Source organism: Phoca vitulina, unplaced genomic scaffold (genome assembly GCF_004348235.1).
Source record: "Phoca vitulina isolate PV1807 unplaced genomic scaffold, GSC_HSeal_1.0 scaffold1, whole genome shotgun sequence".
Lineage (NCBI taxonomy): Eukaryota > Metazoa > Chordata > Mammalia > Carnivora > Phocidae > Phoca > Phoca vitulina.
Window position 1 is genome coordinate 39,234,909 of NW_022589704.1, and position 72,089 is coordinate 39,306,997.

A 72,089-nucleotide genomic window follows, 5' to 3' on the forward strand; every position below is an offset into this window, starting at 1 on the left:
ACAAATCTTTCTCTGCCTTTCCACAAGAGGAGACATGATTCTTGATTTCTTTCTGAGCTCTCAGTTTTAAGCAAGACCCTGGACTTCAGCCAGATGAAAGCTGATATTCATTTCTGTGCTCAGAGGCTCCTGGCAAGTAACGTGCTCTATTTTATGAGGAAGGGTGGAAATGAATTCTCCACTTCCTGTCCATTCTTCCTGTGGCTCTACTAGTGTCCTTGGCTTGATCTAGTTAAATAAGCACTTCTCTTCAAGAGAAACCTAAGTGTTCGTTTGTTTGTTTTTGGGCAATGTAGCCTGTCCCATTGGGAGGAAAGATCTTTTCTCTCTTTGCAGGGTCTGCCTTGCCCTTGTCCTCTAGGGACAGTGGGGCCACTTGACTGGGCTAAGAAACTCTCGGCTCTTTCTAGCTCCAAGATGCAGTGACATCCTGTGAACACATACTTATTAAATAGATAATCTTTTTATTACCCCAGGAATGTCTCCTGAGCTGATTAAAGTCTTCTGGTGGAGAATCTGATGAAATAGAAAAGAGTTTGCTTATTTCATCTGCTGTTTTTCTCTCTTTCTGCCCTTGAACTCTCAACCTCTACTGGGGACTGGTGGGTACTTGTCTCCTGAACATACTCAGTTTTCACCGTCATAATCTGCACTCATTCTGCCACTGACATAGTCTTCCATACTCCGGTCATTCCACAGATAGGTTCCCTCTTCCTTAGAGGATCTTTTTTTCTTCCTCATGCCTGCAGTGGTCTGGTTCATTCCACGTATCCTTGCTCAGCACAAATTGTCTCTGCTACCCTTTTGGCATTCATTTTGTGTTAGTCTACTTGGCCTGCCACAAAAAATACCACAGACTGCATGGCTTAAAAAACAGAAATTAATTTTCTCACAGTTCTGGAAGCTTGAAGTCCCAGATGAAGGTTTGGCAATGTTTGGTTCCCAGTGAGAACCCTCTTCCTGGCTTGCGGATGTCTGCCTTCTCACTGTGTCCGCACGCCGGCTTTCCTCTGTGCACACACGGAGTGAGAGAGAGTTCTCTGCTATCTCATAAAAACACTAATGCTCTCTGATCCAGGCCCCACCCTTGGGACTTGATTTAAACTTAATTACTTTCTTAAAGGCCCCATCTCCAAATACAGGCACCGAGGGGGTTAGGGCCTTAACATATGAATTTGGGGGAGGCACAAATATCCGTAACACATTCATTTTGCTTTGTGTTTATAGTTAACATATATGCATGTATATAAATATATGTATATATATATGTATTTCATCAATGCATTGTAAGCTCTTGTAAATGTGTCTTACACATTTTTATACTTTGCCTTTTGTTGGTACTGAATTCATGTTTTCTGATTGACAAAATATATTCAGATATGAGCCGTTCACATGCTAATTTTCACATTCACTTTCTAGTATACATTATTTAATTTAAAAAATCCCCACTTCCAAGGCTGCTTTAAAATTCTAGATGATTCTTTAGGAAAAAAAAAAACTGTTGGAAATCTCTGCCTTTTCTACACTTGAAGGTTTGGAAATGTCAAGAATTTTCTTTTTCAAAGATCTATTTTTGTTCCCATCCATTATATGAGATAAAGAATTTCTTAGATCAATTCTCTTAACTTTTTCTTTTTTTCCTTATAATTTTGAGTTTCAGTGACTTTGGTCCAAAAATACTTCTCTGTATAATATTTTTGTTGTTATATGCTAGATCACATGCTTACCTTTGATTTTCCGATTTGTCTTGTAATCTTTGAATATAGTAATTCTATACGTGTATTCTAAATTGGAAGACTAAAAAATATTGAATGAAATACATCACATAGTTTTTCTGTTGGCACTAAGTAGACACACAGCACATTAATTCATGCTTTTTGTCATTGTGAAAAACTCTTCGGAACTATTTTGCAAATGCTTCCTGTTTCTTTTCCAATAAACACACATTTTACTTCCTAATGTTCATGTAGCATCTAGCTTGTCAGAAAGCAGTTTATCTTAACTTCGCATGAGTTTTTCTTAATTTAATTAAGCATATTTCATATAAAAATTTTATTTTGAAACGACTAATCATTAAAATTACACTGGATGTTTCATATAAAGGCACTGTCTGCAAATACTGATTATAATGTTGTAAGCAAAAGAGGAAAAAATAAAAACAATGTAGGTAATTGCCATTTAAATTCTTCAGAATTTTTAAATCTCAGAAAGGGAAATATTTTGGGTAATATATTAGGTCAAACCTAAACTGATGAAATTACTCAGCTGACTGAATTCTTAGCTTGAGCAAACCTCCCATGACTTCATTTTATTTATTTCTTTTTAGAATTTGTGTTGTATCTTTGTATGAAAACAATTTGTGGATTGTCTAAAACAATTCCAGAATTTTATTTTAAGAGAACATATTGGTTATTGTCATAAATTTTGGTCTCTAACTTTTAAAAGGAACCGAATCTCGGAAGAACCTGCTGGCAGGATTAACATTCACACTATTCAGTGAATTCATATGTGTTTCAAGAGAGATGGCGTTGCTTAATCATTGTTTCTACCTGTCCAGAATCACTAACCTTTAATTTATATCTCACTACATGAAGGAAGCTGATAGTCAGAAGTACATATGATATAAATGTCGGGAAAGAAGGATAAAATTTTTCCGTTAGTGGATATATCTGTAATATATTTAATACTGCAATTTTGTGCACAATATTGCTATTGGTTTCTTTCAAATAGAGAGATAAGATCACAAACTATTCAGTATTTAAAGATTGATAGTAAAAAAGACAGATATGTATGTCACTATGACAATGAGATATTAAGTGTGGAATTCTAATTACTGGACCTGATGGGGAAAGAAATCTGATAGAGTAAAAAAGTAATTATTATAAAATTGTTGATAGTGTAGGTAAATGACTTGTCCCTAAAATTAAAAAGTCAAGCTTAGTTAATTATATCTTAGCTAATAAGAATTGCAGTGATAAGGTTTATAGATTGGTGAAAAATTAATGAACGCTTTAATGAATTTTCTAGTAAATTATGTAAGTCAGAAGTAACTTAGTAAGGAGCTTGAAAATGTTTAGAAGAGATTAGATTTATTGAGATATAAAATAATGCTAGAAATAGGGAAACTCCATTTCTATATAGGAGGAATTAAATTAGATCTGCCTTATTAGGTTGTATCTCATTGTCTAAAACAGTCTAGCACAAGATAGCATTTAATAAATTAATTATTACATACATTAATATTAGAATTAGGCACTGTATGAAAATAAAGGGTGTGTGTGTGTGTGTGTGTGTGTGTGTGTGTGCGCATGAGTAACTGAGGGCTATGGGCAACAATTTAAAGTGGTGAATTTTAAAAAAAAAATTATGAAAACATTTAACATGAGATCTACGCTTTTAACAAATGTTTAAGTGTACAGTACAGTGTTGTTAACTATAGTCATAATGTTGTATAGCACGTCTCTCAGACTTACTTATCTCATGTAACTGATACTGTATACCCATTGAATAGCAACTCCCAATTTCCTTTTCCCCTCAGTTCCTAGAAACTACCATTCTATTCTCTGCTTCTGTGAACTTGGCTCTTTTAGATACTTCAGGTAAGTGGAATCATACAGTTATTTGTCCGTCTGTGGCAGTCTTATTTTACTTAGCATAATGTCTTCTAGCTCCATCCATGTTGTCACATACTGCAGGATTTCATTTTTTATAAAGGCTAAATAATATTCCATTGTATGTATATATTACATTAAAAAAAAACCATTCATCCATTAATGGCCATTAGGTTGTTCCTGCTTCTTGACTATTGTGAATAATGGAGCAGTGAACATGAGAGTGCATATTATCTCTGAGATTCTGATTTTAATTTATTTTGAATAAATACCCAGAAGTGGGATTTCTGGGTCATATGGTAATTCTAATTTTAATTTTTTGAGGAACCTCCATATTGTTTTCCATAGCAGCTGCACCATTTTACATTCCCTCCAACAGTGTACAAGGGTTTCAATTTTTCCACGTCCTTGACAACACTTGTTATCTTTTGTTTTCTGAAAATGGTCATCCTCACAGGTGAGAGTTAATATCTCATTGTGGTTTGACTTGCATTTCCATGGTGATTAGTGATACTGACCACCTTTTTATGTACCTGTTGACTAGTTGATGATTTGTATGTCTTCTTGGAAAAATGTCTATTTAAGTCTTTTGCCCATTTTTTAATCAGGTTATTGTCATTATATTTCTTACAATTGAGTTGTAAGAGTTCCTTGTATATTGGTTTGCCTGGGTGACTCAGTCGGTTAAGGGGCTGCCTTTGGCTCAGGTCATGATCCCAGAGTCCTGGGATCGAATCCCGTGTCGGGCTCCCTGCTCAGCAGGGAGCCTGCTTCTCCCTCTCCCTCTGCCTGCCTCTCTGCCTACTTGTGCTCTTTCTCTGTCAAATAAATAAATAAAATCTTAAAAAAAAAAAAGTTCCTTGTATATTTTGGATATAAACCGCTTATCACATACATGGTTCACAGATGTTTTCACCCATTCTACAAGTTTCACTCTGTTAACTGTTTCCTTTGCTGTGCAGAAGCTCTTTAGTTTTATGTAGTCCCACTTGTTTACTTTTGCTTTTGTTGCCTGTGCTTTGGGTATTATATCCAAAAAGTCATTGCCAAGACCAATGTCATTAAGCATTTCTCCTATGTTTTTTTTCCTAGGAGTTTTACAGTTTCAGGTCTTACATTTAAATCTTTAATCCATTTTGAATTGATTTTTGTGTATGGTGTAAGATAAGGCTCCAATTTCATTCTTTTGTATGTGGATATCCAGTTTTCCCAACATTATTTGTTGAAGACATATCCTTTTCCCTTTGGGTGATTTGGGACTCTTATCAAAGAGCAGTTGACTGTATGTATGAGTTTACTTTGGGCTTTCTATTCTGTTCTATTGGTCTATATGTCTGTCTTTATGCCAGTACCATGCCATTTTGATTATTATAGTTTTATAATAAGTTTTGAAATCAGGAAGTGTGAGACCTCCAGCTTTGTTCTTCTTTTTCAAGATAATTTTGACTACTTAGGCTTCTTTATGGTTCCATATGAATTTAGGATTGCCTTTTCTTTTTGTGTAAAAAATGCCATTGGAATTTTGATAGGGATTGCAGTGAATCTGTAGATCACTTTGGGTAGTATGGACATTTTAACAATATTAAGTCTTTCAATCAGGAACATGGTTTGTCTTTCTACTTGTGTCTTCTTTAACTTCCTTCATCAGCATTTCAGTTTTCAGTGTACAAGTCTTTAGCCTCCTTCATTAATTTTATTCTTAAGTATTTTATCCTTTTTGGTGCAGATGTAAATGGTATTGTTTTCTTTATTTCCTTTTCAGATAATTTGCTGTTAGTGTGTAGAAATGCAACTAATTTTTGCATGTTGATTTTGTAGTTCATATCTTTACTGAATTTATTGAATAGTTTTGTGTGTGTATGTGTGTGTGAACTCTTTAGGGTTTTCTTCATATAAGATCATGTTATCTACAAACAGATAATTTTACTTCCTTGCTTCTGATTTAATGCCTTTTATTTTCTTGCCTAACTGCTCTGGCTGGGACTTCCAGTACTGTGTTGTATAAGAGTGGTTAGAGTGGGTACACTTCTCTTGTTCCTTATCTTAGAGGAAAAGCTTTCAGTTTTTCATCATTAAGTATGATGCTAGCTCTAGGCTTTTCATATTTAATATGTCGTTTTCATATTATTATGTTGAGGTTATTTTCTTTTTTCCTAGTATATTGAGTTTTTATCATGAAAGGGTATTGTATTTTGCCAAATTTGTTTTCTGCATCTATTGAGATAATCTTACTATTTTTATCCTTCATTCTGTCAATGTGTATCACATTAATTGATTTTTGTGTGCTGAACCATCCTTGTATCCCAAGGATAAATCCCACTTGATCATGTTATATGATTATTTGAATGTATTGTTGAATTTGGTTTACTAGTATTTTGTTGATGATTTTTATTTACATCCATGTTCATCATGGATATTGGTCTATAATTTTCTTTTCTTGTAGTGTCCTTATCTGACTTTGGTATGATAGTAATGCTAACCTCCAAAAATGAGTTTGAAAGTGTTTCCTCCTTTTCAATATTTTGGAAGAGTTTGAGAAGGATTGGCCTTAATTCTTCTTTAAATGTTTGGTAGAATTCATCTATGAAGCCCTCTGATTCTGGGCTTTTCTTTGTTGGGAGTGTTTTTCATTACTGATTCATCTCTTTACTAGTTATAGATCTGTTCAGACTTTTTCTTCATGTTTCAGTCTTGATAGGTTGTATGTTTAGGAATTTGTCCACTTATTCTAGGTTATCCTATTTGGTGATATATAGATTTTCATAGTAATCTCTACTGTCTTTTAGTTAACATTTCCACTCTAATCTTTGTTTTTTCCTTCCTTCTGCTGACTTTGGACTTCGTTTGTTCTTCCTTTGTAGTTTATTGAGGTGTAAAGTTAGGTTGTTTTTTGAAGTATTTCTTTTTAATGTAGGTATTTACTGTTATCAGCTTCCGTTTTAGTACTGCTTTTCCTGTATCTCATAGGTTTGGGTATGTTGTGTTTTCATTTTTGTTTGTCTGAAGGTATTTTCTATTTTCTCTTTGATTTCTTCTTTGACATAATTGTTCGGAGTGTGCTGTTTCATTTCTACATATTGTGAAATTTCCAGTTTTCCTTCCACTGTTAATTTCTAGCTTCTTTCAGTTGTGGTTAGAAAAGATATTTCATATGGTTTCAGTCTTTTAAAATTTGTTAAGACTTGCTTTGTGACTTAACATGTGATCTACACTGAAGAAAGTTCTGTGTTCACTTTAGAAAAATATAAATTCTCTTGCTGTTGGGTGGAATGTTCTATACATGTCTATTAGGTTCATTTGGTCATTAGGGTGATCAAATTTTATTTTCTGTACTTTGGACCTCTCTCATTATTTCTTTCTCCATTTCCCTAATCAGGATATTTATGATGCCTTTTAGCTGTTCAAAACATAAATCCTCCACACACGCACATACTTAAGCATCTCTAAAAGTTCATTATTTTCCCTCCTAAAATGTCTCATATTTCCAGCTTAAATTTCTATTCCCTTTTTCTGCTCTAGTTAAAATACTCATCAGTATAGCTGAATTCCTGGGCTAGATAATGTTATGACTATTATATATAATAAGAACTGGTTTAAGTCTCCCAGTCTATTTGCATATTTTGGGACTGAAAATGGAAGAGGATGCTTACCTAGTTTTACTCAGTTTTGACACCAAAAGTTTTCTCAGTATCTAGGTAGGGCTCTCAGGGCCCAGGGATTTAATGCATACTTACATATACATGTACAGGGCTGTTCACTGTCCTAGTCATCACTATCCAATTTCCTTTATTTGATGTTATCAGAGAAATGAAAGTGTTCATAACATGAATATATTTACCCTTTTCTACCAAATGTACTGAGTTTTGTCGTTGTCTATAAAGATGATTGTAGGAAGGTATAGACATTCAATTTTTGCAAATAAAATTGTAATGAATTTTAAGGTATAATTGCAAAATTTGCAAACAACTTCACTCTGTGGAAAGTGATGTTGGAGAACTGCTGTAATCACAGGCAAAGCCATTGATATTTAGAGATGCTTAAGTTAACGGAGTTACACACGTTAACAATTGAAATAAAAAGTGACAAACATGATAACTGAATAAATTCTTCAAAGAGAATGATTTAAATTTTAAAGGATTAAGAAAGATACTTTTGGAAAATGGATGGATCTTTGAATAATACTGCAGGAAAACAACCCTCTTGTATGATCCCGCTGTTTTGTGTGAATAGTGAAACATTTTTAAAAAATCCAGTTATGACGGATTAATTTCTTGGTAAATTTTAAGAATTGGCATATGGTTGTAAACATATTCTCTATTTCATTAAATAGAAATAAACTTATCGAAAAATTTAAAAATTTTATATTTCAAAGTAAAGTCTCATTCATATATATATATTTTTTTTTTTTTAAAGATTTTTTATTTATTTATTTGAGAGAGAGAGAATGAGAGAGAGCAAGCACATGAGAGGGGGGAGGGTCAGAGGGAGAAGCAGACTCCCTGCCGAGCAGGGAGCCCGATGCGGGACTCGATCCAGGGAGTCCAGGATCATGACCTGAGCCGAAGGCAGTCGCTTAACCAACTGAGCCACCCAGGCGCCCTTATTCATATATATTTTTTATTACCTGTATAAAATTTTGCCCTGGTTTTAAGGTGGCTTACTTAAGCATCTTTTCCTTTGACACTATGAAAATTTAATAACTCTATGTGAGCCAATGTGTGTTTGTAGTTATGTAGGTTAAAACCATTTTCTCAAAAAAGAATAATTTCTTGATTTGTCTGTACAGTGAATAATCTGTCACTGCCTGGACACTTTCTGTATATCTATAATTAAATAATCTCTTTTATAACAGTAGATGGGTATGTCTGTTCAATCACTTTCATACAATAAGGAACTTATATAAATCAATTGCAAAAAACCCCTAATAATCTTGATTTTAAAATGGGTAAAGGACGTGAATAGACATTTTTCCAAAGAAGACATACAAATTACCAACAGGTTCATGAAAAGGTGCTCAACACCATAAATCATGAGGTAAATGCAAATCAAAACCACTAAGAGATATTACTTCACATCTGTTAGGATAATTTTTTATCAGAAAAACAGCTGATAATGAGTATTGGTGAGCATGTGGGGAGAAGGGAAACTTTGTATGCTATTACTGGGAATGTAAATTAGTACAGCTACTATGGAAAACAGTATGAAGGTTTCTCAAAAAATTAAAAATAGAACTACTCTACGGCCCAGGAATTCTACCTCTGGGCATTTATCTAAAATAATTGAAATTAGTATCTCAAAGAGATATCTACACTCTGATGTTTATTGCACATTATTCACAATAGCCAAGGTATGGAAACAAGCTAAGTGTTTTTCCACAGATGAATGGATAAAGAAAATGTGATGTGCAAAATCGTAGAGGAGAACACAGGCAGCAACCTCTGTGATCTCGGCTGCAGCAACTTTTTGCTGGACACGTCTCCAAAGGCAAGGGAAACAAAAGCAAAAATGAACTATTGGAACTTCATCAGGATAAAAAGATTTTGCACAGCAAAGGAAACAGTCAACAGAACTAAAAGGCAACCTACAGAATGGGAGAAGATATTTGCAAATGACTTATCAGATAGATGGCTAGTATTCACAATCTATGAAGAACTTATCAAACTCAACATGAAGAAACAATAATCCAGTTAAGAAATGGGCAGAAGACATTTCTCCAAAGAAGACATAGAAATGGCCAACAGACACAGGAAAAGATGCTCAACATCCGTTGGCATCAGGGAAATACACATCAGAACCACAAGATACCACCTCACACTGGTCAGAATGGCTAAAATAAACAACTCAGGAAACAACAGATAATTGAAGAGGATGCAGAGTAAGGGAAACCCTCTTACTCTGTTAGTGGGAATGCAGTACAGCCATGGTGGAAAACAGTATGGAGGTTCCTCAAAAAGTTAAAAATAGGACTACCCTATGACCCAATAATTGCACTACTAGGTATTTATCCAAAGGATACAAACATAGTGATTTCGAAGGGGCACATGCACCCCAATGTTTATAGCAGCAATGTCCACAATAGCCAAATTATGGAAAGAGCCCAGATGCCCATCAACAAATGAATGGATAAAGAAGATGTGGTGTGTATATCTATATACACATACACACACACACACACACACACACACACACATATATAATGGAATATTACTCAGCCATCAAAAAGAATAAAATCTTGCCATTTGCAATGATGTGGCTAGAACTAGAGGGTATTATGCTAAGCGAAATAAGTCAGTCAGACAAAGACAAATACCATATGATTTCACACATATGTGGGATTTAAGAAACAAAACAGATGAACATAGGGAAAGGGAAGGAAAAATAAAATAAGATGAAAACAGAGAGGGAGGCAAACCATAAGAGACTGTTAACTCTAGGAAACAAACTGAGGGTTGTTTTAGGGGAGGGGGATGGGGGGATGGCATAATTGGGTGATGGGCATTAAGGAGGGCACATGATATAATGAGCACTGGGTGTTACATGCAACTCTCGGCCTCAGGAGAAAAATGACATATGTAGCAGTGTTCCAGTAGAATACCTTGTAAAAGTTGTAGAGGCAGCGTGACCAGGAAAACAGAGATAGGTATCTTATTCCCCAGTTGGACGCTTATGCATTAGACTTAATAACCTGCCCTGTGTGCCTTTTTGGAGTGGAGGTGAGGAAGATAATTCAGGGATAGTTGGGGGAGAGAGATAGAGAAGTAAAGCTGTCTTTCACTCTCATTTTTTTTATTGGACTGAAGATGTGCTCTTTTTTAGTGGGTCAAGGGAACATCAAGGAAGGCATGTGAGCTTCAGTAGTCTAGTCCATGTCCCACCTGAGATAACTGGACTTTGGAAAGGGAACACCATTAGAAGGATTGCAGGTGAATGCTAGAGCTGGAAGTAGAATGGGAGTGGAATTATAAGCAGCTAAACTGGAGCAAATTCCCCATGTCAGTAGCCTTTTTGGTGAGGGGCCTCCCTCAGGGCCTGCGGAGAACTTGTACCAGAACCCTTGGGAGCATTTATAACTGAGGGGCTGCTGCAGCTGCAGTAAATAGTATACCTTTGGTCTATTTCTGTAATCTCTCTTCCCATCCATTTCTGGAAGTGCTAAAAGAAAAGGAGAGGGCAAGAGTGAAGGACAGCTGATTGGTCTCTATTCCAAGTTCCCTCCTGCTGGGGGAAAGGCCAGGATGAACATGTAACTGAATGCAAGATTGAGATTTTAAAATCAATTAGACTAGACTGAAATACTTAATATTTGAAAGCGACTGGGAAACTATTAAGATCTGTTCAAGATGTTATTAAAGGATGGGGAAAGGAAATTCAACAGAACATGTTTGAAGATGGTGAATAGAGGAAAGTAAAACCACACCATCTTTGTATCCCACTGAGTTCAAGGGCTGCTCAATAGGCCAGTTTTATGTGCATATAGAAAGCTGAGGTTACACTGTTGATTTCACAATTTTGCTTTGCCTTTCCAGGGGCGCCTGGGTGGCTCAGTCGTTAAGCGTCTGCCTTCGGCTCAGGTCACGATCCCAGAGTCCTGGGATCGAGTCCCACATCGGGCTCCCTGCTCCGCGGGAAGCTTGCTTCTCCCTCTGCCACTCCCTGCCACTCTGCCTGCTTGTGATTCCTCTCTCTCTCTCTGTGTCAAATAAATAAATAAAATCTTTAAAAAAAAAAAAAAAAAAAAAAAAAAAAAAAAATTTAACTGTGGTGTCAAAAATATTTTCCTATATTACTAAAACATCTCTCTCTCTCTCTTTCTATTATTTATGTGTGTTTATGTTTTGAGGTGGTTAGGAAATAAAGCCTAAACTCCCAGAGGAAAAGGATAATCTTGCTTATCTTGCTGCTAGTACCCAAAGAACAGGAAATGATCCCTGCTCCAATCCTGAATTTAGCTTTTTAGGAAGAAAATGGGAGAGAGAAAGAAGGAGAGAGACAGACAGACAGACACCTCTCCTCCTTGTCCTAGTACCTTTCATGTTAGCACCCTAAGATTTTTTGCGTAACATAATGGGAATGAAACATACAATTAACAGACAATGTGGTCTATTTTATAGACCATACTCTCTTTAATTCTCTCTTCCCCCAATTTTACTATTTTAAGTAAAGCTGTGTATGAACATCTTTGTGTAGAAACTTTTTCTTTATTTGGGATTATTTTCTCAGGATGTATTTCTAGAAATGAAACCAGAATATATAGAATACATTTTTAGAATGTTGATTACATGGAACAAATATCCTCTTAGAAAATTTGGCTATGAAAGAAAGTTAAGGGCGCCTGGGTGGCTCAGTTGTTTAGGCGATTGACTTCGGCTCAGGTCATGATCCTGCAGTCCCAGGATCGAGTCCCGCATGGGGCTCCCTGCTCAGCAGGGAGTCTGCTTCTCCCTCTGACCCTCCCCTTTCTCATGCTCTCTCTCTCTCTCATTCTGTCTCCCAAGTAAATAAATTAAATCTTTAAAAAAAATAGAAAGAAAATTAAGACAACAAAAATCATGTTAAATACCATCAACCAGAGAAAATCATTACTGCTATTGTTTCTCAATATTTTCCTATGCTTAAATATTTTTAAAAGTGAGATCATTATCTATCTGTGAACTACTTATCCCAACTAATATTGTATCATGAGAATTTTTCCATATTTAAATATTTTTGGAAATTTGATTATAAAGATGAAATGGTATTTTAGTGAATTGATTTACAAAGATTTAGTTTTTCTTTATCATGGATGCTAAGATTGTTTCAGTTGTTTTGGAATTATGATACTGCATTGAACATTCATGAATAAAACTTTATCACATGTATCTATGATTTTTTAAAAATTGGATTCCTAGAAATGTAATTCCTACATTAGAAGTTAGGACTGTTTTGCTTAATTGCTTTCAAGAAAGTACCCGTCTTTCAGTCCTACTAGCAATTTATGGGAGGCATATATTTATATTCTTGTTTGTACCCCGATTGGCACTGAGAATTACCATGAAAATTTTTGCAAATTTCATGAGGAAAAACTGATATTTTAATTTTTATTTTGATTATTAATGAGGTTGAACTTTTCATTTAATGTTTATTAGCAATGTGTGTCTTGTGTGTTCTCTGTTCAGTTTTTTGCTCATTTAGCTATTTGATGCATTTGCATATTAAAAGAGGAACTCATTTGCACAAATAAATCTCTAATTAGGGAACCTATGTAGGAAATATTTTCTAAGCAGAGGGGGATCTTTGCTTTGGTCTACTCTTTTAAAAAATGTATTTAATAAAAATAAATACTGAGCATCTACTTGGTATAAGAAACTATGCACTGTAGGAAATAAATTGAAAAAAAATTCTGTCCCTCAAAGAGGAGGCTGTTATATGGCTTTAGTTTAAAATGACTAAATTTGAAAAAATAAATAAATAAAATGACTAAGTCTGTTGCTTCTAAAAGCTCACTGATTTCTCATTAAGAAATTATAAAGACTAAGTATGCTAGAGAAAATATGAACAATAGCAAAAACGAGAATAATTACTCAAAATTCTATCACCTTAATACATCGCTTTTATCCTTTTTGGATAGTCTTTATTGTCTTTGCTTTTTGACATAGTTGTAATCAGATTCCACATAGTACTTTGTGTTTTGCTCTTTTTACTTCCCGTTATAGCTTAACTTAGTCTTTTGTTACTGGAAGTCTTTATTCTAATGACTGGATCTCTCTACAATTTATGTAATTAAACTCATTTGGGGGCATTTAGATTTTTCCCTTTTTTAAAGTATAATTTCTTTAGGTCTATTCTGTGTTTATATTTCTTGGTAAGTTAATTTTTTTCACTTAAAAGTGTATGGTGGGCATAATCCTCAGCTCTTTGCGTTTAGCGTATGAACTTATTAGAAAAAGCTAATTAAAAAGACGTAAGGAGTGACAAAGTATGATTTTTGGAAATCATATCACTTTTTTTTAGAGAGGGGTAGGGGCAGAGGGAGAGGGAAACAGAGAACCCTAAGTAGGCTCTGCCCAGTGGGGAGCCCAACGCTGGGCTCTGTCTCACAACCCTGAGATCATGACCTAAGTCGAAAGCAAGAGTCCCATGTTATGGGGTACCTGGGTGGCTCAGTCCATTAAGTGACTGCCTTTGGCTCATGTCATGATCCCAGGGTCCTGGGATCGAGCCCTGCGAAAGGCTCCATGCTCAGTGGGGAGCCTGCTTCTCCCTCTCGCTCTCCCTCTCCTGCTCCCCCTGCTTGTGCTTTTTCTCATGTGCTCTCTCCTGTTGTCAAATAAACAAAATCTTAAAAAAAAGAAAGAAAGAGTCCCACGCTTAACCGACTGAACCACCCAGACACCCCTGCCACTTTTTGTAGGTGCTGATTTTGAGGGTGGTTTCCTTGTGTACCCCAGGTCATACCCCATTAATTGCTGTGTGTTGCACTGGGAGAGAGCGGTAGACTTCAGTGATAGAAGACCTGGCTCAGGGCGCCTGGGTGGTTCATTCGGTTAAGCATCTGCCTTCGGCTCAGGTCCTGATCCCAGGGTCCTGGGATCCAGTCCCACATCGGGGTCCTTGCTCAGCGGGAAGTCTTCTCCCTGTGCCTGCTCCACCTGCTGTGCTCTCTCTCTCTCTGACAAATAAATAAAATCTTAAAAAGAAAAAAAAAAAAAAGAAAAAGAAGACCTGGCTCAAACTTCGCTATGTGATCTTGGCTAAATTATGCTTTTAGAGTCTCCATTTTTTCATCTATAATGTATGGCTTCTAAAGCTTGCACCACATGATATTGTTATGAGAATTAAGTAAAATAGCGTTCAGTGTCTACTACAGTATGTGCTCCAAATTGGTTCAAGTTAAATGTTAGCTTCTTCCTCCCTGCCCCCAGCTCATTTAATCTGTCGTCTTCATTCTGGCTATTTGAGAGGAAAACTGGAGCTTGGGTTGGCTCGAAGGGGTAAATTTTTAATTTTTCTTTTTCAAATTCTTGTAAGAATAAGCTCTTAATCATGGCCTTAAGTTTTCTTGAAACCCCTCAAATATAGTAATTATTGATTTTCCATTAGTCTACTCTATGGCAATGTATGAATGTAATTTCAGTTCAAAGCAATCTTTTTTTTTCCTATTTGACATTTGCTAGAGTATCTCAGGAAGAACCAGGATCCTGAGTCACAAGTCTGCTGCTTTTTTCATGAAGCCAGGCTCCTGCCCCTCCTTTGTACTTCTTTATTCTCCATAGTCATATCCTTGAAACTTGTCTTTCACATATTTTGCTTATCAAGTAATTAAGATTTTTGACACATGTCGAACAGGATTACTCAAGATACTCTATCCTAATTCCATAGTAATATATTTAAAGTTACATTTTAGGAGGGTAAGATGAGACTCTACAAGTATACCTGCACACAATGTCTTTCATCCTCAGGAGATAAATGATACCAGTATATATGTGCTTTCCTTATCAAAAGGCATCACTGAAATAAGATGGGAAATCCCTGTTCTGGAAAAGCTGCTTTCTCTTTGGAACCCAAAGTTAAAGGGAAATTGAACTTTACTTTTATCTGTAGCAAATGTTTCCTTTACTATATGGCATGTACTTTACTGGATATGAGTGAGCCATATCATCATGTCAGAAGTTTGCCCATGAGCAGAATGAAAGAACATTATGCATATGTATTCAAAAAAATTCATTTTTCCCAGGCTGTTTTGAAAAAGTAGAGATGCCATGTTTATTTTTTTATTAAAAAAAAAAGCCTGTTTCAATATAACTACTGTGTACCATGTGCAATTCATATTTTTCTGTGTTATTGTGTTGGTATTAATATAATGGATGCAGAGGGAAAGTAAAGAATTCTGTTGAGTTACCCAGATGGCATGTGTGTAGGGTAGGATGAGGGGCAGAGGAAGGGTGGAGGTATAGTGAGAGAGCAAAGCCTGGATTGTGTTCCAGAGTTAAACAACAGAGTGAAGGTGAGCTTCACTTCAAATCTGTTCTCTGTTCTAAATTATTTGCTTGACCTTGAGGAACCTATTTAAATTCTCTAAGTCTCTGTTTCTTTACCTATAAAATGGGGGTAATGATTATACTCACCACACACTGTTGCTGTGAAAATAAAATTACTTTGGTGGTGAAGGTTCTTGCAGTAGAAAGCTATTGTTATTCTTAATGCATTCTAGCATCTTAGATTTTACCAGAAAATAATTTGACTGAGACTGGGGGTGGTCAGTAGTTGATAGCTTATAGTAAATTCAAAGGAATAACTAATGATTTATTTATTAAAACTTTTTTCCCATACTATCCATTCTATCCAAATTATAGTGAAGGATAAAATACAATAAAAAACTCAGCTATTATATATGAAAACAGTGATAGTAGAAGAAAATTGTAGGAAAAAATTTATTCATATATTTAGAGAATTATACTGTCAGGAGTTTCAGTTTTCCTCAGAGCCTGCTTCTTTTGAACTAGCACTTTGGTGCAAATTATTTTTATCAGTCCTATTTCTTTCTTCAACTGGAAAGCACTATATGAAACCACTTGGAGAAAGAAATGAATCAAATACAGGTAAAGAGAAAATGGGAAAAAAAGGTAGAAATGAGAAAAGCAAGACCTGTCACTCAAACTTCCTAGTTCATAATTTTAATGTCAGCCATGTGCAGAATAAACATTGTGCTTGATATCTGTCTATGATTTCTTAAAAAATTTCAAGAAAAATGTCAAGTAAGTTGCTTGAGAACATTTTTTAAAAATTAAGAATTTTGAAATGAGCATGCAGTGATACAAATGATACTTGAGTCTAGTATCTGCCTCAGTTAATGACCCCAAATCTCTCCTTTCATTCTTGGCTATATATTTTTTCTAATAAACTATTTTAGAATAAATTTGGAAAAAGAAAAAGTTGTCAAGATAGCTTTGAGAGTTCCAAATACTCTTCACTCAGCTTCCCTCAATGTTAACATCTTAGGTAACCATGGTCTATTTGTCAAAAAGAGAAAATTAACATCATGATGCTCTTATCTAAACTCTAGACTTTATTTGAATTTCACCAGATTTTCTAATAATGTCTTTTTTCAGTTCCAGGATTCAATCCAGGATATCAGATTGCTCTTAATCTCCTTTGGTCCTCTGATAGTTTCTTAGTCTTTTTTTGTGTGTGTATTAGCTTCCTATTGCAGCTATAATAAATAATCACAAACTTAGTAGCTTAAAACAATGCAACTTATAGCTTATAGTTCTGGAGGTTAGAAGTCAGAAAGTGGGGGTTAGGTGCTAAAAGTCAAGCTGTCCACATGGCTGTGTTGCTTTCTGGAAGTTCTAGGGGAGAATCCATTTTCTTGCCCTTTCCAGCTTCCAGAGGCTGCTCATATTGCTCGGTTTATGTCCTTTCTTCTATTTAAAATTTTGAAAAAAAATTGATTGCTGTATATTTGACATATAATATTAGGTTCAGTTGTATGACAGTGATCTGACAATTATATACATCACTAAATGCTCACTACAATTAGTGTAGTTACCATCTGTCACCTAAGTATTACAATATTATTGACTATATGTGGCCCCCTTTTATCTTCAAAGCCAGCAAGGTCCAGTTAGTCATTCTCACAATGCCTCTTTCTGGTTCTGACCCTTCTACTTCTTTATTTCCCATTTAAAGATCCATGTGATTGTATATGGGGATCACCATGATAATCTAGGATAATCCCCTTATTATAAAGTCAGCTGACTGGCAACCTTTATTCCATCTACAAACTTAATTCCCCATTACTTGGTTACATAACATATTTTTAGGTTCTGGAGATTAGGATATGGATGTATTTGGTGGGCCATTATTCTGCCTACTATAGCCTACCCTCCTGATCCCGAAGATTCATGTCTGTTTCACATACAAAATATTTACACCCCATCCCAAGTTTCTCGAGCATCAAGTCCAAAATCTCATTTCAATCTCATCAGCTCAAAAATCCCATGTCTCATCATCTCGATCATCTCAATTAGGCATGAGTAATGCTCTGTGCATAATCCATCGTGGGTGCAGTTTCTTTCAATCTGTGAACATGAAATTTAAGAAACAAATTATTTACGCCCAAAACACAGTGGTGGGACAGGCATAGGGATACCAGTTATAGATGTTTGGCTCAAAAGAAGACAAAATAGGAGAAAAAAAAGAAGTCGTAGTGTGTTATAACCTTTAAAAATTAATTTTTCCCTCTGCCTCAATATGTCCACAAATAGGTTGTGAACACTCTGCCCAGGTGATCAGGTATTTCAGTGTGGCAAGGCAGGCCCCTGCCACAAGTTCCCCTTTTTGCTCTCCCCTCACTGTGACCTAGTGACATTCAGATGCACCAGTGAAATTCCCTCATGAACCCCAGTAAAGGAACTTGCTCACAGGGCCTTGCTCTCTCTTGGCTACCCACCTGCTTGGATGGCCTTGCTTCCTTGGTGCTCCTTCCCATGTTGGCCCTCTCTTAGAGTGCAGTGACTCTCTCTGGTACCTAAGTATAATAAACTTTTTTCCTCAGCCTTTCCTCTGTCTCTTGTGGCCACACCTGACCATCTTATAAAAGACTAGGAAACACACAGGTCCCAAGCAATTTCACAATCCCTGGAAGCTCTCTGTTCTGCCCTCTGGGTTTAACACTCCATCTTGGAGTCATCCTTCCTTTTTCATAAAAGGTACCACATGTTTGCAGCTGAGTAGTTTTATCAGTTGTTTCTTGCCTGCAGAGTTTTGGGGATCTGACAGCCTTCTTGTCTTTTGTTTTCTCTTTCTTAGTCCTAACGTGCAGCATTTCTGCCAGTATGAAATTCTCAAGAACCGAACAACATCATGATTTTAGCCCAGCGAGACCCATGTCAGACTTCTAACCTATATGGCTGTAAGATAATAAAATTGTGTTATTTGAAGCCACTGAGTTCGTGTTAATTTATTACTACAGCAATAGAAAACTATTACAATTGGATTTAGCAGTATAGAAATCATTGGTGATATCGACAACAGCTGTTTCAGGGAAATGAGAAATGGAAACCTGTTTAGAAGAGATTTGTAAGAGAAGGGGAGAAAAACAATTGAAGAGAGTGCATATAGACCACATTTGAGTTTTTCCACTATTCTACATTTTCTTACCTCCCCTTACCTACCTCCTCTTAGCTCATTGTCTTTCTTCACTAGCTTCTTCTTTCTATCCTAATTCTACCCCATTTTTATTGTTAATTCCTATCATTAAGCTTCCCTTACTGTCTTAGTCTGGACTAGCTCTTTCTACTTTGGGTCCCTGTCACCTGGACACTTACTCCATTATGTAATATAAGCTCTCCCCCCACTAAACTCCTTTGGATGCTCAGCACAGAGCGAAGTGCTTAGTTGCAATAGATGTCAATAAATGCTTATTGAATTAGTAAGTATTTTGGGGGCTCTTGTACATTGATAAACTAAACAGTTATAAAATATACCCTATTAGTCTATGAAGTTTATTATTTCTATCATTTAGGTACAGTTCAGTAGTTAGGCTTCTATCCAAATATTTGGTAAAGTAAGCAGAAAGTTTAACCCACAGAACAAATACCCATCAAATTTCAATCAAATTCTAGCTTCAGCACATAAAATCTATTTATTTAGGTGAAAGCTCTTTCCCGGGGAAATATTTGTAGATCATTATCCTAAGTTTCAAAAGTAAATTTTGAAGTAAGTCCTAAGTTACGGCTTTCCTTGGAAATAAGAAAAAAAGGCATATTTGTAAAACTGAATATGAAGCTATTTAAATTTCAGGAAAGAAAGTGCTAGGAAATGCTATAAACATTTGAAAGCTTAAGCACACCTGCATCGAAAGCTTAAACACACACAACCATAGGAACTAGAAACTTCAACCAATTACAATAATCAGGAAACAAAATTTACCCAAATAAACAGAAAACATGATTTAAGTTTTAAGGTGTTATAGAATTTTACTTCCTTGAACTTAATTTACTTGCAAACTTTTTCACATATTCCTATAAATTCTCTATACTTCCTCTCAGCAATCCACCCCTTCAGTAGACAAAATATCCTGTGGCTTCAGAAACCACATTGTTCAGGTAATTTTTCCTGCTCACTCACCATGCACCAATTCCCACACTTTGTCTTTTTATTATCTGATAGGCACTGAAATTTGCTTTGAGCAAGCAGCTTCATTTTACATAATTAGAAGTCTTTCATCTTGCAGCTACACCCATTTGAAACAACCTAGAACAAGGAAGAAAACAAGTAGTGTTTCTGAATGGCCAGGAACACTCTCACAAAGACCAGACTCTACAACCCATAGAAATGACTCTTTGGAGAGGGCCTCAAGCCCTCACCAAAGTCTGCTTACTTTGACTTATCTATTTATTAATATATCCTGAGACCATTAATGATGCCATAAAACAATAACTAATATTCATGATGCAATGATCTTGAGTCATAAGTACAAGCTAACTTGTGTTCTGTAAATTAGAATTAATTAGAACAGGAAGTGGGCAGTTCATCACTGGAAGAGTTCTATCCAAAATAGATGGAATAGAAAAAGTTTGAGCACTTAAGAAATTGCCTTCATCAGTTTACAAAATACATTCTTGTGGAGTATGTCATTCCAAATGACACACAACAAAATTTCAGTGGATCCACCAGCAGTACCTTGTGATTTTTAATTTACTTTACTTTTATAATTAAATGTGTTTGTACACTAGTTTGAAGATAGCTGAAGAAATCCTAGAGCATCACAAAACCTACTGGGGTCCACATGATGCAAAGGCTGTAGAAAGAAAGTCTGGCTAATGAGTCAAATTAGCTTAATTGACTGAATTCAGGTCATTTAGGTTCGTATCATTACTCTGCCACTGACGAGCTGTGTGAACTTTGTAACTGTGCTCTGCTTCAGAAACTATCTAATCCAACTGTTACCCAATGTAGGAATCTCTTCTCAAATTCCCGATAATCATTTAACGTCTGTATCGAAAATTCATGGAAAGGAACCAACTCTTTTAGGAGTTTTTCTTTCGTGGCATAGTTCTGCTGATTTCATACATTCACCTTAGAATACTTTTTAGAGCAACAGGGAATAAAAATTCGCACTGTCTAAGGCATACAGACAGCATTCCAGGTAATGCACAACACACCTTGCATGTATCATTGATAATCCTTATAACAACCCTACAGAATTGATAGTTTTAACTCTGTTTTAGAGATTAAAAAGAATTGAGGCATAGAAGGCCAAAGATCTTTTCTGAGGTCATACAGTGAATATGTTTAAAAATGGTGAAGTATTCTTATCAGTAATAGCCCTTTAAGATACTTGAAAATATATAACTGGCTTTCTGTAAGCTCTCTCTTTCCCACAGCAAACAATTCCTCAGCTATTCGTTATATGTTATGAGGAGTGCATTTCCTGCTACCCTTCCATGAATGTTTAGAAAATTTTTAATATTGCTATGAAGTGTGACACCAGGTATAAATACTCTTCTCTAGATAGATATTGCTTATCCTGATTTAGTTACTACTCTGTTACATAGCCTAAGACATTTTTTTCGCAGCCGTAACAAAATGTTGAGTAATGTTCAACTAGAGATCAACTAAGGCACCAGCTGTTTTTTCTGCCTTAATAAAATTGCTTCCAAGCCTGAGCTCTCCCATCTTGTATACATGCAGTGTTTGTTCATTAGTTTGTTTTTTTTTATTCATAGCATGTCTGTTAATTTCATTTTATGGGTTTCATCTCAGTGTTCTGCCTTGTCAAGATCATTTTGAATCTTAATTCTGTCATCTAACAGATTAGCGCTGCCTTTCAGCTTAGTGTTATTTGCAAATTTGATAACCATTCTCTCCATGCCTTCGACCAGGTTGTTGATAAAAATGTTGAACAGGAAAGGGGCAAAGATATAATTCTGTAGAACGGTACCAGAGACATTTTATTATTTTTTTCAGACACATTTTAATTAATGATGCTCCATCCAAATGAATAATGGTCAAGCAATAAAAAATAATGCAGCTTTGTTTATGTAGTATTTAATAGTTTCAAAACCCTATGTGTATCCTATAATACATTATTATGATCTACTCCAGTCATAACTACCTAACTGGGTAGACAGAGAACTTAGATTCAAGGACAGCAGGAGAAGGGGGAGCCATAAATGCCTGCTGTGTGCTGGGATTTTAGGGGCTTTGGAAAGAGTTTCCTCTCCCTAAGTTCCTCCTCATTCAATTCATTGCCATGATGAATTCAAAGAAATTTTATTCTTGTGACTTAAATATAATAGGAGTTTGTGAGCTATTTAAAATGTCAATTTTTTGTGTTTTTTTTTTCTCCATAGCACTTCTCACCATACTCTGTATTTTCCTTACTCTTTATTTTCTATCCCACTAGAAGGTAGCCTCCATAGGACAGATTTTTTTTTTTTTTTTGTCTGTTCTGCTCACCGCTATTTCCTCACCCAGAACACATAGTACATGCTTATAATAGATTGTCAAAACCTTATAAATAAATGAATAAAAAATCTTTAAGTCTTATAAGTCTGTCAAATTTTCATAAATGTGTTTTAGGTCCTGCAGAACAAGTTTCACAAAATTCAGCCCCATCAGGGCAGTGAATGTCTGTAGACCAGACAAATGTGAGCTCTCTGCTACTGAGCTCTGCCCTCACCTCTTATGTCCTCTGTCACCCTTCTTGCTGCTCTGACCCAAAATGTTGGGGCAGGTGCTTACCCCGCATGTTCTCCAAGTTCCCTAGCACTTTCTTCCTGTGGCCCAGGTCTAAGTCTGGCTCTGCACCAGAGTCCCAGTTCACGCTTGTCTTCAAGTGACCAGTCTAGTCTTCTAGATTTTGTGAAATGAAAAACACCTCCCTGAGGCAGAAGTCCCAGATACTGAAAGCCTGCCTTCAGTTGTCATTATTGCTTATTTGCCTTCTTTGTAGATTAGATTCCTTAACAGGGACACACATCTTATTTACTTGGTATCTCAGTGTGGGTTGCTCGCCTGCAGCTTCACTGCGGATGCCGTAAGCTCCCAGGCCAAAATGAAGATGCCTTAAGGTCTGGACTCAGTTAGGTCTGGCCAAGCCCTTGTCCCTCTCAGAATCTGCCCTGTCTTGTATTCTTCTGCAGTGATCCCAAGGTATTGTAGACAGGGACATAGAGGCAGGAAATGTGAGGTCACTGATAGCTGGAAGATTGCTTTTGCACAGAAGGCCCCTACTTATATTATTATTAAATCCTTTGTATATGCACCTCTTCAGATATGATGAGGAAATAAAATACATGCAAAACACACACAAAATTTTTTTTCTCTTTTTTTAAGGCTGGAGAGAGAAGTGACCTAATTATTGTTTTTAACTACTAGACGGATTGTGTCCATCTGTTTTTCTCCTCCACCAGGAATAGAACTAGAGGAAGCAGGCTTTATCTGTAGCCTGAGCCTTGTAGTTTAAACATAAAGGAGAATTTCCTGACAGTGAGTAGTGGATTATGGAATTCGTTTCTTACGAGATTTAGATTTCCATCTGGTTGGGGTATGTTTGATGCAGTTGTCTCTGAAAGTGGCACAAGTGGGTGTATATGTAGGTTAAATGACCTCTCAAAGATTCTTATTACTAAGAATTTACGATTACTTTAAAAAAGAAATCTATAATAGCTTCATGCTTTCCTAATATTTTTAGTGTAGATAATATGAATTTTTAATTTGTTGGGGGAGTGCTTTTAAAAATAACTTCAAACATGAGTGTTCAGCCACTTCTAGAGTGTAGGAGGGCAGATCTTTGAATTTTGAGAAGATTGAACATGGTTTACTGAAATGTATTTCTGGACTTGACCTAGATGAAATAGTTATTTATTCAATTATGTTTTATATTTCTAAAATTGAGTTTGAATTTGGAATGGATATTTTTTTGATGTGAAAGTATTTGGGTTAGACAATCAATAGTAGCAAAGTAATACCCATCTTATTTGCCCATGAGTATAGAAAAAGCTTTATAGACCTTGTAATTAATCATAGTTACTCAACTAGTCCAATGATAGATAATGGTCAGAGTAATAAAAACAACCCAGTGACTGAATTATGCAATACGGTTATCTGAAACACATGATATAGTTAGATAATAACTGAAGTAGAAATAAATGATAATAGATAAGGAAGAAAGAATCTCAATAGAAAGTGTAAAATATTAAAGACTGATAATTAAATAAGAAACTTTATGATAGGGGGAATACTGGTAACGACTTTTAAAAAAAAAATTTAATTCCAGTGTAGTTAACATACAGTATTATATTAGTTTCAGGTATACAATGTAGTGATTCAATAATTCCATATATTACTCAGTGCTCATTGATATAGGCATACTCTTTTTTCTTTTCTTTTCTTTCTTTCTCTTTTACTTAGTTTATTTTATTTTTTTGGCTTTTAAATGCTTCACTTTTATTATTTATTTATTTACTTTTATTAACACATAATGTAGTATTTGTTTCAGGGGTATAGGTCTGTGATTCATCAGTCTGACACAATTCACAGCGCTCACCATGGCACATACCCTCCCCAGTGTCCATCACCCAGCCTCCCCAATCCCTCTCCAGCAACCCTCAGTTTGTTTCCTGAGATTAAGTGTCTCTTACGGTTTGTCTCCCTCTCTGGTTTCGTTTCGTCTTGTTTCATTTTTCCCTCCCTTCCCCTTTGATCCTCTGTCTTGTTTCTCAAATTCCTCATATCAGTGAGATCATAAGATATTTGTCTTTCTCTGATTGACTTATTTCGCTTAGTATAATACCCTCTAGTTCCATCCACATCATTGCAAATGGCAAGATTTCATTTTTTTTGACGGCTGTACTCTTAATCCTCTTCACCTGTTTTACCCATCTCCCACCCATCTCACCTCTGGTAACCATCTATTTGTTCTCTATAGTTAAGAGGCTGTTTTTTTGGCTTGTCCTTTTTTCCTTTGTTTGTTTGTTTTGCTTCTTAAATTCCACGTATGAGTGAAATTATATAGTATTTGTCTTTCTTTGACTCACTTATTTTACTTAGCATTATGCTCTCTAGATCCATCCATGTTGTTGCAAGTGGCAAGATTTAATTCTTTTTTTTTTTTTTATGGCTGAAGAATATTCTAGAGTGTGTGTGTGTGTGTGTGTATGTACACCACATCTTCTTTATCCATTCCTCTATTGATGGACACTTGACTGCCTCCATAATTTGGCTATTGTAAATAATGCTACAATAAACAAAGGGGTGCATATATCCTTTTTAATTAGTGTTTTCATATTCTTTGTGTAAATATCCAGTAGTGAAATTACTGGATTGTAGGGTAGTTCTATTTATAAATTTTTAAGGAACCTACATACTGTGTTCCACAGTGGCTGCACCAGTTTGCATTCCCACCAACAATACACATGGGTTTCTTTTTCTCTACATCCTCACCAACACTTATTGTTTCTTGTGCTTTAGATTTTAGCCATTCTGACAGGTGTGACATCTCATTGTGGTTGTGATTTGCATTTCCCTGATGATGAGTCATGTTGAGCATCTTTTCATGTGTCTGTTGGTTGATTGATAATCACTTTTAACTGCATTGAAAAATCTGTGTGCCTTTCAAGTTAGACGATGACTGCTATATTTACTTTCTTGATTCTATTTGAAACTCAGTTTGTATAAATGGAAAAAGAATAATTTATACCAACAACATTTTAATGCTTTCATTAACAAATTTTAATTAACAAATTTTGAAAGAACACCAAAATTAGCTAAAGAGACTATGTCAAATGTGGGTATTTTTATAATAATTTAGACAATGTAAATTAATCTTCAGGTTGAATTGTTCTTTCTTTAATATACAAAAGAATGCAAAAGCCTCTTTAGACATATCTAGACATATCTAGACATATCTAGTCCAAACAAGTCACATTGTTAAGGATTTTACTGGGGTGATGTTTTCCCTTCTTCCTAGCTTTGTTTTAAAAAGGAAAATGATTCAGAAATCTGTCAGTCAGGCCATGTAGAACAAACCAATGTCTTCCTAAAGAGTAGAAATTAAAGTTTGAGAAATCTCTTAGGTACTGTATAAATGTGAAAAACTCTAAGAGTTTCACAATTCCAGACAGCATTGGTGAGTAGCACGTAGAAGTCATAACTCCTAAGTGACTGAAGTTCATGTCACTATGGGAATTATATTACTTTTGCCTTCCTTTTCTGACAGGCTTCTTCCTATTTACTGAGTCTTCTCTTTGCCATTTCCCAGGTCCCAGTATGATTATATGTAGCCTGTGTTTTACTTTACTCAATACGAATAGGATTTTATTCAATATCTTGGGTAAATCTGTATATTCCTTGCCATAACTGTTGTCTTTTTTTTTTTTCAGTACAAGTAGCACATTGAGAGGATGTCGCAGGTACTTTGGATTTATATGAGATTAGAAAATTTTAGAGGTAATGTTGTAGGGAGGTCTTACGTCATGTGTTTGAAAAATGAGTGATTCGGGTGAGGGACTCATGCTGAGAAATCATCCTGTACCAATGAAAAATAATCTTATTAGGTCATATTTAAATATGTTAACAAAGTAGACTTTAGCTTTAAAAAGATGAGATAAGAAAGACCTTTGAGAATGAATCTGTTAGTTACAAGGTCCATTATTACGTAAAACTAGGAAAGGCTCTGAAGATTTTAATACCTTTCAGTGTACTGTTAGTTGTTCATCTTATAAAATTTATTTTTCTCTTTTTCCTGGACACATGGGTCACACAACTAGAAACTGGATTACCTAGCCTCCTTTGCTACAAATGCCGTATGATAAAGTTCCCTGACAGGTAGCATGAGGGGAAGTGATGTGTGCAACTTTGCCTCACTTACTTGCTCTGGGCTTACCCCCTTGTCATGTCCTGTGAGCTGGAACACAGATATACTCAAGACCCAGCTTGACCATGGGATGAGGACTATGCCTTAGGATATGATAGAGCAAAGGTAAAAGGAACATAATTGCTTGATAACTGAATGGAATGGAACCCTGCTGCCAAGATGGCCACTCACTTTGGAAGGTGTGGGGGACAGAAATAAGGCTTACTTTATAATTTTTAATTAAAAAATTTTTAAATTGTTTTTATTTTTTAAGGGGGATTTTGGCTTTATCATTTTTTTCTTTTTATTGAAATATTTTCAGTTTTGATGTGACCTCTTCTCACATTTAGCTGTGGAAAGTCTGTTCTACCAGACTTTGGGCCGTTTTCTGGGTTATTTACACTAATGTGGGTATTATCTAGATGTACTTATGGGACAAGGTGAGCTTAGGATCTCCTATTCTGCTGTCTTCCCTGGAAGTTCCAAGGCTTACTATTTTTAACCTGTTGTTTTTAGTACAAAAGCTTATTTGTTATCTAACTTATAATACCTTATAGACAAATATTTCAAACCAAGAAGAAAATATTATGGTGAGATGTTAAATAGTTCTGATGATGAGAATTAATAAGAAATGTTTTAAATTATACTCATGTTTATGTTTTTAGCACTTTACCCCTTTCTCTTCCTGTTCGCTGCCCGCAGCAAACTGGCCTGTATGGATTATAGAAACAAACTTTTTTGCCCTGCGGTTTCTGGGAGGGTTTGACCAATAGGGAGTTTTGGCAAATGATCAGAGAGAGGTGAGAGGTAGGTGAATGAGGTATTTACTTCTCTGGTTGCTTCCATGTAAGAAAGGGTGCCTTGGGCTGTTTTCCTTACTCTAGCTGAAGGTAACTCTTCTTTCAAGGCAGCCTCCCCTCCATGAGTCTCTCCCCTTTTTTTCAGTAACTACGCCCTCTCCTGTCCCTTTGAAGTTAATGAACCTGGGTTATAGAACCATCCTTTGTGGTTCTCCTCACCCTGTCAACACCTTTATGAATAGTCACTTTGTAATTAAATTCTCCTGAATTATCTTGAATGTTCCATCTGTTTCCTGTTGGGAACCTAACTAAAACACTATTTGTGTATCATTCTTTTTAAGTATAATGTTATCTGAATGTTAGGAAATTATTCTGTGATCAGCTTGAAATTGCTTTATTTTCATGAAGACATTATTATAATTAAATAGGAATTGGACAGAAAGCATGCAATTAATGTTCTGGGTAGCTAAACCTATATAACCACAGTTATTTTATAGAGAAAACCTGACTTAGAGTCTTGTTTCCTTATTTCCAGAAGTTTACTGAAATTACGGAATAGTTGGGAGAAAGCAACCAAACAAAAACAAAGACTACTAGAGAATAGCATTGAAATGAGTCTATTCTGGGAAGTGATAGCTCATGTCCCTTAATGGCTCATGGAAGCTGACAGTAGAGACAGTATCCTCAAGAAAATGGTTGTATACCACGGTCCTCAAATTCTGGAACAAAAAACAGTTGTGCAGTGGGTTTTAATAGCCATTAACATTGGGTTAGTCAAAATGCTTTCATTCTGAAATGAGAGAAACCCAATTGGACAAATAGCTTGTTAACTAGGTTTAACGAAAGGTAATTCCTTTGCTTATATAACTGGGAAGTCTAAGGATCAATGTCAAGGCATCATGGGCCTAGACATTGCTTCTTTCTGATTTCTTCTCTTTAGTTTGTTCTGTATTTTGACCTCATTCCAAGGCAGGCTTTTTCTGTATGTGAGGAAAGGTTGCTGTTGATAGTCTTAACAAAATATGCATATTTATAGCATGTGATCCCATGGGAATAGAGCCCCTTTCCCTTTCAGAGTTGATGTATCAGATCTTATGGGACTGTGATTGGTTCCACCTGGCTCAAGTTCCCAGTTCTGAACTGTTGTTTATGGGGGATGTCATAGTTTGAATGACTAGCATGGTTGGCCACAAGACTGGTCTAGTTCATGTTGCCAGTCCTGTGGCCAAGAAAGATCATGTCCCGTGATGATGGCCCTCTAGAATTATGAAATTGAGGAAGAATCGGCATCTTAATGTCAACTGTTTAAAAAACAACAACAACAAAAAAAAACAGTTACTCCAGAAATGAGATTGAATGTTTTCACATTTGGAAGAGAAGTTAATGTTTTGGATACCTACTTCCTATAATGGCAGACTTGGTAATTTCAACCAACTTTAGCTCTCAAGAAAATGAAAATATGAAATAAGATACTTAAAATTACCCATTAAAGCATCAGATAGCTAATAAGTTAGGGAAAGATTACTGAAACAAAATCCCAGAAAAAGTGAAGATTCAGAGAAGCAAGAGAAGCACTTGAAACTGGTTTCGCCCAAGGGACATTTGCTTCTCTTAGAATCTAGAAGTGGGATTGCTGGATCATATCATAATTCTAGTTTTAAGTTTTTGAGGAACTACCGTACTGTTTTCCATAGTGGCTGAAACATTTTACATTCTCACCAACAATGCACAAAGTGCCAGTTTCTTCACATCCTTGCCAATATTTGTTATTTTCTGTCTTTTGATACTAGCCATCCTAGTGGATGTGAGGTTATAGTTCAATTTATCATCTATAGATTGAGATGGAGAAAGAAGTATGTGCCATTTATTGGTTAGTTTGAGAGCTTGTAAAAATATTTTCAGTTAGACAACTTTCCAAGGTAGTTTCATAGGCTTCATTCCAGACTTCTTTTTCTAATGCATTTTTGTTTTTCTCTAAACAACTGTAATGTCATAAAATTGTTGAAAAGTCTCAACTTCTAATGAGACATTTCCCCCTCTTTTCCCCAGCCATGAATCTGTTAGGAACCTCAGCTCAAACTTACTATAGCAAAATTAAAATCATTGTGTACAGACACACTGACATACTGCATGTATTAATAGTGGGTATAGGGATGGTTCCCTCAAAGCAAAAATAAGTTACTATTATAAGAAAGGGCAGATGAGTGATGGGACACAAAATCAACCAAAGTCTATACTATACTGTTCAGAGAGATTTTCTTTCTTCTCCACTGCCTTAAGCACTTACCCTTTTCAAAAATTTGAAGTTGAAAATGAATAACATTTTCCATTGGATAAAAGATTAAAAACTTGATATTGCATTAGAAGCTTTCTAGAAATCTACTCCTGAGAATGGTTATGTAGAATGGCCTTGTAGAAAATTTGCCTTCTCATGTTCCTTTATTATTTGACACTGAAAAGAATACAAGATGACCCTTACACCAAATTCTGCTTAACAGAGAATGATGCCATAGTAACAGCAAGATATAGAGTATCAAGACTTGAAAGATTTTTACTGGACCAATCTAACTCTGAAGGGTGTAAAAATCGATCTCTTTCATCTCTTTCAAGAAAATACTGAAAGTAGTTCCACTTTCATATGCTTAAGGTAAGGAGAGAGTAGAGCAAATTATAGTTCCAAAGCTTCAGTTCTCCTCCTCTATAGTAACTACTGAAGAAGGGAACAGCTGGAATTTTAAAGGGCTATCTTTTTTTTTTTTTTCCAGTGTTGAATTCTGTGAAATGAAGCAATTAAGAGAATTGGTTAATTCTGTTTCCTTAAAAAAATGTCCAGTTAGTTTTTCCCCATTTTCTAATATGCAAGTTATCCCAGAAATAAGGAGCTACAGATCCTGTTCTTCACTTAAGGAAAGAGCTGTTTTCCAACAACAAACTTGATTTTTCTCTTTGGGAAGTTTTCAGATATCAGTAATTTTTGTTGTTGGTACCCTCTCATCACAAAAATGGTGATGGTTTAAAATTCTTAAGAACAGATTTAGAAATTTTGACCATACTAGTTATTTCAAAGTACATACAAAAGAGAGGTAAATTATTATAAAATTGTATTTTCTACTCAAAATGTCTGAAAAACAGTATTTAAAGCTTTTCTGCAATTTGAAATAAGTGAGGTGGCTTAATGTTTCAGCTGAATGAAGGATGATCACATTTGTGGGCATATTTCCTGCACATTTCTAGAACATAAAAGAGTGTGGCAGATAACTCAGAAGTGAAACTGAAGATGTAAAGATGGAATGGTGTACAAATTTCTATTTTTACCCCACATGAAAACTGCACATTAGCGAGCCAGTTTTCTAGAGATTAATAGAATAGAGCTGTTAACCTTGAGCTGTCCAAGGAGGGAGAGGATGGGGTTACTATTGAGCGAATGGAAGAAAACAAAGTCATAAGCACTAATTAAAAATAAGGTAAAAGTTTCAACATTTTTTCTGGAGGGGTTTTCACAGGAAAGATCTGAGAAAATCTGAAAAGAATCTAAAACTTTTTAAGGTTGAAGAGAGAATGAGGGACAGGGGTGAGATTATTTGGGATGGGGATGGGAGGAAAATGGACCCAACTGTCCTGTGTACCCAAGATTTAGGTAACTACAGTGATTTATTTTTTATGAGGTTTCCTTTGAATGGATTAGTACATGAAGGACCAGTGAACATTCTTTCATAATTTGCCTTTGCCTCTCTTAGAAAAAAAGTAGAAGGCAGATTGGGAGTTTTGATATATCATTTTTTTAAAAATAAAAAATTGTGAGAATGTCATGACTTTTCATAACTTTACATGTTTCTTAGCTTCATAGATCTCTTATTTTTTTTAAAAAAGATTTTATTTATTTATTTGAGACAGAGAGAGATAACAAGAGAGAGCACAAGCAGGGAGGAGAGGGAGAAGCAGGCTCCCCTCTGAGCAGGGGCTCCATCCTAGGACCCTGGGATCATGACCTGAGCTGAAGGCAGACCCTTAACAGACTGGCGCCCCTAGATCTCTCATTTTATTTCTGGGATTCAAAGAAGATAAAAATGATCAGCATAAAAATAGATTGCCTTTTTTTTCACTTAGAAGTTATTTATTCACAAAGAGAAAAATGTTTAAAGAAATCTCTAATGAAGAATTCAGATGATGTTTTTCAAGAAAAGGTTATATCTTATTATGTTACCCACATATAATGATTTCCTCATAGGATGACCCCAGTATTTAACACTCACAATTGCACTGCTTTTCCTCAACCCGTAAATTTATTTTGTGGACTGCATGAAGAAGTGAGAATTATGTGGAAGGTCATTTTATGAGCCCCATCTTGTGCTGTCAGTTGAGTTGTTTTTACTTCACTCCCTAAAATTTCAGAATGTGGGTGAAGAGTGGTTACGTCTTTTAAATTCACCGAGGAGTAAGTAAGTTGGAGTTGATAAATTATTTATACAACTCAAATGAAGTCTTGCAGCTTTATACTAAAAAACTATTCAGTATGGGTAGAACTTAAAAGTCCTAGTAAATCCATTTTACCACAGTAATCTCTTCTGAAAACCAGACTCTTGCTAAAAGACTACATAGTTGTGTGGAACTTAAGAAGTCCCACCTTGTCACTGAACCCAGCACTTCTCTGAAACTGAGGAGGGTGCTTCATACTAGAAGGAAGTTCAGTTTTGGTCCTAAGAACTTGAATTTCAATAAACAAATTAAAATTACTTATAATCAATTTTTCCGCCATCTATCATTACACATGATAGCTTTAGCTTTTTTTTTTTTTTGCATTTCTGATGTAATTGTGTAGTTTAGCACATATGACATAAAACACAAAACAATAAAACCATATATCTTCTGCTTTTTCTGCTGTCTTTTTTGGAAGTTACAGCTTCCTATGGTTAAAAGGCAATTAGAGATTAAAGAAGGTGATTGAATTAATGTAGGCAGGTTTTATTTTCCACCTGGCTTTAGCAGAGATCAAAGAAGATGAATGTCCAGCCATTAGCAAGCAATTAAAAACCATTGTCCCACACAGGAATTTTTGTCCTTGTTTCTCCATGTATAATCATCAAGAACTCTTCATTTTTTTTGTTTGTCTTGTCCCCATCTTAACTTCACCTATTCCCAAATGCTAAGTGTAAGGAGTTTTCTATGTAGTCCTCCATATTGGTTTGGAAACCCTTTTTGGTGGACAGTTCTGCTGCCTCCTGAGGGTGGTTTGAGAGGAGGAACTGAGGAAATGATCACAAACAACTTATTTTTTGGTCTTCATTAGATGATTGACTGTTGTCAGTTATTGTGTGGTTACTTTTTCTCCTTGATCCAATCAGAGTTCCATTGGTGGTTATTTGTGATTTGGAGTCTTATCTTTCTATCCTTTCTGAACCTTTAACCAGCTTTTAATATTAAAACAAACAAACAATCAAACAAATTTTAAGGGTAAAAACTTAGAGAGATTTAATTATACTCTCTTAACTAATATTCTTTTTTTAAATTAACATATAATGTATTATTTGTTTCAGGGGTACAGGTCTGTGATTCATCAGTCTTACACAACTCACAGTGCTCACCATGGCACATACCCTCCCCAGTGTCCATCACCCAGCCACCCCATCCCTCCCACCCCCACCACTCCAGCAACCGTCAGTTTGTTTCCTGAGATTGAGTCTCTTATGGTTTGTCTCCCTCTCTGGTTTTGTCTTGTTTCATTTTTTTCCCTCCCTTCCCCTATGATCCTCTGCCTTGTTTCTCAAATTCCTCACATCAGTGAGATCATATGATACTTGTCTTTCTCTGATTGACTTATTTCGCTTAGCATAATACCCTCTAGTTCCATCCACGTCGTTGCAAATGGCAAGATTTCTTTTTGATGGCTGCATAATATTCCAGTGTGTGTGTGTGTGTGTGTGTGTGTGTGTGTGTGTGTGTGTGTTTGTATACATCTCCTTTATCCATTCATCTGTTGATGGACATCTAGGCTCTTTCCATAGTTTGGCCATTGTGGACATTATTGCTATAAACATTAGGGTGCATGTGCCCCTTCAGATCACTACATTTGTATCTTTGGGGTGAATACCCAGTAGTGCAATTGCTGTTCTAATGCATGCTATCTATACCCCTAATATGCAGTGATTTTTGTTTTCAAGAGTTAGAGTCATCAAAATGGATCAGCATCTATTCTATTAATGGTTAAGGACAGTCTTACTGAACTTTGGGAAGTAGTTACAATTGATCTTCGGTGTCTCTCCATCCAGTTTTGATTTTGACTGACCCTTTTTCTTCTCAGTACTCCTTCTACATGGTCAGAACAGTCTGCAGTTTTCTTAAAGGCCATGCCCCAGCTCCTACCCTTCCACAGACACTGCTATTTTTCTTCAACAGTATTTCTGAAAGTTTTTCATATCTTTCCAGACTTTCTTTTCCTTTTGCCATCAAAGTTTTTTTTTAACCTCTCTCATAATACCTTCTAGTCCTATAAGTTACTGCTTAATATGTTAACAAATATAAAGTAAATGCTAAAGACTGATATAATAAAACAGTTTATATTTTTGCATAAAGGAGTTACTATTTTGTGAATTTCAGGCCTCTGTCAGAGCCTGTGAGAAGTATTTTTTGCATAAGATTTTTCCTATTAGATCTAAATAGATCATATCCATCTTCAAATGAACAACAGAGAAGGGAAAAATGCCCTGAGAACAGTCCAAGTAATACCTGAAGGACTTTACCTTTATTGACCTCCATGGATGTCACAGGTAACCGTCTCTCTCATCACTGCTTTTCCTCTTTCATCACCTTGGAGGCTTCAAAGCCTGCATAACATGATTAGGACATTATTTGTGGCATTCTGTGGGGAATATTTCTCTTCTATTTTCAATGTGTTTATGCTATGTCAACCACAATGGCCAAATCCTCTTCAGGGCTAGAATGTAGTTTTTCATGTACAGGATTTTCTTTTGCAATTAGACCAGATCAGTATGACATAGATTAATGGGTAGTTTTAATAAAATAGTTTCAGTTCTTCACTTGTAATTTTAGATGGAAGTGTTCTACTTAAGACTATGAATAGGTCAGGAACTTAATCTGTTCAACTTTTCCATATAGTGTTTCTCATTATGGCTAAGTATAAGAGGCTATTTAAAACATACTACTTGAGGAAGAGACTAAGAATCAATTATTTCTGTACCTGATTTTGAATCTTATACCTGAAAGGACTATGATTTAAGTGTTGTAAGCACTAGGAACTTGAAAATTGCTGTATTATCATTTTTGACCTTATTACAAAATCTAGGTTCACATTAGAGTAACGATTGAGTGATTTTCACCTTTGTGAACACAGACGTAAGTAAAACAGTTTTTATTAACATAAAATTCATGCTGTATTAATTTGCCACATAGGCATTCATAATACACAAAGGCTGACTAGTTCTTGACGTCAAAGGAATTGTAGTTACAATGCTCCACACACACACAAAGAAGAAACTGGACTGTGTTATGCACATGTTTATGATTTAAAATTTTTATTTTTTCCTAATGCAGCAAATGAAATTCAGTTATAATTTACTGAAGTCTATTGCCTGGGGGCTTAGAACATTCTTAATATTTAGCAAGCAGAAAAACTAAACTAAAATCATGACTTATGAATAATGAAACAGACAAATCTACTCCCTCTGGTGAAATGGAAATAAATACTGCACACCTTCCCAAATATTTATTTGTCCATTTTACTCACTTTTGCCCATAGGATTCAGTTTTCTTCCCCCTTCTCTTTTTAAATGGAAATGACTACAATGTGGTTACAGTTGAGAAATATATTTTCAGAAATACTAAGGTTTTTATTCCATTAGTAAACATTATTGGCTGTTTGCAATTATATATTTGTTTAGTAATAAATGAAAAATGTACAGTAAGGGCTAGTGATGCTGGCAAGGCATCTGAAGTGGAGGAATATTCCCAAATTAGGCTTCCTTTACTCTCAGCAAGTGACCTAGAAACTAGGATATCTGGACTCATCAGCCTCAGGGAGGGTCGAGAGATACAAGTTGTCTCTGAAGTTTGTCTTTATGTTCTATGAACAAGTCCCAGCCTGGAGGCTATGTCTGATTTATGGGCTTGACTTTATTCCACCTGTCACAGAGGTGTCCTGGGGAAGCCAAGGCAGCAGCTAATCCATCAGTCATCCAAAGCCTCCCTGGTTTGGAATCCCTCTCCTTAATTGTGTTTCCCAAGCTGTGTGCATTATTACAAAGAGTCATGATTCTGGTGGCATTGTCTGAAAAGGCAGACTTTCAGGTCTTTTTATTTTTTTCAGTTTGTACCTTTCCTGGATGGGAAGTTAGTATATTTGATAGTGTTTACATACAGGTTATTTTGAAATACTGTGATTATGATTATATGAATATATTATGAATAAACTTCCTTTTGGATGGTTTTCTTAGCATTTGAATATTTGAAGATAAGAGATGAATTCAGAAACTAAAGTTTTCTTTCAGATTTTTTTTTTTTTTCTACTTGACCAATTTAGCTACTCTAGAATTCTTCTGTTAACCTGGGTCAAGGTGGGATCTGGGGTCTTCAGAAGGGTCAGCTAAAAGGATAATGCTGCACGTACCATCATTGGAGAGGGGAGAAAACAAGGGGCTTCTTAGTATAGTATCATTATTTTATTTAGAAGAATTTCCAGAGCTTAGCCACAATTAAATTTATCAGTACTGTTGGCTATGTGCTAAGTGTGTTAAATACATTATTTCATTTAATACCTAAGCATTAGTTATTATTGCTAGCGTTTTTATGAACGGGGATTCAGAAACACAAGAAGGGCTTACTAACCTCCCCAGAAGTCACATAGCTTGTAGGAAGTAGAGCCAATGCTTGATCTTGGTCTTGTGACTCTGCAGCACATTGTCTTAACCACTGTGGTGATTACTGATAGCACCCAAAGACAAAAGGAAGTGAGTTAAACCACTGTTACCACTTTCTCCCCATGATTTGCTCTAGCTCCATTATGTACAATGACTATTTCAGAGACTGAGGAAAAATAAGCGCTTCAGTAATTTCAGTGATTCTAAAATGACACATTTTAACATCTCTTAAGTTGGGGTGCATATAATAATTGCTGAGCTTTTACTATTGCTAACTACCTGGTAGTAGTTGTGACACAGTTATCATTGCCTTAACCAATTTATTTTGCTTATATTTTCCTTTTTATGTATGCAATAGAGTGATACATTAAAGGAAATCAATGTCAAAATAAGACTAAAAGAACTCTTTCTCTAAAGGTAAAAAAAAATTTAATGATGGGAAAGCAACTTGTCAGACTTTGTCAGTGAGTGTTTTTCTTTTTACTGCGACATAAAATAGTGTTTAACAGCATCTTCCTTTTAGTACAGAAAAAAATAGCACCAGTACTACATTTCTCATCGTTCCTGCTAAATTGTAAATTTCTTGCCAATTGTATTGTCTTTATATATCTATTATCATCCAGTATAGTGTCATGCAAGTGATACTGAATAAATCTATGTTGAATTGAATGTGTAATGAGACTGATTTTCTTGTTTTCCCCATAAGGGAAATTTGAAACAAGAGTTCCAGAAATATTTTAAGCAGTGTCAGCATCACTATAATTATTGTAGAACCTCCTATGATGATGACCTCCTTGAAATACCATGCTAATTTTAATGTATTCATCATAAAGAGTGGTGGCCTCCTAGAAAGGGCACAGTTTAGGAAGTCAGGAGATTTTAATTTTAACCCTGCCACAACCTTCCTATGACATCTTAGGTAAATCACTTAACCATGTCCTGAGTCATATATAAGAATAATAATTAACAGTTCTCACAGCTGTTGTTGGTGGTCAAAGTCATTGTGACTATATAAATGCAAAATCATTCTAAAAGCTTTAGAAAATGCTCACAAATATAAATGCGTAATTGTAAAAAAATTGTCTCAATTCAGGAAGCTTGAAGTTTCCAACAGAGCCAATCAGAACTAGGAACCCCAGCTTGCTATGAAAATCATGAGGACGGAGACTGTCCTACTCATTTTTAATTGACACTATTCTTGGCACTGTAGATGTTCAGGACATATTTGTTTTATGAGAGGCTAAATGAACACAGAGGCAGAATGAATAACTAAAACAGATTTAGGGGAATATACGTAGATTTTGTTCTCATACGATTACATAATCCTTCGACAGGATATGTGGAGCAAGGTTTAGAGGTCAACATTTTGGGGATTATATGTGACTTAACAAATCTCTGATATATTTGAAATTTCTGAACAGAAATGATAATATTTTGTATAGCAAGATAATCTTCTTCTGGAAACTATGCAGATTTCCATAGGAAGAATCATTACATAATCAGTAAGTTTTGGAAATTGGATTCTTAATCAGTACTTCTTTTTACAAATACCAATAACTGTGGATAGAATTTTCATGTTGAAAAAAATTTATCATGGTAGATTTGCTCATCAACCCAGAAAAATATGCTCTTCTACTGAAATATTACTTGGACACTTGAAACACATGTTTTAAAATATGCAGATAAGCCTGTCTCTCGTAAGGGTGTGAGCACAATTAACAAAAGTAAAGTGTATCTTTTTTTTTTTTTAAAGAAAAAACAATTGCTTTAGGAATATGACATGCTGCCGCTTGGTGGCACTCTTTACTCACTTAATGCAGCTTTGATGATGGGAAAAAATGTGTTTGTAATAAAGGAAAGTGACATCCAGGGAGAATTTCAATAGTCTAATTTTAGACTTAGCATTCAGGTGTTTTGGTATTCTAATAGCCTGGATCAGTTAGTTTCCAGAGCTTGCCAGTATACGGTTAGGTCTAAGGAATGCCACTCAGGTTACAAAATGCATCAGGTTTGCATTTAATGATGTTTTTACTCTACAAAATTTGGCACATTAAATTTACCTTTTTGATTTTCTTTTGTCTCCATTCTGGGGAATGTGGTTTGAAGAGCCTGACCAGTACACACAATGAATGATTTTTCAAAAGAATATTCTTCTTTTAAGAAGAAATAATTTGGTTCAGTAAAAATTCAACAAAGTAATGTATGACAACCTTTAGGTTACTGGATAGCTGAGCCTTATTTACAAATAAGACTTAGAAAAAAAGTAATCAAGCAACAGCTGTCATGAGCCAGTTTATTCATTAAAGAGCATTTTTTAGGTATGCAAATTAGGGTAAATGTACACACATAATACTGACTGGAATGGGGTTGTTGTTAAGTCAGTCAGAAGGTGAACTGTTAATAATGGCATGCGGGCCAACTGTCACTCTTTCACATGATCAGCGACCATTCCAAAGGTTTAATTTGACATCAGTCATTTTCATAGAACATTAGAAATTGTATTAGAGTATTGTCACTGGGATACATGGGACTAGAAATATCTGACTCTGTCTTATTCTTGCTATGTATAAAAAATACTCAATACTAACCATTTTTCAGCATTTGGGGTAGGGGGTGGAAAACATTAAAGATCCATGCCTATCTTCATTACAATCACAGTGTCTGGGCAACAGTCCCAGCCTCCAGCATAAAGAACCTCCCAGAGCGTAGCACATTAGTGAGTACAGTTCAGCTTTATCAGCTGTGGCATCAATCACATTCAGAATAGTTATATCAGGTCCCCACCCAAGCTACTCAATTATGAAAATCTCTCCAATGCAGAACTAGCATGCCATTGCATTCAAAATCTACTTAGACGAGCTCATTGACACTAAGATACCATGTCTCCCATTTTAATAGATGAAGATCATTGAGGAACAGCCACATATTTTTAGGACATTGTTTCTCCAAGTATAAAGTCCTCCCTCCCCCTTATCTGTGGGGTATATGTTCTAAGACCTACAATAGATACCTAAAACAGCAAATAGTACCGAATCCTATATATCCTATGTTTTTTTCTATACATGTATACCTATGGTAAAGTTAAATTTATAAATTAGTCACAGTAAGAATTAATAACAATAGCTAATAATAAAATAGGACAATTATAACAATATACTATAATAAGAGTTATGTGAATATGGTCTTTCTCTCTTTCTCTCTCAAAATACCTTATTGTACTATACCCACCCTTCGTGTGTTGATGTGAGATGATAAAATGTTTAGTGATGAGATAAAGTGAGGTGAATGACATAGACATTGTGACCTAGAATTAGGCTACTATTGATTTTCTCTCCATACATCGAAAGGACAATCGTCTGCTTTGGGACCACGGTTGACCACGGGGAGCTGAAACCACAGAAAGTGAAACCATGGATAAGGAGGGACACCTGTCTAGCTTGAGAATGAATGTGCTTCCAAATACCCAGATGATGGCTAAAGTGCACATTTCCAGGCCCTGCTGAAGGGAGGGGGTTAGTGTGGGCAATCACTATTTGAAACAAGCTTTCTGAATGATTCTTATGCTTAGTAAAATTTGAGAATTACTGTTTGGTGAGGAACAACTCTTGTGACTATTTTGTTATTATTATTAACATAAAATGTATTATTTGTTTCAGGGGCACAGGTCTGTGATTCATCAGTCTTACACAATTCACAGTGCTCACCATAGCACATACCCTCCCCAACGTCCATCACCCAGCTGTCCCATCCCCCCACCCCCCTCCCCTCCAGCAACCCTCAGTTTGTTCCCTAAAATTAAGAGTCTTATTGTTTGTCTCCCTCTCTGGTTTCGTCTTGTTTCATTTTTTCCCTCTCTTCCCCTATGATCTTGTGACTATTTAAATATCAAACATAATTTCTGTTCTCTACGGTATGTATGTGTTTGCCGCTGTTCATCTTAATAGAGAGTTTTTATTTTCAGTCTCTTTCTAGGGTTCTTTGGAAGCAGGGATTGGGATTTAGAAATTTAAGGTATATGAAGTATCGCAGAACCAGACAAGTTTAGAACTTAAACTACAGAGGAGTATTCTGCTTGAATTTTTGTTTTATCAGAAATGTACTGTTTTCACAAATATTACTTGTCCCCTATATACATATGCAAGGATAATGCTTAGGGTTGGTACCTTTTTAAGGAAACTGACATTTGCCAATCATCGACTCTGCAACAGACTGTTTTTTTTAACTAGCAAAAATGAGTTTATTCAGTGATACCGTACAATTGTAATTTGGGACAAACAAGCTGTAGCAGAAACCATAGGCAAGTTTCTGCAACAGATTCTTTCTATTGGAATATCCTAATTAATCCAAAGTTGTCCTCTTTGATCTCCTGTTTACTTATTACATAAAATGGACGTGAATACATCATCATTCAAGCCTGGTAAACGTAGTGATGGGGATGTTTTGCTCATTTGTTCATCAGGTTATCTCAGGGACGTTTGAATCATTATTATTAAGATGCTTTTTGAAGACTGTTGAGAATCTTTGCATCATCTTTACCTGTGTCTCTTTCTATTTTGAAAATCTTGTATCATATGGTGTATTTTTCTGTATTTTCACAGGCTATGTTCTTATCTTTCATTCTGTGAGCTCACAATAATAAAACATGGCCTTGAGCCAAAAAGTTCAATCAAGTACTTGACCTTTAGGATTTTCACCATAATATATTTCTCTGGCTAGTGTAGAAAGTTTATGTAACCGAATTGGCATGCTTTGTATGCTGAGTATGCTAAAATAGTCAAAAGGGACACATAATTGTGAATAAAAGAATCCAATTTTGTCTTATTTTTTAATCCTATATTTCTAGGAAGATATTCTATTGCACTGTGAACTTAATAAGAATGATTATCACTTCAACTTCTTAATCACCATCAGGGTCCATGATAATGCTCCTGGTTCTCCAGAAAGGCAGCCAGGAAATCACACAAATCAGACTTAAAAGCTCCTTTTTGATTCCTACAGGAAATGAATTCCATGAGAACCATTGTGTGATGTGAGTGGATGAGAGAGCATTTCTAGGTTCATCAACATTCTATTTTCTACCCACAACTTATTGATATGAAAACCATGTTTCTAATAATTGAGACTGTTTGCTTCTATCATTTTTCTTTAAGGCTTGCATACTGATGGTAGTCGGAAAATAGCTTCCGTTATTTCAACTCTTGCTTGCTAATGAGTATCTAAAAGTGGTTTGAGAGTAATGTGAACAAAATCTCTCAAAAATATAGCCACTTCTGAGGCAATATAGTAAACATCATCTATTAATTGTTGAATATTAGCACTGAAATGGGTTATAGAGATTGTGTTGCTCAAACCCCTTATTTTATAGAAAAGGAAACAATTTTAAAGAAACCAATTTTATTTTCACTGTAAAATCAAATTTACAGCTTTGCATAATAAAATGCTAATATGAACTGCACAGGAATGAATAAAACTTGATCATTCAGGCTTATACTTCATGGTTGAAAAGTCTCAAGTTGTTTTTCATTTTGTTTTATTGTCTTTTGACTTCTTTCTATAATCATTTATACTTAATACACATTTCTCTAAATGAGATATCAATAAAAACTCTAGTTTTCTCCAGTTGTTTCTATATTAGAACATATTTTTTTCTGGACAATATACATTTATTCTTACAATCATAAAGGGAATTGCTTAATAATATGCACCATAATTCACAATAATACTTCTCACAGATTTTCCTTTGGTATTTTCTACTCTTCTTGTCTTAGACTGAGAGAATTTGACTCTGAAGACTTGACTGCTTATGAAGTTCATCTGTTGATGGTGCTTAGGCTGTGCACTTGGTGCTTTTGACAGTCCTTGAAAGAAAGGGGTTGGGAGAGGTGAAGGGCGGAGGTGTGAACTCGGTAGAGAGCCCATCATCATATCTTGGTGTGACTGCAACGGACTTAGCCTTGCAAAGGGCTGGGGGCAGGGGAAGGATTACAAAGAATAAGGACAGACATGATGTGTGGTGGGAAAATCACAAGCTGGAATTCTTTTATTTTAGCCTATTGTGTGTGGCGTACAACATACATGCTGTGATTCTCCTGTCGTTCCTTCGTCTTCCCACATCTAGTCACTCACACACTCTTGCCAGTTTCTTCTACACTGGATCTTAAGCATTTGTCTCTCTTCAATAAAATGTTTTACTCTGAAGGACTATTAGAGATCATTCTGCTCAATCACAGATCCACTACAAAACTTACTTCTATAGCATTGTTGATAGATGATCTTCCAACGTGTACTTGAATATTTCTGGTACGAAAACCTCACTACCTTTTTTTTTTTTTTAAGATTTTATTTATTTGACAGAGAGAGACACAGCGAGAGAGGGAACACAAGCAGGGGGAGTGGGAGAGGAAGAAGCAGGCTTCCCGCTGAGCAGGGAGCCCGATGTGGGGCTCGATCCCAGGACCCTGGGATCACGACCTGAGCCAAAGGCAGACGCCTAATGACTGAGCCACCCAGGTGCTCCAAAACCTCACTACTTTTAAAGGAATTTTATTTCATTATTGGACAACTCTAATTGTTAAAGTTTACTCATATTATTTCACTCATATCATCAGAGTAAAATAATTTCCTTTGGGATTTAACCTTTGGTCTTAATTGTTTTCATAAATTATTCAAAATAAATAGTTTTACATAGTAATGTTCCCCACCCCCCAATGTACACATAGATACACACATTTCCCTTCTTCAGGCCAACCGTTCCCAAATTCTTCATGTGACATAGTGGTTTACAGACCATTTGTCAACCTCTTGTGCCTTTATCACAGTACATCAGCCTCTATCTAAAAATAATACAGGTGAATTGAACACAGTGATTTTCCTTTCTCTGGAGATTATATTTCAACCAAAGTCTACGTCAGAGATTGCACTAGTTTGTTTGCTTGTTTTAAGAGCAGTGGCGCACTCATTTTGGTCTTAGAGTCAACCACCCATCCTTCCTTCCTTCAGATAAATCCACGTTTCTCCATTGTGTACTTTTGCGATTAATTTATTGAATGCTACATTCATAATTGTTTAATTTCAGTTTTCCTTGTTTTACTTTTTGAAAAAAATTTAAACTTAATTTTGCCTGTCATTGTAGTAATTTGTCCCAGTTTTGTGCAATGTGAAAATTCGAGAAGCGTTATCTTCATCCAGGTGGGACAGGGAAGCTTGAAGGACAGCACCTGGGGCACAACTCCAGAAAACTCAGTCTGTAGGCTGATCAGCCATGAATCCACATAGCTGTATTGTCATCAGATCCACATCTAATGTTACCAAGACTTGTCCAATCTCTTGTCTGTGTCCAGGAACTCTACTTCTTTTACCATTCTCATCATTTATAGCTGTTCTGTCTCTTGTCCTTCATTTTATTTCTAGTTAGCTATAACATAACATATTCACATACAACCTTGCTAGGCTTAGATACTTTCTCATTTCTGTTCTCTAGAGATGCTGGAATTATTTTCTTAAATACTATTCTTTAACAAGTCATTGAACCAGGGCCTCAACGTGATAATCATGGAACTTAGGCGTTTTTGCTTTTGTGGGCTCCTTCCTCCATACATACAAAAATATTTAAAATTTTATTTTATAATTGTGTTGGCATAAAGTTACTTTTTTGACATAGAACTTAGCTTCTTCTTTGCATTTTAAAAGAAATAAAAATATCATGCACCTCAGCATGGTGCCAACTGTACCTCATAGATAAACCAGGCCTGCATTGAAGTCTGACATCAAGTTTGTACTTCCAAATCTACCATGATAGTTCCTCCATTACTTTTCCTTCCTTAGTCCATTTATCTAATGTTTTCCCTGACTGTGCTGAAATCTGGCCCCTGTATTTCAAATGGCCTACATACTTACTTTTCTGATCACTAATTCTACGTTGTTCACATTATACAGCAGCTATATATTTGGTAGTGACTCAATATATACTTACCAAACAATTTATTTCTTTTTGTTAAATAGAATAAAAATTTCACTTTAATATTTAGTTTAAAATTGATTATTAGTTATTAGTTTAGAATTGATTATTATTATCATTAGCAGTTACCATAGATTACACTTTGACACTATTTTCAATTGATAAGTACCTGAGGATGTTTTCTTCATTTAAAAATTTTTAATGCTTTTTTTCCCTGATTCATACATGTACTATAAGTTCAATGGAAATTTTTTAAAAAATAATGAAAGTTATATATAAGAAAATATAAGTCACCCAGAATTTCATCATGGAGAAAAAAATGTAGTTATTTTCTATTTCTTTCTAGACAATTTATACATAAACCTATTTATACTTTTAATAAAATTAAAATCATACTGTTATCATTCCATACCCTATTTTTTAGCAGTATACTGAAAACATTAGCCCATGTCACTAATTATTCTACTAGGCTATGATTTTAATTACTAAATTATGTTTCTTTTCTGAATATACCATAGTTTATTTAACCTGTTATCTATTTGGGGGACATTTAGGTTGTTTCCAATTTTTATGAGGTTATGGTTGAGTCTATTGTGTTTATATTTTTATTTTTTGTAATTCTTTAATTGCTGCTGAAAAATTCAGGATCTTGATACATGGTAGTAAATGGGAAGTTTGGTTAATGCAGTAATTATCCTCATCAAAATTTCTGGGTGTTTGTATTTCTAAATATAGACTTTAAAAATTAGGTTGTTTTGCCTTGAATTAAAGAAATATGATGTGAAGGCAAATGAAAATTAGGAGCGTTTGTTTTAAAAATGAAAATTTTCATAAGTTTAAACCTTCAAAAAAGATTACAGTAGTAATATTTTGTCAAAGTCTAATCTATTTATAATGAATGAACTGGCTTATCAAAATGATCCTAGTTTTTCATATAGTTTCCACATTGAAGAAATCGTTTATTGCTTTGTGCACTTTATCTAATAAATGTTGCTTAAGAAACTAAAAAAAAAAACAAAACCCAACAAAATTACAAGATCTATCATGGTTTGGAAATGCAGTGTGAAAAATCTTTTATTAGGCATTGTCTACCATTTGAAGAAGAAAGATGGATTGATAAAAGCTATTAAAAACTGGAATTAATGCATATTTTATGAACTCTACAACATTAAGGGGAAGATTAAACTTAAAGGTGGCCATTTCAGACTTTACACAGCAGTTTATAATTTTATTTTCATCCCTTCGAGTAACGTGGGTGTAATGCCAGCAGACCAATTATGTTCCAGAGACGAAATGACCATCTTCAGCAGCTTGGCAATCAAGGATCTATTGTCTAAAAATCTTCCTGGTGTTTATAATGTACAATTGCCCAGGCATCTGCTTTTTTATTCTGGCCAAATTCAGATGGTTTCCTATGTCCACAGGCCCACATATATCTCTGACCTTCTACCATAGTGCTCAAAAGACATTTTATACTGACTTGTAAAGTGCTCTTTGCCATAAAGGAAGTTATAGCCATGAATAAAGGTAAAAGAGCTGCGAATATAATTACGTGAATGAATTAATCCAACACTGATTTATACTACAGGAAAAATAAAAATAGCAGTGTTTTCCCACATAATGTGAACATAATTTTCTTTCTTTTTAATGCATTCAGACACGTCATATCTTTTAACATTTACAAAATGCAGCTCTTGTTAAATAACTTCTTCCACTCATAAATCACTCCTGTGAAACTTCCCTCAAGGATATAATCTATGAAGAATTGTTGGATGGGATGTAGAATTGGAGATATAAAAACAAAGGTAAAATAAGATCATTTGACTCCGAAGAATAATGAACTTGTAGATTTTGGATTTTGCCTCTAGTCCCATTTCAAGAAGTCCTTTCAAGAAAGCAGTATAATCACATGCCAGTAGAATGAACTGGATAGATACTTTGGGGATGGGTTGAGGTGGGATTTAGGGAACAGTAATTTGAATATAAAACGATGATACTGTGTTGATATGAAAACATTTCATTCAGCACATAACCAGGTGCTAATAAATTTAAAAAGATAATAACAGCAGTTGTTACTCATCAGAAGTTTATACATCTAAGTAGACCATTTGCATATATGATAGCAAATCTTTACAAAAGCAATATACGAAGTACTATTATTAAAAAATTAAAATAAGTTAAAAACTAAGGCTAACAGGAGGTGGGGGGAGGCAGAGACTACGGCAGAGCTGATATCTGGGCTGACGTGTCTAATTGCAAAGACTCATTCTTTCCAATGCACTATGCAATAATTGGCAACCATCTTTCTGCTGTGGTTGGTACTGAATAGACTCTGGAGGCTGTAGTCTACATCTGATAACCTCTGTGACTTTTTGGATTTGCTTCCCAGCTGTAGAGTAAACTCTTAGCTACTCACAACACTTTCTATTCTCCTGCGCTTGATTATGACAAGTTCTTGCTAGTGAAGAATTTGGACATGGCTCAGTGGGCTCATGCTAAACCTGTGGCAATGGCGAAGGATGCTCAGAGGGTAAGTTTTGAATTTGTGAAACACCCTGTGGTCAAAATTCTGCAGCCCATATCATTGAAAGACTAATTGTTTGAGTGGGTTCTTTTTATATTGTATATCCTGGCCTGCCCTTTGGGGAGTTATTAACTACCATTAAATATGTAATTTCCTGCTAACAGAGCACACTTTATGGAGTTGCCTCTATAAGAAACAGGTTCATCATGAATCAGTGCTTGTAAATCTATATATCCTGTGTGTGTGTGTGTGTGTGTGTGTGTGTGTGTGACTTCAGATTTGCAGGTCATATTTTCAATCACTATTTGCCAGTCCTTTCTGAATGGCAATTATGCCAGCCATTTAAGCCCAGGTAGAGTTTCTTGGGAAGATTTTAGCCTGCTGTTATGAAGGACCTCCTTGAGCTCCTCCAAAGTGATTTTTATATATAATCCAGTATCTACATTTTAAATCTGGCTATGCAAGCATTTTCTCAAAATTTGGTGAAATTTCTCTGAGCTCTTTTTTCATGGTGGACAAAAATACTGAATTTGGATTTTTATTTATTTGAAATTTGACTTTGATTTAAATTGTGACTTTTGGCAAGTTGCTTACTACTGATCCTTGGTTTCCTAATCTAAAAAAATAAAGAAAATAGAATTCATCTTTGTAGATTATTTTGAGCATTAAAGTAAATCATATAAAGAATGCAAGGTGCCTTGCTAAGCCTTAGTCATATTAAACACTCAATAAATGTTAGCTATTATTTGTCTCTAGAAGCATGTATTCCCTCCACATTATGTTGTTTCATCATTTAATTGGTACAGTTTATGCTGAGAGAGAGAGAGCGGAGACCCCAGAGTAAAGGAGAGGAGGAACAGGAAAGAGAGGAGGAGGAAGGGAGGGAGGGGTGAGAGAGTGAGCAAGTGTGTGAGCAAGCATGAGACAGTAGGAGCTAGTGGGTGCAGCTGCGTGCAAATATGAGATGAGGGTCAGAGGCAATAAGTTTTCATTACGTTCTGTTTTCACAATTTTAGTTTATAACTATTTATAAACTATTTTAAAAGGGTCTACTCTATCCACATATTTTTCTCAAGATGGAATTTTCTTGTGGTTTGCATATGGCTGAAATGGAAAAGTTTTCGTTTTTGTTTTTGTTCTCATGTTTTCGTTTGGTGGGGAGAGCATATGATATTTGGTTTCCAGAAAAATTGGGAGACTTACACTGGGCCAAAAAATAGAGAAATCACTCACTTGTGATTTAGCAAACAGGAAAACATTTGATTTTTTTTATTAAAGATAATGACTTTCATGGATAATGCTTAAAGAAAATATTTATTGTACTGACTTCTTTATAGAAAAATTGGTTGCAACCAAACCATAAAAGCCCTGTAATTGTAGACTATTCTGCCAGGACCCAGGGTTCGTCAACATACAAAACTTTATGCTTTGATCTATTTCTTGGAGGATTTGGTATTTTTACAACCTGTAGTGATCCATCTTATTACAACTGATTGCACTGTATTTTAAGTCCCAGTGGATTTCATCCTCATGAAATGGTATATAATCAGTTTGATGAAGCATAACTAGCATGCCACTATATAATAGGTTACATCTTACGTATTGGAAGCTGGACCACTAAAAATAAATTTCACTCTTGCAGGCTTATATAGTCATTTCCTTTCTTGAATCAACACTGCAAAAATTCCTATGTACTTGGTTAAAACCTTATGTAACTTCTGCATATCTACAGCTAGATTTTTGTTATTTTAGTAAACATTTAACCTGTGTTTTTAAAATAAAATAGCTTATTTAGAAGATTAGAGTAACCAGTCTAAGAATTGTCTGCTTTATCTTTTAGTTTTCATTTAAGAATATAAAGTTATATTTACAATTTCTTCAAATCAGATACAGGGTATCTCAGAGTTCATCCAATCTCCTGATCCAAGAATGATGCCTGGTGGCCTTCTTAATATGAGATTTCTTTTTGAATCCTGGTTTTTGTCCTTTGTTTCTAGGATCTTTGAAAAATGACATTTCTGTGCAATTAAGTCTCATCATCTGCAAAATGTTGTCACAGTAGCTGCAGTTGAGGTTGACTAGAACAAACTGTTTTACAATATTACGTGTGATACTATGCCAGCAAGCCAGCTTAGAACATGATGCCTAACTGCTCTCAGCAAAATCTTAGTGCCAGTTCCAATAATAATCAGTACACATGAAGATACAAAATTAGATAGTTACTGTTCAATTTGAACTTTTATGAGCTCCTAAAAAAAGTAGCTCATAAATGTTCAAAAATGGAGAGTTTTACCCCTTAGCTTGTGAGACAAAAAGAACAGCAAGAGACCAACTATGTGTAGCAGGCAAGGCCAGATTATGTTAAAACTCAGAGTCAAAAGAGCCCTTACTGTCAACAGCTCATATGGTAACTTTATTGTCTTCTATATTTATATATGTAATTTCCCCCAAGATTTTTAGAATAAGCCCATCCAAGTCAGAATGCATATGCAATGCAATTAACAAACTCCACCTGCATATTGAACATATGTCTATATTATGATTTTATTAATTTCATCCTCATAAAGTGGTTTCATATACAGTATGATCTTATGAATTTTTATTGTCACCTTAGAAGTCCCATTAAAGTCAATGAGAGCTGTCATCTCATGTCAATATTTTAAATGTGCTGTTGTCCCTGGGACTGAGTAGATGGGGAAAAACAGTATAATGACAGGAACAAAACTTATGGTATCATGTATCTTCTAAGTCATCTTATTCCAGTGCCATTGGAAGTGTAGATTTCATGTTTGGTTTTCCCTCTTTTTTGTAAATAAAAAAATATTTTAATGGATTTGAATCTTGAATTTGGCTCGTTATTTTGTTTATTTAAATCTAGATTGATTTGCTTATGTGCCAGTATGTCAATTTTTTTTCTCCACTGCATTATTGAATTTCCCAAAATAGTGGCTATGCAGATGGTATTTTCACATTTCCTTTCTGTATAATAATGCCTTAAAAATCCATAAGCCAATATATAGATTTAGTAAACTAGAAAATATTCCTGTTAAATTCCATTTCATAGAATTTACTCTTGTGATCTATGACTCTAACCAGCTGGTTATTGTTTCAACTTTCTTGCTACAAATAGGTAACTCCTGTTGTCTGACCAATAACATAACAATAGCTGTGACCATTTCTGATATTGATCTCTTGAGATCCTTTCAAGCAGCTTTCTGAAATGAAGTGTCATTGGAGGTTAAAAACATGCTGCTTCTCTTCCTTCCACAAATCAAGACTTCAGAAGCTGAAGCCTGGACCAGAAACCGGTTCCTTCCTTCCTTCCTTCTCTTTCTCTCTTTCTCTTTTTTCTTTCTTTCTTTCTTTCTTTCTTTCTTTCTTTCTTTCTTTCTTTCTTTCTTTCTCTTTCTTTCTTTCTTTCTTTCTTTCTTTTTCTTTCTGTCTTTGAGAGAAAGAGAGAACAAAGGGCAAGAAAAGACAAGTGAGAGGTCTGAGTCAGCAAAAGACAAACAGGGATCACCACACAATTCTGATGTGCTTTAGAGGTGTTAATAAGCGCCTTCACACTGACAAACTGTAGAGGAAAAAAAGAAATTGGTTTTAAATCCATGAGTAGTGGTAGACATATAACATTATCATTTTGGTTTCTGAGTTGTTTCTTGTTGGGGCTGAGCTACTTGAACCATTGTAAAAACCATGTGAAGATAATCTCTATGTAGAATTTATGCAAGTTTAAAGAATCAATAGTAATAATGTTCATAGTAGGTAATATTGTTTAGGGATGTATGATTTTCCAGAGATTAAAAGATGTTTCCTGGGCGCCTGTGTTGCTCAACGTCCGACTCTTGATTTTGGCTCAAGTCATGATCTCAGGGTTGTGAGATTGAGCCATGTGTCTGGCTCTGCGCTGGGCGTGGAGCCTGCTTAAGATTCTCTCTCCCTCCCCTTCTGCCCCTTCCCCCAAAAACGACAACAAAAAATGTTTCCTAATTTAATCTGCATAATGATTCCAAGTGGCAGGAATAATTCCAAGTGACACTATTGTGCCAGTTTACAGAGCAGGAAACTAAAGCACAGGGAGGATACATAACCAATGTCAAGCAAGGTCAGAGCTTGGTTTTGATGCTAGAAAGTCTGACTACAAAGCCGGAGTCAACTTTTCACTTGCCCGCCTCCATGCCTAAAGGACTGGAAGCAGAGCAAAATGCGTGATCATTTCATACATCTTAAAGGTTAATTCCAGCCCAGGTGCCAAGACCAAGAGCTTGTCAAATGACTGTATCATAGAAACTATCCAGGTTGGTGTTGCTCTTGTGGATCCTGTCATACTGCTGTGTATAATCTCCACATTTCCATCCTTTTCTATTTTAATTCCTGATATTCTCCCACCTAAAACAATTATTTTCTAATTGTATTTGTTTTTCTGATTGCTTGGGCAAGTAAAATTTTGGATGTCAAAGAAACAAACAAAACCCCAAATGAAACATTTTCTGGCATAATAACATTTTATGTACTACTTAATGCCCTTCCTTGTGTGTTGATATTGTGTAACTGTTGCCAAAGAGAAATAGAGAAATGTGGTAAAGCTCTGAAGTTTTTTAAGGGGAAAATTTCAAGGAGGATTAGATCTATTTATTAAAATAATTGTTAAAATTTTGTTTTAGTTATTTTTGCTTGAACTTCATTGGTTTTTGACTTTTACTTAATACATGCAATAGTTAAGTCTCTGAAGAAAAAAAAAGAAGAATTAGTGACTTGGATAACTAGTCATACAACCCAGCCACTTGCTTTCCTTGTGCTGCTTTTCACATGTCCAGAAGGCACTTTCCTCATCCATCTTTACTGTTTTCTCATTTCCTTCACACTTGTTTCACCGCATATAATTCTCCTGAATAAATAAATAAATTTCTGAATAAATGTATGTAAAATAATTACTTATATACTTAGTCCTATTGAAAATCATATACACGTCCTGTTTTACTTACAAGAGGGCTCATTGGTCATTATAGCTGCATGGGTAGTAATTTTTCTGTATATTTAATGAAACCTACGTTTTGGAAAACTATGAGGAGAAAAGTTACTGATTTATCAAATACTTGGGGTAGAGTGCACTTAGAGTTGGGACTTTTAAAGGTAGAATTTTAGGGTATTCCACTTCAAAAGATTTATCTTTTATCTTTATAATCTTTAAAGATATTTTTATTACAGGGCGCCTGGGTGGCTAAGTTGGTTAAGCGTCTGACTTCGGCTCAGGTCATGATCCCAGGGTCCTGGGGTCGAGCCCCGCATCGGGCTCCCTGCTCAGCGGGGAGCCTGCTTCTCCCTCTGCCTCTGCCTGCCACTCCCCCTGCTTGTGCGCTCTCTCTCTCTCTCTCTGTGTCAAATAAATAAATAAAATCTTTTTTAAAAAGGTATTTTTATTACATAACACTATTTTTTAGAGATTTAGACCTTTTGAAATGCTAAGATAAAGAACATTTACAAACTTTAGAAGAGTACAAAGGAGAAAGCAAACCTTACTTATATGCCCTCAATTTCAACACTGAAAGAAAACCACTGATATATTTTTTTTCTGTATAGTCTTCCAGCTTTTTTTTATGGAGAGAGATATATATTCATATATATATGAAAAATATATGTATAATGAAAGCAGGACTTTAAGATAACCACAGTTTTCTACTGTTATTTTTTCTCATTTGAATATATTAAAATATTTTCTTATGTTGAATATTCTTCCTTAATAGCATTTTAACCTCTCTTATAACTGGGGCTGCTCTGACAGTTTGTTGAAGCCTGTTATTATGGACTGATTGGTGCCCCCCCAAAAGTCATGTGGGAGTCCCAACCTCCAGTACCTCAGAATGTGACCTTGTTTACAATAGGATTTTTTCAGAGATAATCAAGTTAAAATGATGTCATTAGGGTGGGCCACACTCCAATATAACTGGTGTCCTTATTAAAGACGTAATTTGGTGACAAACACACAGGGGGAATGCTGTGTGAAGGTGACGGCAGAGATTGGAATGATGCTTTTACAAGCCAAGGAACATCAAGGATTGCCAGAAAACCACAAAAAGCTAGGGGAGAGGCATGGAACAGAGTTTTCTTCACCCCTCAGATGCAACCAGTCAGCTGACACCTTGATTTTGGACCTAGAACAGTGAGGCAGTACATGTCTGTTGTTTGAACCACCCAGTGTGCAGGACTTGCTTTGGCAGCCCTAGCAATCCCGTCCACCTATGGGCCTCCTGCTCAGAATACTGTTTCTTAGTTTATTATAAAATACCTAGGATTTATCTTTTTTTTTTTTTTATTATGTTCATTTAGCCAGCATATAGTACATTAGTTTTAGATGTAGTTTTCAACGATTCATTAGTTGCGGATAACACCCAGTGCTCATCACAACACGTGCTCTCCTTAATACCCATCACCCTGTTACCCCACCCCCACCCCCCTCCCTTCTGTAACCCTGTTTGTTTCCCAGAGTCAAGATTCTCTCATGGTTTGGCTCCCTCTCTGATATCAGTTTTCCCTCCCTTCCCCTATGGTCCTCCATGCTATTCCTTATGTCCCCATATGAGTGAAACCATATAATTGTCTTTCTCAGCTTGGTTTATTTCACTTAGCATAATCCCCTCCATTCCATCCATGTCGATGCAAATGGTGGGTATTCATCCTTTCTGATAGCGGAGTAATATTCCATTGTATATATGGACCATGTCTTTATCCATTCATCTGGTGAAGGGCATCTCGGCTCCTTTCACAGTTTTGGTTATTGTGGACATTGCTGCTATGAACATTGGGGTGCATGTGCCCTTCTTTTCACTACATCTGAAAAATATCTAGGATTTAAAAAGAAACTCATTGGGGAGCCTGGGTGGCTCAGTAGTTTGAGCATTCAACTCTTGATTTCAGCTCAGGTCATGATCTCAAGGTCGTGATCTCAGGGTCATGGGATTGAGCCCCATGACAGACTCTGTACTCAGCCTGGAGTCTGCTTGTCCCTGTCCCTCTGTTCTTCTCCTCACTCTCACTCTCTCTTTCTCAAATAAATAAATAAAATCAAAAAAAAGGAAACTAATTATATTGAAAAATGTGAGAAACACTTTGTGATATTATAACAACATATTAACTGTGATCTACCAGTAGATCTAATAACTGCCATAATTTAAAGGTAGTGATTGTTGTGTGAGTTATCTGTGACAACTATTGTGACATGAAATGAAAATATCTGTGATTTCTGTTGCTGACAGTATAGCATTTACTGCTAAGACTACTGTGGTTTATTTTCGCCATTCATAATTGAAATATCAGTTAGGGATTAGTGAAAATAAGGATGTCAATTTTTATTTTTTCATCTTAAGTTCATGGACCCTGGTTGAAGAACTCCTATACAATATGATTGTTTTTTCCAGTGACTCTGTACTGTGCCAACATTACTTGCAGGATCCATGGCTAACAAATAGTAGACACTTGAAAAGATAACTTGTTAGTTTATAATTTAAAATAACGGGTCAAAGGGATCAAGTCATGCATATTCCAATACTTCCCACTGTAGGATGCACTCTCATCAATCCAGATTCCTCTATCTGTTTACCTGCTGGACATTTTCACATGGATGTCCTACAGGAGTCTCAAACTCAACGTGGACTAATCTCATTATTTTGCTTTCCAGTATTAACTCATGTTTCCTAGAAAAGAAAGCCTGAGGCAAAAGTTACATGCTAGCACTCTATTGCAGGATGCAAGCCCAAGGGAGCCAGAGTGAGGAGAATAGGAAAGCAAGTCAGGGATAGAGGATGTGGATAACATCCTAACACAAGTGGATGTGTTACCAAGCTTCCCTCGGGTTCAAAACAAGTTTGAGTTGTTGCTCAGTTTCACAAGACGTTTTCCAAGAGGCAGTATGAAACTATTGCATCTTGTAATAGTCTAGGGGAGGGAAGGTAAAAGAAAAATGTATCTTTTCATCCTCTAGATCCTCTCATCTCCTATCTCTCTATGATCAGTTTACACAATGGGCTCTTAACACACCAGCCCTTCTAGGTTGTGCTACCTACCCCCTCCAGGCAGCCACTGGAGAAGGCAGATTTCACAACAAGCAGCAGCTAGCATTCATGACACAGACCATAGCATTCAGGGCAAGCCCAGGGCATTTCTGTCTTCCTGCAGCTTGTAGCCTCACCGGCTTAGGTGGGAGAACCTCTGCACACGTGTGGGCACCAGGTGAGATCCCACTTGAGCCCCAGTTGTAGAAAGGAATCACCGAAACAGGTGGTGGGGGACATGTGTTGTGAGGCATGAGGTGGCGTGTCCTCAGGCTGTGCCCAAGGAATTTGGGAGATCAAGAGGCAGTTGCTATAGTGAACCCAAGTGGCCAAGCTGATGGAACATGCAGTGGTCTATCTGGCCATGGTCATAAAGGCAGAGATGGAGACCAGTGAGCCTTTATCTAGTGCAAATTGAAAGTTCCTTTCTGGGCTTAACTAAATGTGATTGGGCCATGTCCCCTTGGAGGGTCATAGTGACATCAGGCAGGAACCAGGGCTGAGGAAATCTGGGGAGGTGCATAAACTGGGTCTGGTGAACTCTCCACTTCATCCTTCAAAACCTGCTCTTCCTTCATATTCATGTCATACATGAGTTCCAAGATAGCTAAAAGATTTGACACAGCTTTTAAATTTACCCCTTAATTGTGCTAGATGATTTGATCAAATCAAGCACTCTCAACTCTAGATACTTCAAAAAAAAAAAAAAAAAAAAAAGGGAGAAGTGCAGTGGATGACAAAGGATATGGCATCAACTCTCCCTTACTGTATTTCTGTCATCTGTGGTCCAGGGAAAGATAATCTCATGGACCAGGCATCTTCCTCTTAGGATGGCTGAAGTGGTCCTTTCTAGAACATACTTTGGTTGCATTGCTGTCCTGCCCACCTTTTGGTAGGGAGAGAGTGTCAGAAAAGTTGAGACAGATATCCTATCTGGATAACTGGAGTTTAATAACTGGTAATCCATTTTCAGAGTCCCTGAACCTCCTCATTTAAAGGCTGTGGCATGACTCCCTTTGTTAAGAAGCAGGCTCAGAGAAAATGCCTGGGACAGACACAACCACTGTCCTATAAATCACAGGACAGAATTCATGAGATTATTGGCTTTAAGTCAATGAATAAGATTCAAGAGACAATAGAAATTTGGCTTTCTATTACTTGGAACTCGTAGGCAAGTTGGCATTTGGAAGCCCTATTTGATATATGTGCTGCTGAAGCGAGCACTGGAAGCCCTATTTGATATGCATGCATCTCAAACTCAGATTATATAGGCAATATTTTGTTTTGGGGACAGGCTCCCTCTCTTTTCTACAAACCCCTTCCAGTCTTCCATGGAATATGTAAAGGCTGCGGATTAGAGTTTAGAGCCTAACGTTGGCTTGCTTATTACACACGTCTTGAATATGTTTATCTTTTTCTCTACGCTTTTCTACCTTTTTCACAGGGTAGAGAAAAAGATAAACATATTCAATCCTCACCTTTGCCAGGTGTTTTCAAACAGAAGGGCTTCTGCATTCTCAACAGTTTTTCTGAGCAGTGCTGTCGGGGTTCAGCTGACGTTAAGATTAGGACTTCACCTAATGCTGACATGACTGTTAGTATGTTATCACACAAGAGTTTTAGTTGTCATCTGTCAGGTTATTTTCTAGCATGGACGTACACGTTCCTTTGCTGATCCCATTGGCTGTTGCCAGATCTCTCAGGGACATTGTCTTCACAGAAAGCAGTAGATTAGGGCCTCCTCCCACCCTTGTTTTTGGGATGTGGTAATCTTACAGAAAAGCATCCTAAGCAAACACTGTATGTTTTCTGCACACAGGGCTCTATTTTATAACCCTTCCGCAATCTGAGCGAATAAATGGTTACTTGTTACAACACTAGCAGCACAAGTTTGCCTATGTAATGCATGCACTGTCACCGGCTACTCTCATTTTCTTCTTGCTTGTTTGTGGATAGGATAGAAATGAAGGAGGAGGCCCCAGTTCAAAACTAGAAACCATCTTGGGTAGTCCCCAGGAAATTATGGGTAAGCGCTTACATTAAGATATCTAGGGATTGGGTGCCTGGGTGGCTCAGTTGGTTAAGTGACTGCCTTCAGCTCAGGTCATGATCCTGGAGTCCCAGGATCGAGTCCCACATCAGGCTCCCTGCTCAGCAGGGAGTCTGCTTCTCCCTCTGACCCTCCCCCTCTCATGCTCTCTCTCTGTCTCATTCTTTCTCTCCCAAATACATAAATAAAATCTTTAAAAAAAAAAAAAGATATCTAGGGATCATTCTAGGTAAAATCTACAGTAATATTCACAGTGTATTGTCCACAGATTGTTGCATATTGGACCCTCACCCTGACCAGAGATGGGCATATTATCCGTATTTCAGGCAGAGCTGTGGTTACATCAAGGCAAGCAAGCAAGTTATTCCCTGGCAGGAGCTCAGTTCTAAGTTCACACATCTTTAAATTTGGAATAGTTTTGCTTCCGCTTTTACTTTTCTGCCTGCCCCGTTCCATTTGCCCTTTCTTCCCCATTGTATTTGGCAAAAATTTCATAGCAGGATAGGAGATTTTGTGAGCATGTTTCTACTGGGGTTTGCACTGTACAAACTATCTAGAAAACAATTAAATAAAAAAGGCACTGCACTATATCTTTTCTAATGTGATTTTGAATTTTTCTGATACATGTCATTCCCCACAATATATGAATGATTATTTTATAAAAGTGATTAATATAAATAGTTTGAATCACATTCTTGAAATTAAGCCTTTCTTCTTGACATCTAGTAGATTCTTGGAATACTTCTAGCGAGGCTCCCTGAGAAGCAGCTTTCAAAGTCAATGGGGTATCCTGAAAACAGAGAAATCTGCCCAGAACTGAAATAAAATTAGGGCAAAAGGAAAGGTACATTTAGCAAAACTTCAGAAGCTATTTTTTTCAGATAGATTTGCCTGTAGTCTGTTATATGCTACAGACATTAAAATATTACAGGAACCAAGTATGATGTTCCATAGTTTTTATAATTTAATTTGATTTCTAGAACACTTATTTCTCAGCAGACAGATTGATGTCTACACACTCAGTAGACACATTGATGTCTACAAAATAGCCATCAGTGGGGCAAATTTTGGTGATTCTGATCTTTCCTGAGCAAATGTGGAGATTAGTTTTTAAAAAGGTAAAAATTTATATATATTTTATTTTTAACAAATTCTGTCATGTTGGAATTATTAAATCTTCCTGCATACAATTTATGGATTGAGGAGTGAATTTGTTAATATGGAACATATTTCCTGACTTTATTACTGGGCTATATATTTTCTTGTCTTCATACTGTAGTCACCCTTAGTCATTTTTATGTTCTTTCTTGAGAAAAATCTTCAGCAAGCATAAATGAGTGACTCAGTTTTATATTTTTGTTTCAAGATTATCCATATTCTCTTATCTGGTCTAATGTCTATATGCTTAATGTCTACAAGGTACTAAAACATAAATTTTATAATCTTTTGGACTATTGAGAGCTTTATCTTCTGATACACCAGGATTAAACTCTAAGCATTATCTTTTCCAGTCAAAAGCCTTCTTGTTATTCTGTGATGCAAACATGAAGCAGGCATATTGATCTTACCTGACAAGCCTAGATGTTGGTTCAGATACTAATGGATGTGAATACAGTCTTTTTCTAGAAGTGTTTATTCTTGCTCCATATGAAATGATGCATTTGCCAGAGTATTATGGAGGTGCAGCTTATTTCTTAAAACAGAACTCTGACTGTATCATAATTATCTGCTGCAGTCTATGTAGGTTTGCTAACCAGAAATGAAAGTTTGTGCTTGACTATCTTTATGGAATTTTGAGTCATCAATTCGCTCTATTTTCGTTGGAACAAAATAATTGTTTTGCAGAAGGGATCATAAAATGGTATCCAGGGTTGATTAAAATAATTCACACTTTTTAATCTGCTGCACTGTGTCCTGAGTAAGAGTGGTAGTATGGAGCACAGGAACAATTTTAATAGCATTAGGAGTTGTTTACGGGGAACACAATGTTTACTGTGTGAGACTGAGGGGAGTCATATGGCAACAGTGGCCAAATGGAATAACAGTGTTTTGGTTTAACGTTTTGGAACATCATAACTTCATAGAGGTTTATGAAGAGATGTCCAGGCAGGCCTCACTGTATGGCTTCATGTGGACATAGAGGATATGTGCATGCGTGAATGGTGAGATTCTCACATTAAGAAGACATTTCATCTGCAACCAAAATGCTCTCACCTCGGGAGCAGGATGATGTGGAGAGTGATTTCCCAGCTCCAGCAACACGGCGCAGCAGTCTGCAGCAGGAACCAAGGGGTATAATAAGCAAATAATGCAAATTACTGCAAACCAAATAAATTCTACCATTGCCCATAATTAGTAAAGGATTCAGCTCATTTTGCAGAAGGCTCTGTAGATTAAATTCCAACTCAGAAATGTACAGCTTGATCAGTAAAGTTTGTAAATGGCTTTACAGATGAGGGATGCCATTCAATAGTGAAGATGCACTTCAATTGCTAAAGCATTTAAAAAACTCCACAGCTGAGATGTGCTGCAGCCCAGAAGCAGGTGCCCGGATCTGTTACAAGTTAAATGGAATCAGTAGAGTATTCATATTCACTAAGAGTACAGTCTAAAAGGACAGTAAATGATATATAGTGTTCTATTTATTAAATTCTGCAAGTCTGTTAGCAAAGTAGAGGTAACCGTCTGACAGGTACAGGTACATTCAAGTAAGAACTGAATGAAGAAGTTGAACTTTCTCAGAAATAATTATGACATTGGGGCAGCCAGGGTGTCAAAAATTCACCCTAGACCACCGTTACCCTTCCCCAGGGGGGTACATTCACAAGCAATGATGACATAAAGGAGGAAAGTACCACCTTATTGTTGCCTCGGCTTGGGTCCCCAAACCCAGGACAGAGAACTAGAGTTACTAGTTGATCTGTGGCCATGCTTTTTCTTCAACAAGTTTGGTGTCATAGCTTCATATCAAAAAGGCTGTAGGTGGGTAAAGCCTGTTCACTTACAAATTCTCCAAAACCAATTTCCAGATTTTACTACTGAACTATATATAGAAAAAAGTCAAATGGATGGAGGTGGGAGAAGAGGGTAATCAGGAAGAGAGAGGAGAGGGAAAGGAGAGAGAGAGGAGGAAAAAGAGAGAGATGACAGAGAATGAAAGATTGGTATGGTTTCAGGTTTTTGCCAGTCCAGGTGGGCTTTGCCTTTACTGCCTGAATTCTGCTGACCAGACAGAGAAAGAAGGACGGGGCCGAAATAGCCACCAATCACTGCAGGTGCAGAAAGTGTCACCCTCAAGTGCTACCCTTTTAATATGTAGCCTTCCCACCCTCTCGCAAATCTGTCCAACACGTGTCTGGAGACAGGATCAAACAGATTTTCACGCCGAGCTCTAGCCTCTCCTCTGAAGTACTGATCCGCAAGTTAAACTATCCTCCAGCAGCCACACCTGGTGGTTTCACCAGTGCTCAAATACAACATGTTTGAAGATTCTTGATTCTTTTCCCACTAACAATATGCTCATCTCTTTCACACTCCTCACCCCACCAGTTTTTCTCTTTTTAGTAACGTCCTCTCATCATCCTCTCAGTTGCCCAAGACTGAAAAGAAAGTGACATCCTTGATTTCTCCCCTGCCCTAATGACATAGTGAGGCAGGTTTTCTCACCCCCATTTCAAATAGTATCCTAAAGTCTACAGAAGTAATGTTAAAAGTTAGAAAATGCAGAACATTCCTAGTGAAAACCAGAGAAAACCCACCCACCTTCTTTGCTTGAAGTAGGTATTTTCTCAGGTCTGAGCATTTTATTTGAGAACTTTTACATTTTGTATTGTTATTTCATTTTAATCTTAAAAAATATTAAAATATAAGTGTGTCCCAGGCCATCTCAAACATCATCTTTTTAAAAAATTTATTTTTATTAACATATAATGCGTTATTTGTTTCAGGGGCACAGGTCTGTGATTCATCAGTCTTACACAATTGACAGCACTCACCATAGTACATACCCTCCCCAATGTCTATCACCCAGCCACCCCATCCCTCCCACCCCCACCACTCCAGCAGCCCTCAGTTTGTTTCCTGAGATTAAGAGTCTCTTATGGCTTGTCTCCCTCTCTGGTTTCATCTTGTTTCATTTTTCCCTCCCTTCCCCTCTGATCCTCTGACTTGTTTCTCAAAATCCTCATCAGTGAGATCATATGATACTTGTCCTTCTCTGATTGACTTATTTCGCTTAGCATAATACCCTCTAGTTCCATCCATTTCATTGCAAATGGCAAGATTTCGTTTTTTGATGGCTGCATAATATTCCATTTTACATATATATATCTATCTATATATATATATATACACACACACACACACACACATACCACATCTTCTTTATCCATTCATCTGTCGATGGACATCTTGGCTCTTTCCATAGTTTGGCTATTGTGGACATTGCTGCTATAAACATTGGGGTGCACGTACTCCTTCGGATCCCTACATTTGTATCTTTGGGGTAAATACCCAGTAGTGCAATTGCTGGATCATATGGTAGCTCTATTTTCAACTTTTTGAGGAACCTCCATACTGTTTTCCAGAGTGGCTGCACCAGCTTGCATTCCCACCAACAGTGTAGGAGGGTTCCCCTTTCTCCACATCCTTGCCAACATCTGTCGTTTCCTGACTTGTTAATTCTAGCCATTCTGACTGGTGTGAGGTGGTATCTCATTGAGGTTTTGCTCAGTCATTATCTTAAAACTGTAGGATTTCAGTGCCTGAGTTTGCATTTTTTGACTAAGATTTCCTTGGTATCAGATAATAAAAATGTCATTGTCAAGAATTACGAAAGATAGGACAGACCAGACTTATCATGTGAAAAATGAATTTTACGTCAGCTTATGACCAAGTGATGTCAAGACACATTCCTAAAAGGAAAGTTTTAATAGTCATTCAAAGAAAGAAGAGAGAATTTAGTTAGCACTAAAACCTCAAGAGTAAAATGTAGTCTGAGCACTCAACACTGTATTCACTTTGCTAACACCATTGAGTGTCCTACAAAATAGTATCATCATCCCATCAAATTAAAGTAGTTTATTTGGATTTCACTGGCTTTGAAATTTGTTAGCGTTTACTTTGCAAAAATTAATTTTTTAATTTGTAAAAATAATAAGCATTTAAAAATTGGTATTAATTTTACACATATATATTTTAAGTTAACATTATCATAAAAATAATTTGAGTCAGTTTGGATGGGGCTGTCTGTGAGAAGTTTTTCTATGCCATCTAATTCAATAATGAGAAGAAAAGTTTGAAAAGGAATTTTGAGTAGGGTAGGATTTTCATTTTATGTATATAAGAATAATATATAAATAGATGATGCACACTGCATATTTACAAAGATATGTCACAGGAAAGGAGCTACATGATATTTTTAAGGAATTCTGTAGTTGTTTTTGTTTTATTATATTGAGAATCATTTTATTATTTGAATAGTTTCTATTATCAGGATAAAGCACAGAGAATATATTTTCTGAAAGACAAAGAATTTGTAAACTAGACTAGAATTTGTAGAATAGTTTGGAATAACTAAGAGATTTCACATTTGGCAGTTGAGATGGTTTTGGTGAAATTCATTTATTTGTGCGGTGTACATTTTAATAAAAAATACCTTAGCCTCCAGTTATCCTAAATTAATTTTAATTATCTATTTTTTATATTTCATTTCTAAAACATATTAAGGAAAACGTAATGTTATTTATTTATTTGAGAGAGAGAGAGCACAATCAGGAGGGGCAGAGGGAGAGGGAGAGAGAATCTCAAGCAGACTCCATGCTGAGCATGGAGCCCAATGTGGGGCTCAATTTCATGACCCTGAGATCTCGATCTCACAACTCTTAGATCACTACCTGAGATGAAACCAAAAGTCAGCTGCTCAACTGACTGCACCACCCAGGTGCCCAGAAAATGTAATGTTAACTCAGGTGACAAAGGCATTTTTTTTAAGCCACAAATACTGTGAGGCTTGCTTTGGCATATCCCGTGGAAAACACAGATAGAAATATTATCATGACAGCTTATCTATGTGCAAAACATTTGTTGACATTATTCTTATTCATGCTTAAATAATAACCTGCTTCTGTCATTATATTCTATGTACGTAGCATCATATTTTCTTCTTTCATTTTGTGTAATATCTGTAGCTAATGGCTATTGTTAGGAGTTTTCTAATTTTATTTTATTATGATGATCCTTTTACAATATCAAACATATAATAGCTTTTCATATGAGCTATATCTCAGATCATATTTGTGAGGCAATGGTATTACTCAGGTGGATCTTCTTACACATGTTACACATAGACATTTGCTAAGTGAAGCATTGTCTTTTCCTTGCAAATATAATGCTGTTTACGCCTTTTGATTTGTTTTAAACTATTTTTCCAGGAATGGGGGCAATTGCAGGTTGCTGCATTTAAAGTATTTCATTAGATTCTAATTGTGATTAAAGGGTACATTTGCAGTTCACCTTATGGGTATAGTTTAAAGATGTGAAGTGGCCCACAAGGGACCTCATTAGCATGGTGATTACAAGTTAATCAGTAATACCTAGAACAGAGAAATAATGAAACAAGAAAACAAATTTTTGATGCATTCATTATTAGATTTTCTTGGTTTTTATAGGTTTAAAAAGTATCAGACTAATTCTCAATGCTTCCATCCTTCTAAATTATGCCATCCTGAGGGAATAGTTTTGTGCTTTCCACTAAAACCACTGAGGGACAAGTGTCATTGGGTCATTTATTTTATTGTAGTTTCTTCAACTCAAATAAACATTTAGAAAATGAGTAGTAAGAGCAAGGCACTCTACTAGGCACTGTGATGAATACAAATGCAAGCAAGAATGAAGTGTATGTAGAAGAAAACACATGAAACAAGGCAACATGTAAGTTCCAAATGGACAGGGAGAGGAAATTGTGATGCAAATATCAGAGGAGGATGAAAGTATTAGAATTCAATCTAAATGTTGAAGAAAAGGATACTAAAAGGCAGACACAGTAACATGGCATTCAAGGAAGAAGAAAGTATAAGCAAAAGTGGAGAGGTAAAAATTGTTTTGTTGTGTTTGAAAAACGTAGGGTGGAACCAAATGTTTTAAAGAGTAAATTACATATGCAAGTACAAGAAGAGATAAAATTGAGAAAGAAAAATTGGGCCCATATGGTAGAAGACCAGACTGAATACAATGTTGAATTTGAACTTTGGCCTAGAGGTAAAAGTGGTCTGTCAGAGACTGTTGTTTTTAAATACACAAGTTTTGTAGTCCTTCCAGTTTTAAAAGAGGAGCAAGTGATCACTTCTGAAAATTTGGAAAATAAAAGGAAATAAAGTATAATTTTGTACCACTTAAAATCATTTAAGTTTTTCTTTTTGTTCATGGAAATGATGGATGAGCAGAGATATGACTCACACGAGAGTTTGAGAATAAGATATGAGCAAGCCAGTGTAGAGAATCCATGCATGCTGCAGCTTACTTTTTAAAATTTTGAATGTGGAAAGCGGGCTTATGAAATTTCTAGCATTGCATCATACATTTTACATATTTCCCAAGACATGTTCACATCCATTATTTCATCTTATTCTTGTGAAACAGGTAGCAAAGCTATTATTAGCATCATATCTTAGCAAAAAAAATTAAGTGGCTTTGCTAAGGTCAAATAACCAGCAAAGAAGACAGAGTTAGAATTCAGGTTTCCCAGCACATGTTTCAGTGTTCTTACCACACTATTAGTTCAAACCACCAGAGTAAAGGCACAGAATAATAACAGTGTTTTCCATTTCCTTCACATATTAGCCAACCCTTCCAGAGCATCTATTAGTGCCAGGTGTGAAGGCCCCATGAGAGTAAGAGGTAATTAGACATGACCTTGATTGCAAGGTCCTTGGCCTTTCATGGAACATTCATAGGGAACATTCACTGGACACTTTCTCTGTTATACACAATACTGGGCCCTGTTTTATGAAAAAGTCCTTTCTTCTGGAGGGACTTCAGTCAGAGCAGAGCATCACTTCTGATTGCTCTTTGCATCACTCACTCATACCAAAGAGGAGAAATGACTTCTCCAATTGGTGAGTTTTGAAGAAACATGGCTGAATTCCATCATGCTTTGTTTTGGAGCCAGTCTGCCAAGCAGATGGGTGCAGTCTGGTCTGCCCTGTGCTATGGAGTGCCCCCCTGCAGGGGAAGCCTACGGTTATTCAGTTGTGCCAGTGACTGGGTTGGAAAGTTCATCTCAAGGGTGAAGAATCAAGAAACACTCCTAGCTATGGATCTAAAGTCATGTCCTCCAGTTAATGGTCTTAGTAATACAGCTGACATCTTTATTTCTTTATGTCTATGTCTGTCTCCATTGGATCTACACTGAGTGTGGGAAGAGAACCATTATTTAATGACCAGCTGAACATTGCATCTATTATCTCATTATTAACAGCAATAAGGAATGATGTTATTTTCCCAATAAGGAAATTGAGGCTTAAAAGGTTAAATAGTTTACCTATGGTCACATACCTAGCTGGTGACAGAGCTGAGCCATGAGCTAAATCTCTGCTTGAACACATTCCAGACCATAATGAAAGGTAAACAGATGCCTTAAGAAAGACATACCATGTTCTTATGTGTTGATTCAAAAAACAAAGAGAATAGTTTGTTTTCCAATAATGGAAAGTCTCAAGCAAGTGAAAAACACCTTTTGAAAATAATGGCATTCATTATGACCCAGCTAAGCTACTTTTAAAAACATGGGGAAAAAAATCCTCTGATCTTATTTATGAATCAGATGCCATAATTTACCCCATTTTGCTCTACATAATATGACTCTTGGCTCCTTTCCACTTCCTACTAGATAGCACTAAATATAAATTTCAGCTAGGGAAATAAAAGGACAGAGATCCCATAGGGTGGCACCAATACCTAAATTGCACCCCAACAAGAACCACCTGGTTTCTCAACCCAAGCCAGGACTCAGCCCACTTAGACTCAGTGGAATCTGTATTTTACTTGTCTGATTATACTTGGAGATTCTCATCAGTTAAATACAATAGCGCCATGCAGAGAGCTATGCTATGGATTCATTATATCATGTTATTTAGGAGATAACCTATATGTTAATCATTGTATAGCTAATACAAATGTATGACAAAAGGGCTAGAGATCCCACTCTGTAAGTTAGCTTCTGTGCCAGGGTCTCCCTAAGACCATCTCCAGGTTCAATAATTTTCCGGTAGGACTCACAGGATTTGGTATATAGTCATACTCAGGGTTATGATTTATTACAATAAAAGGACATAGAACAGAATCAGCAAAGGTAACAGGCATATGGGGTAAAATATAAGGGGAAAGCAGGCACAAGCTTCCAAGGGTTCTTGCCCAGTGGAGTCACAGGGGGAGCCCTTAATTCCCCAGCAACAGGTTGTGACAACATGTATGAAATGTTTTCAAACAGAGAAGCTCATCAGAGACTCAGTACCCAGGGTTTTTATTAAGAGTTGGTCAAGTAGGCAGACTGCCTGGCACATACCAAAATTCTAGACATTGAGAAAGAAAGCCGGTGCTCAGCATAAACCATATTGTGTGTACAGAGTTTAGGCAAAGTAAGTCCCTCTTACCAGTTCATGTTGAGAAATCTAAGTTCCCAGATGTCAACCAAGGGCCAACCTTGGAAGCAGGCCTTTCTAAGGATAAGTAGTCTCAGATCTGCTCTGTTAGCACTTTTTTGCATAGCTTCCCATGAAAAAAAAAAAGCATAAAAAATAGAGCTCAGTGGCACTTTATTAAGGAACGATAAATAGAATACTATTAGACCTTTTTTAGTTTTTAAAGAAAATAAATTTAAAAATTTCACTTACTTTGGGACTCTATTTACACTCTAAGATATAAGGAATCACACATATTAGTGACATATCATTAGGAGTTCAAAATAGTGCTCTTGATCTATGAGTTGGCTAGTGCTCAAAAACAGGATTGATATCAAAAGTTTATTTTCTGCTTCTTACACCAAACTACTTTTTCATCAGTAAACTGCTTTGAACATCTTATTTGGGTTTTAGTCATAACAAGAATTCGGTTAAATTGAAAAAGAGGGAAAGAAATACCAGCATTTCCATCATGCTAAGATCACCACTTTAACCCCTTGGTGTGTTTACTTCAGTTTTATGTATGCATATGTACACTCATTTTTTCCCTTTGCAACTAGAAATCATACTTTCTTGATTTAACAGTGTATCTACTCTTATTACTAAACATTTTTCTACACTACCGTACATCCCTTCGTACAGATATACCGCAGTGTATCTAACCAAGCATCAATTTTTACATGCTAGATACTGTTGTTGTAACATAGGCAGAGAGTAATCTCTTCTCAGAGACTTGACATTCGACTGGGGAGAGGAAGGAAGGAAGAAAGGAAGGAAGAAAAGAAAAGAAAAGCAAAAGAAAAAAAAAGAAAAGGAAAGGAAAGTCATAATTACAAAATTAGCAAATACTATGACAAATTTCACAATGTGATCCAAGAGAGAAGAGAAACTGCTTTAAGCCAGATGGCAACTCAGATCTCTTGAGGAAGGAGCATGTGGTTTGAGACCTGAATGATGAAAATTAATCAAGGGAAGATCTAGAGGGAGAGTGTTCTAAGAAGAGTAGCAGTCATTGCAATAGCTTTGAGTCATTGCAAAAGCTTTGAGCCAAGAGTGATAGTGGCCATGGGAAGGGGTTTGGTTTTTTTTCCCTACATGCAGGGGGGGATCCTTTGGAGGTTCCTAAACCAGGAAATGATGAGTTAAATTGTATTTATATATTTATTTTTAAAGATTTTATTTATTTATTTGACACAGAGAGAGAGCGAGCGAGAGCAGGAACACAAGCAGGGGGAGTGGGAGGGGGAGAAGCAGGCTTCCCGTGGAGCAGGGAACCCGATGCGGGGCTCGATCCCATGACCCTGGGATCATGACCTGAGCTGAAGGCAGATGCTTAACGACTGAGCCACCCAGGCGCCTGATCTAGTTAAATTTTAAAATGTCACTCTGGGTGCCATGGGACATCCACTTTAGGAAGGAAACAGTGGGTTCAGCATGCTATTACTGTACAAATTCAAGCAGGAGGGAATGGAGACTTGGCCCAGAGCTACAATAGCAGAGGCAAAACAAACTAGTCATTGTTGGGAAGTACTTTGGAGCTAGCGCTGGTGATACACTTGCTGATGCCTTCAGTGTGAAGTGTTAGGATAAGATACGAAGTTTGACCCCTAGATGTTTAGCTTGATCATTTATTTGAAAGAACATTTTTATAAATATGGAATCAGAACTCTTTGTCATATGTAATGAAAGTTACTTTTCCCTTTTTGCTGTTTGTCCTATAATGTTATTTATGCTATTATTCTTCCATTTTTTGTAATTAAGATTTTTATTTTAATTCTGATAGAGTTAACATACAGTGTTCCATTAGTTTCAGGTGTACAATATAGTGATTCAACAATTCTATACATTACTCAGTGCTCGTCATGGTAAGTGTACTCCTTAATCCCCTTTATCTATTTCACTCATCTGCCCACCCACCTCCTTTGGTAACCATCATTTTGTTATCTATAGTTAAGAATCTGTTTCTTGGTTTGTCTTTCTCTCTCTCTCTTTTTTTCCCCTTCCCACTCGTTCATTTGTTTTGTGTCTTAAATTCCACATATGAGTGAAATCATATTTGTCTTTCTTTGACTGACTTACTTCACTTAGCATTATACTCTCTAGCTCCATCCATGTTGTTGCAAATGGCAAGATTTCATTTTTTATTGTTGAATATTATTCCATTGTATATATATTTACCACATCTTCTTTATTCATCTATCAGTGGACTCTTGGGCTGCTCTCATAGTTTGGGTATTATAAATAATGCTGCTATAAACATTGGGATGCATGTATCCCTTCAAATTAGTGTTTTTGTATCTTTTGGGTAAATACCCAATAGTGTGATTACTGGATCATAGAGTAGTTTTAGTTTTAACTTTTTGAGGACCCTCCATACTGCTTTTCACAGAGGCTGCACCAGTTTGCATTCCTACCAGTAGTGCACGAGGGTTCCTTTTTCTCCACATCCTTGTCAACATTTGTTGTTTCTTGTGTTTTTGATTTTAGCCATTCTTACAGGCATGAGGTGATATCTCATTGTGGTTTTGGTAGTTTGATAAGTTCTTTATATATTTTGGATACTGATCCTTTATCAGATATGTCATTTGCAGATATCTTTTCCCATTCAGTAGGTTGCCTTTTAATTTTGTTAATTGCTTCCTTCGCTGTGCAGAAGCTTTTTATTTTGATGTAGTCCTAATAGTTTATTTTTGCTTTTATTTCCCTTGCCTCAGGACACATCTAGAAAAATGTTGGTATGGCTGATGTCAGAGAAATTACTGCCTGTGCTCTCTTCTAGTATTTTTAATGGCTTCACGTCTCACATTTAGGTCTTTAATCCATTTTAAGTTTACTTTTGTTTATGGTGTAAAAAGTGGTCCAGTTTCATTCTTTTGCATGTAGCTGTCCAGTTTTCCCTACACCATTTGTTGAAGAGACTGTCTTTTTCCTGTTGCATATTCCTTCCTGCTTTGTCACAGACTAATTGACCATGTAACTGTGGGTTTATTTCTCGGTTTCCTATTATGTTCCATTGATTTATGTTTCTTTTTTTGTGCCAGTTATTTATGCTATTTTTGAAAGAGAGTTTGGCAGCTTAAAGTACAGTAAATGAAGTTCAAATGGCAATGTCAAGGGATGCTTGGAAACTCAGGTTTGGTTCAGACTTAATAATGTCCAAGGAGTTGAAATGTACTGGTGATACTTATAACCAGGTATTATCTTCATGGGGCTTGTCCACTTTTATGTGACGTTTTTATGACAGTCTGCCAGTCTAACACATATACATGCCTCGTACTTACCTATTTAAGTGAGCTGAAAATATGAAATAGTGTTCAGAATAATTGTCCAAGATTCCTCCTGCTGTCCCTGCTTTAGTCCCTGACTGTCTTCTACCAGACTCTTGACTTCATCTCTATTGTTCATTTAAAATTCAGCTCCTTTTTGGAATCAGCTTCAACATTGAGTTCCTCCAGCCTCTAATACTTCCTGGCATCCTCAAGTTTAATCATTGTCTTCCAGTTTCTCACTCACTTTGGGTAATCTCAGATAGGGTTCTCCATCTTGACTAGCTGCTCAGAACCCCCATAATAATTACTGGCGTCAAAACATTCGTCTAATGTTATTAAATGACATAATGATTAAATGATACAATAATGATAAATATGAAGCATTTAGCACCATATAAAGCCCATCATAAATACTCAATTAGTGGTAACTATAATGTGTCCTGCAACAACCAATTGTAAAGTAAAAACAAACTGATATAAGTGATTACTTTGCCTACCAATAGTTAAAAAAATATTTTTAAAATTTTATTTATTTAGTTGGTTAAATATTTAGTGTCACAAATAGGATCATTGTAAAGGTGTGTCAGCTGGTGGTTGTGGTAGTATTCATTTTGTTTTAATAAAGGAAAAATTTTGTCATCTGCAGACAAAAAAAAAGGCAATAAAGAGAAAAGTTGAAGATAAGTAGGGTAACCATATGTCTTGGTTTGCTGGTGACAGTTAATATCTGCTATCCTAGAATTATTATTCATAGTTCCCAATTTTATTCCCCACCATGGAACTGTCCAATTGAACTTTCTGTGATCATGGTAATATACTATATCCAGACTATCCAATATGGTAGATATTAGTCAGTGTAGCTATCACGTACCTAAAGGTGACAAGTATAACTGAATTAATTTTATTCAACTTAAATTTAAATTTAATTAAGTGGCTAGTGGCCGCTATATTGAATAGTGCAGCTCTAAAATATGGTTTGAGTGATACATTATATGGTCACCCTAACAATAAGGTGTATTTGGTGGACTGGTCTTTAGGTCATCAAAGAAGAAATAATCTAGGTAGAAGGATTTGTTTTAGAAAATCAAAGTGAGGGGCACCTAGGTGTCTTAGTTGATTAAGCATCTGATTCTTGGTTTCAGCTCAGGTCATGATCTCAGGGTTGTGAGATTGAGCCCTGTGTCCAGCTCCACACTCAATGGGGAGTCTGCTTGAGATTCTCTCTCTCCCTCTGTCTCTCCCCCGCCCTCTCAAATCAATCGATCAATCAATCTTAAAAAAAAAAAAATCAAAGTGACTCTCCCTCTTCAGAAGCAGGAGGAATTTGGTGACCATACATGGAAATTTTTCAGGTGGGTGAATGGATAGTTGTTTTTTATTATTATTATTATTATTATTATCATCATTATTAAAATATTTTATTTATTTACTGAGAGAGAGCAAGAGAGAGAGAGAGAGAGTGAGAAAGAGCACAGGCGGGAGGAGGGGCAGAGGGAAAGGGAGAAGCTGACTCTCTCCTGAGCAGGGAGCTGGATGCAGGGCTCCATCCCAGGATCCTGGGATTATCACCTGAGCAGAAGGCAGATGCTTAACCGACTGAGCCACCCAGGTGCCCTGAATGAATAATTTAGAAAGTTCATGCAAATGATCTTAATAAAAGCAATAAAACAAGAGATATCTTCTGAAAGTGAAGAAGAGGTGATTGGGAACCACAAATTACCATGCATCCTAGGAGGGACCCAAGTCTTCAAGTGGGAGTTAAACCTTCCCAGCTGTGATAATGATACCTCATGTTCTTCCCATGTTTCCTATTCCATCTGCGTTTTTTTTTTTAATCAATTCTTACCTACCACAGTTCAAATATTCTATCACTTCACAAGGTGCTCCTTGTATGCCTAATTAGCATACAACCAGTAAGGAAAGAAAGTGACCTTTTCTTGACTAATTTTTCTTCTTCAATTCAACAAGAGCCTATGAAATACTGTGCAATTAGTAAGAATGTAGAGAGCAGTAAAGATCTTATTTTATGGTTTAAAAAGGATTAATTTTACAAAGAGCAAACTAGTTATGATTCTAATAATAGTTAGTATTCATTCTTTAGCACAGTACCTAATTGAGACATTTTCTGTGTTTTAAGAGAATAAAAGAACGTGATTATTTATTTTTTGTATTATGTTTGAATATAGTGATTCATTAAACCATAATTAAGAGTGACATACAGACATAGCACTTATTGGCATTCAAAGTTTGACTGGTTTCTGTTTATTCTTATTTAAGAGCAAATAGAATTATTCCATTTCAGATACGAAAAGTTATTTTTAAATGCTTCAACAAGCTAAGATTGCTCTGCTTTGACTTTAATTTATTTTTCTTCAGCGAAACATTCATAGAACTTTAATCTAGTATGACTCACAGATTATAGTATTAATTTAGCCTTTTC